Raw genomic sequence first — 60,234 nt, forward strand, 5'->3', positions numbered from 1 at the left:
GTCCCTTTCCCTTCCCTTTCCATGTCAAACCTGGCCTGTCCCTTTCCCATCCCTTTCCATGCCAGCCTGCCATGGTCTAGGAAGCAGAATAAAGCCCAGCTTAAGCCTGTGATAAGGGCACCTTTTAGAAGGAGCACCAGCAGAGGTTTGTGCTGATACTTTGGACTAACCAAAAGGAATCTGATTCACAGAATCCCGGAATGGTTTGGATTGCAATGGGCTTTAAAGGGCACAGATGTGGCTGCGCTGTGCTGACATTTGTGGCTCAGGTGAGGGAGTGCTGGGCAGGCTCAGCCCAGCCCAGGTGAGGCTCTCCCCGCCCCGGGGGCAGAGCCAGGCTCAGCCCAGGTGTGTTTAGGGCTGGCTCTGCCTGGGCTGGGCTGCACTGGAGCAGAGCAGCCGTGGCAGGAGGGCACACGGAGCATGCTGGGCTGAGCCCTGGAGCTGGCGTGGAGCAGCGAGGGATGGACCTGGTAACTGCTGGGGCTCTGTCTCTTCTGCAGCAGGCCTGGGGGAAGGATTTCTGCCTGGTTTTCTGCTGCTGAGCCATAGCTTGGGGCTGTTCTCTCCGTGGAGCTGTTTATCCTGGGAGGGAGGTGCGCTCTCATCGCCGCTCCTGCGCTGTGTGCACACCACACATATTCTGCTTTGCTACCCCAAACAGGGGCTCCCAGCGCCTGCTTTCTCCCCCTCTCACTCTGACACGAGCTGCAGTTGTGCCTCTTACAGTAACAGAAAGCTGAGTTGGGTTTTATTGATTTATTTTGGGAGAAGCCGGCGGGTTAATGAGTTGATGATATCTGCAGTGTGCTCTCCTCAGCCTGCCCGGGGTGCCTGGCTTGGCTCCAGCAGTCCCACGCCAGGGCAGAGGGCAGCACAGATTAAACATTTACCCACCACAGCTCCCTTGGGAATCAAGATAAAGGATGGAGTAAACCAGAAAAATTCCAGGAGGGGAACAGGCAGTGCTTCCTCTCGGCTGTCCAGCCTGCCACGTCTTGAATGGGGTTTATTTTCTTGTGTTGATTCATTTTAGAAAAGCAACTTCAGGAAACTGACAAGAATTAGTTCAATTTAGTTAATTAATTGAGAAGAGAAGGCTTTGGGGGGACCTTATTGCAGCATTTCAGTACCTGAGGGGGCTGCAGGGGAGCTGCAAAGAGATTTCTGACAAAGCCCTGGAATGACAGGATAAGGGGAATGGATTCAAACTGACAGAAGGCAGGGTTAGATCAGATATTGGGAAGAAATGCTTCACTTAGAAGGTGCTGAGGCCCTGGCCCAGGTTGCCCAGAGAAGCTGGGGCTGCCCCATCCCTGTAGGTGTCCCAGGCCAGACTGGATGGGGCTATGAGCAGCCTGGTCAGTGTTGAGTGTGCTCATGACAAGGGGTTGGAACAAGCTGATCTTTAAAGCCCATTGCAATCCAAACCATTCTGGGATTCTGCAATTCAGATTCCTTTTGTTTAGCCCAGGGTATCAGCACAAACCTCCTGCTGGTGCTCCTTCTAAAAGCCCCCCATATCACAGGCTTAAGCTGAGCTTTATTCTGCTTCCTAAACTGATCTTGATGTGAGAAGAGCACTTTATTTTAAGGGAGAAAATATGGAACGTTTCTCTGCCCCCTGACTCTGTAATGCTTCTGTCCCCTGACTCCTTAATGCTCACAGCTTTCCGGCCAGTGGAAGTTTGTTTCCTTTTTTTCCCTCTCTTCCCCTCTCATCTTTGCATAGGCTTTTGCCAAACATAGCATTATTCACAGTCAATTATTTGGCCAGATGTAGTTGTAATAGACATTGTGAGCTTTTGGCAGGCCTTTGGATTTATGAGTTTATTCTCCCTGCTTCTCAGCTGTCTGATTTTCAGGGGACCTGAGCCCTCCCTGGGGCACTGGGACTCCCCCTGTGACCTGCCCAGCCCTGTGTTTAGGCTGAGCACCTCCCAGGGCCAGCTGAAGGTGTGTGGATCAAACAGGAGAGCTGCTTGGATGGGTTTGTGGTTCGAAACAGTCCCAGCTCTGATGGAGAATTATCCCTGCAGAGGCTGGGAGAACTCGCTGCACCTTGGAGGGTCTGGCTAAGCTGGGCCCTGTGCAAGGAAACAGCATTTGGAGGAGATTTTTTTGGGAGGGGTGGATTGCCCAGCTGGGTGTGGGTGTGCAGGAGGTGGCAATTTAACCCCATCCACCCCAGCAGTTCTCTGTGTTTGGGGCCATACTTGTCCCTCCTTCCCTGAGCATCCATCAGGCTGCACTCTGGGGGAACCACATCCTAGTGAGGGGCACTGAGAGAGAACTGAGCACAGATAATCTCCCTCTTAATTAGGCAAATCAGCAGAAGCTGCCCTTTCAAGGCAAGAACAATAACAATTTGGGAAAGGAAAGCTCATATCCATCTCACTTTAATTAAACTTAGTGCCAAGCTCCTGACTGTCACAGCCCATTTCTGTCACAGCCAGTGCCAGGGAGAAGCCTGACCAAAAATCCCATGTCTTCCTCACCTGGAGCACACTGAAACAAGCAGATACTTTTCCTTTCTCTTTTCTCTGTCTCAGAGGGCACTGATGAGGAATTGTTTGCTCCAGTAAAGAAAATCAGCACGGGGAGGTAAACAGCTCTGAACTCTTCAACCACTGCTGCAGCACGAGCCACAGCTCCCTGCAATTGCATTAGGGCACCTCACTGCTTTATTTCCTGTCTGGCATTGCATGTGGGATTTTTTAAAAATCCACCCCCCCCCCCCAAACCTGATTCATCCTCGGTGTGCCTCTGGAAGCTCCCATTCCCAAGGCTCTCTGCTAGATTAGCCTGTCTGGGCAGCTCATGCAGCATCAGGCTGCTGACCACTAATATGAAATATAATTGGAGCAATTCAAACCTCTCCCCCAAGGGCTGGTTCTTTACATCATGTACTACCCTGTGAAAGTAATAAAGTCAGTGAAAGAGGTTATTCAAGAGAAATTGTCAGTGTTTAATAAATCGTGCAATTAAATGCAATAAAACCTCAGTATGCTATTCATCTGTTCTGTCTTAACACTTAAGGCTGGAGCTTTTTTCAGAATAACGAAGTTCTGTCCTAGATAATTTTTTCCAATTTCCTCATTAGACAGGTTCTCGTGAAGCCCTGCGCTGAACTAAGCTGCCAGAGCAGAGCACCTAATGTAATCATGGCATATAAAAAGTTATAGAGCAGTTCAAGGACTTAAGTAGCTCATAAATTTCTCTTCATATTTTCTCCCTAGCTCAGTTCAGGGCTGAGTTTAAGCCACGGCACTGCAGGCAAAAACTGTGGTCCCTTTTCTCCAGCGTGGGATACAGGGGAGGGAGGGACTGAAACAAAATGTTCTCCAAGTGCCCTTTTAAACTGCACTGTCACTGATTTGCTCCTTTTCTTCAAGAACCTGAGGTCTGGTAACTGTGTGGGAGAGGAGCTGAGTGTCATGGCCAGTATCCATCACTGGGAGATGCTCTCCGTGTGCCACGGGTTTGGGTTGTGTGTCCTCTGCTTCCTGCAGTGGCATTAAAGGCAAGGGGAGAGGCAACCAAAGAGCCCTGGATGACCTAAGGGACCCTGAGCTGAGCCAGCAGCCTGGAGGAAGAGCATTTTGTCCCAGGGACCATTGGGAGTGCAGCACCAAGGAGGATATTTGGTGCTCCTCTTCTCCTGGTGGAGTTTTCTCAAGGAGGGTGGGGATGTATTGGGCATCTCTGGAGCAGCACTGGCCTCTCCCCTGCTTGGTGCTTGTGTACTGAAAATAAAGTGCAGCTTTCATACCCAGCAGGTGTATAAACAGCATTGCAGCAGCCCTGCCAGGAAAGCTTTAACATTCAATTCAGTGTTTGCCAGATCCTCCCGAGGGAAATTCTCCATCACTGGGTGACACTGGGAGAAGGAGGCATTTCCCCTGGCCACACTGCTCCTGCTTGGTTTCCATGCTGTGCTCCTGCATTTCCCCCCGTTTTCAGCTCTTTTGTCTTCACCAGAAGTGATTTGTGAGCCTTTGGAGGATCCTTTGAAAGAGCAAATTTTCCTCTGCCGCTTTTAAATTTTCACCAGGACTGGCATGTCCTTGGTGACCAAGGTTGAGTGTGCAGCCTGTTTCTCTCTGAAAACAGGATGATGGTTTAAATTGCCTGTTGCCACCTCTGTAAGCAGCTGTTCTGTGCTCTCCTCTCTCCCCTCACCCAGGAAGGTGTGACTGATTTCAAAGCCCTCCGAGCAAAATTTCAGAATGGCTCCAACCCCACCAACAAGCCGGGGCAGAAACCTCCCATGGCGATCAACCCCAAACCTGGCTCTGCAGGGAACACCACCTCCAGCCCTCTGCCCCTGCCTAGGAGAGAGGTGAAAGTGTCCAAGCCAGCCCATCCCACCTCCCAAGCCCCTGTGCTCACCCAGCACAGCCCCTTGGCACAGCCTCGGGGTGACAGGGAGCACACGGGCAGCGCCTCGGAGAAAGGGCTCAGTTCTCCCAAGAGTGGCTCAGAAAAGCCTCTGCTCTCCTGTGCCTCTGACCAGCAAGGATCAAGCCAAACAACTCCAGAGGACCCTCAGCTCCCAGAATCTTTCCAGCATGTCCTACAGATCTGGGAAGAGACTTTATCCCGCAAGGAGAAAACGAGTCCAAGGGTCCCAACCCAGCGGGCGGCCAGCTCAGCTCCTGCTGCTTCAGGCAGTGCCAGGATGTCACCCTCTGGAGGCTCCCCTGTGCTGGACTGGCATGCCCAGAGGAAGGATGCTCTGCATGGCAGAGGGATAGCCCTTCCTCAGGCTCCCAGAGGACACAGGAGCTCGGATGGAGCAGGTGCTGAGGGTGTGGTGGCATCTGCCTTCTGCCAGTCGGGTTATCGCGCACCCAGAGAGCCACCTCAGCTCCAGAAAGGTATGGAAAGGTGTATTCCTAACACTGAATACATAAATAGAGGAATGCCCAGGTGACCTGGAAGTGCAGGGTACAGCAGCAGGAGAGAAAAGCTCCTGAGGGTTGGGACCTTCAAACAAGAGGCCAGGCTGTCCCATTGGAATGCTCTGTTCTTGCTCTGGAGGCCCTGGAGGTAAGAAATGGGTCTCAAACTGCTGCTCCACCTGGGTAAGGGGAGGATTCCCCATGTCCAAGAAATTATTTTAAAAATTCACTCCAGGAAATTGCCCACATTTTGAGAGTAGGATGAAAACTGAGGACAGGAGACCATCTTAGTTTTGGCCCTTTGCAATCCCAAGGTAAATGTGACTCCACACAGATGAGAAAGGCTGGTCTGCAGACACTATAATTCTAATTATAAGAGCTTAAACCTGAATCCCCACCACCACCACCACCTCTGCACCCTCCCAGCTTTGCAAAAGGTCATATTTAAGATCTGAGAAGATATTTCTTAGAGGAGCTGCTGCTGGGACACCCAGAGGCTGTGAAGCTCCCCTTGCTGACGTGACTGGGTGATGGGACACTGAAAACCTTAAGTCTTTGTTTACCCCGGAAAGCCACCTCACCAGGACTGAGCACTGCAAACAGCCACAGCCCTAAATCCTGGTGGATTAAACTGTTAATTGGGCTGGTATTTTATAGCCCAGAGGAAGGGAGCTGTCGAGAGCTGAGACCATGGTTCACGTGGTACAAATCTGTAAAAATGGGCATTTCCATTTGTCCTGCCATTATGGTACCGTGGTGATGGAGGAGGCAGAGCTGGTTAGAAATGTCAGAATAACAGCTAATGATCCTGTGTGGATTTCTGCTTAAATCAGGGCTAATTGCTGCCTGTCCTTGTGCTTCTCTGGAGCAGAATTGGAGCCTCCCTTCTGCCATCCTGGAGGAGGAAAATGGTCTTCCAGCCCTGGGAGCAAGTGGCCAAGGATTAAACCTCTGCCTTCAGCTGAATCCCTGGGTCCTGCCCCTGGGAAGCCTCCAAGACCCCCAAAGGTTGATCTCAGTGCTTTCCAGAGCACCATGCCTTTGGTCCACAGAGGAAATGAAACAAGTAAGAGATATTTAGTCTTTTTTTCCCCCCCAGATCTGTTCTGTAGAGAATGAATTAAAATGAGCAGTTTATTGACAGCTGTAAGGCCGCGATTTCCAGCGCACAGAAATCAGACATTGTTACTTGTTTATAACTTCTTCCTCAAACATTAACAAGAGCCCAGCAGTTTCAGTGGGGCCGATTTTTGCTCTTAATCTGGAGAAGGGATCTGGTTTTCCAGGCTGGACGCCATCCCATGCTCAGAAACCCTCTTCCCTCCAAGTGCAGCGTGCTGAGAGCAGTTTACAGCTGGCTGTAAAGCAGCAGCAGCAGCAGCAGCTGCCTGTGAGCCCAGCTGATCTTTATCACTGCTCTTCAATGGGAAATGCCTCGGCTCTGGAGCACACGACTGTGGGAAGGCACAATAAAACTGTTAGAAAATAGTCTGCTGATCCCCCCCAGTTCTGTTTTAAATACAACAGAGGGCAATGTCGTTAAGTGTTCCGACATCAAGAAATGCAAAAGTTCAGTTTCCCATAATAAAACCCTATTGATGTTGCAGAATAGAATATTCTGGACCACTTAGTAAGCTGCTAAGTGGTGTTTCTTTATAGATACAGCCTTAATTACAGCCAGATCTTTGGGCACAACTTTTGATGAATTCAAAGGGAGCTGCTTTTGTAAGAAGGGCTCTGCTGAATTCTCTTTGGCTTTACAGTGCCAGCTCTCATTGGTGTGCCCTGGCTTTGATAAGAGCGAGAGGGAAAGAGAGTTTTTCACTGAAACTCTTTTCTAGCCTACTTGCCTTTTCTAAATATACCAATCTGATGGGGGGAACTAGTTACATTTTTATGCCATCATTTCCATGCCTTCCCAATATTTTCTATCTCTAGAAAGCCTGAGGATGTAGGCAGGAAATGTGAAATAATAATGGTAAATTAACAGAGCCAGGTGCCCAGGTGGTGCTGGCAGTGCTGTGTCACACCTGCCTTTGTGTGCAGCAGGAAGGGCTGTCCCTGGAAGAGCTGTCCCTGTCACAGCTCCCATGGTCTCTGGGCTTGCCTTCCAGCACTAATCCTCTGTGTCTTTGTGTGCAGCTGCTGGAGAAGAGGATTACCTGACCCCTGAAAGGTGAGCCTGGGGAGGGGCAAGGTGTGGCCACAGGTGATGGTGATGTCCTCTGAAGGCTGCCCTAGAGCAGAGGCTGGGCACAGCTAAAGAATAAAGCAGGGATTTATCAAAGGATCTCCTCCATGGACCCACCTTGGGCAGCACCAGAGCCCAGCCAGGGCTGCACCCAAGATGACCCAAAATTGCCCCAAAATGCATGGCCGGGCACGGGGTCTCTCCCTGGGATCAGCTCTGCTCCATTCCCACCTTGCAGTTCATTGTCCCAGCCCAGCTTTAGCCCAGCCAGTCCCAGCCTTGTTTTTCTCTCTCCAGCCCACGGGGTTTGTGTTCTTGGGCTGAGATTGGGCTCATTTGTCCTTGGTGCCCAGCTGGAGCAGGAATTGTTTTGTCTCCCTGCTCTGTGCAGAGAACTCACTGTCCCCTAATATGAAGCCACATGCTCCAGTGGAAAATGTCCCTGCTTGTGGGAGAGGGAGGGTTTGGAACTGGATCATCTCTAAGGTTCCTTCCCAACCCATTCTAGGATTCTGTGATTGTGTGATGGACCTACATGGCAAGCTGAAAGCTGGCTGGGAGGTCCATCTCCTAATGGAGAAAACTTCATCCCTCTTTTCTCTTGTGGGCTCTTAAAGCCTCATGGAGAGCCATATCCACGTGTCTTTAGGTCTGGTTTAGCTGGTGGTGAGTAGAACTCTGCCACTGCTTTAGTAGCACAGCCATCACCCCCACCCCCTGTGTGGTTTTTGCTTCCTGTTTGCTGTGTACTCAATTTTGTGTTTTTTTGAAAAGAAATGCTTTTGGAAACTGTTGCTGAAACAAAGCCCTGGCATAGCCAGAAGGTGTTGGGGGTTTCTTTGCCAGCTGCAAAGGAATTTGTATTCCTGCATGATTCTGTGATCCTGTGTTTGTGCAGCCAGCACAAGCAGGGCACAGGAGCACTGCCCTCCCTCACCATCCCAGCCCTTCAGCTGCCTCCACATCTGAAGTGAGGTTCTTATTGGGTGGTGGTCCAAAACCACTCGAGTTTGTCTGAAACAGCTCAAAAATCTTGCAGACACAATTCTTTTTTTGTATGCAGGGAGACCCTGACTTTTTCTGTCTCTGACTTGTCACAAGGGGCTGTGCAGCAGCCTGGGATTTGTACAACAAGAGCAGCAAAAGTGGAGGAAAATATCCATGTACACATGTTTAGTTGTGGAAAGGGGAAATGGATCAGCTGAACCAGAGCAAAGAGAGGGGAATTCTTAAAATACTTTCTGTGCCCAAACAACTCCTCCATCTATCACAGCAAGTTGTTCTTGACATCATGAGGTGCCCCTGCCAGTGTGGGCTAGTGTTAACTTTTAACCTGTACTTGTCAGAAGAGAACTGGTCGAAAAATAACCTCCTCCAAAGCTGTTCCAGCAATGCAATGCAGCAGGGTGAGCTGTCCTGCTCCAACTCTTGTGATATGGCCTTTACAGTAGGTCACTCGTTAAATATTAACTGAGTGATAACAGGGGAAATTAATTAAATAGCATAACAGCAAAATAACAGCAGTTTGGGGACAGGAATTCCCCTCCTTGAAGCCTCACCTGGAATGAATCCTGGTCTCCTAGAGACCCTGACACAGTTTCTGGTGCTGCCCGTTCCTGAGCTGTGTGGGGATGAAGAACGCCCCGTGGGACAGCAAGGCAGTGTCCCCAGAGCTGGGGGGCTGCAGGGGACACCCCTGCCATCAGCACAGCCTTCTCCTTGACTTCAGGGTGGTTGTTTCCCTCTCTGATTTCACTGCTGTCAAAGTGCACCCTGAGTTTCTCTTCCTCATGCTCTGCTTTGCCCTCAGTCCTTTCTCTGTTGAAGCCGAGTGGTGACAGCGGGGTGATTCCAGGAAAAACAGCCCCTCCCCGAGGGTTTTTACAGCTAGGAGGAGGAAGTTCCTGCTAGAATTCTTCCTGCTGCTCCTTCCCCACCTCACCTTGTCCTCCACGTGTGTTACAAGCCGTGTCTTGTGCTTTTGCTGCTTCCTGGTACATTCCTAAAATGCCAAAAACTCCACCACTGTGGGCGGAGGGGAAGGACTGGCGGATTCGCCTGGGTAATTCAGGAATGCTGGGGTTTTCACCCTTGCATCTGCTCCTAAATGGCACTGATGTGAATTTCTGGAGGGGGGGAGGAAAAAAGAGAATGGGGAGATGGGAACTGGGCTGTGATGCTTCCCCTCCTCCTCCTCCTCCTCCTCCTCCTGGGGCTGGCACGTGCCACTCACGGCGTTGGCATGGAGTGGGTGCCTTGATAAGCTCAGGAGCAGGACCTCTCAATGTTCCCTTCCATGAGAACCCACGTGCCAAAGAGTGCAAACTGGGAGTTGTCATCAATTTCAAAGCACCTGAGTAGGCTTGAAAAATGCTGCGCTTCAGTTTCCTCGTTTTGTTTTATTTTCTGGTTGGGTTTTTTGGTTGTTTTTTTTTTTTTTTCCTGTTTCTACTTGAAGGATGGCTGTAGGCAGGAGATTCTAACCCTGGCAGGAAGTCTCCTGATGTGCTTTGAGCCCTCTAAATGCAGCCTGGCCTCCCAAAGGACAAGCAGTGGGAGCGTGGAGTCAAGGGGGAGGTTCAGCTGAGCCCTGCACCTGCCACAGGTCTCCTCTCCCTCCAAGGAATTCCTGATTTCACCTTGCTTTTTTGTAGGCTCACTATCAAAGCTCTTCATTTCCTTATCCTTAAGATAAATATTTTTTTTTCATATTACTAAAAGGGACAGGGGGAAAAAAAAAAATCTTTTCTTTCTTTTTCATCTTCTCAGTGCTCAACTTGAAGAGCAGAATAATTATGAAGAAGCCCCAATGTACCTGAACCAGTCTGGGGACACCACAACCTTGTGTGTCATTGAAGGTACTTTGAAAGGCAGCACTGTGAGGTGAATTACGTGCTAGCTGGGATAAAACCCCTTTAAAATGGGAAATAATGCAGTTTTTTATTGAAAAAAGCAGCTGCACAGTGGTCTGGGAGAACAAGTATGAGTGTCCTGTCCCCCTGTGCAGTGTGAGGACTCTGGGGCAATGACAAGAAATGTTAAAATTTTGGGGGTAAAATGATGCTTCTAGTAAAACTCAGTGGGGAATATCCTAAGACATGACCCATGTAGAGGAGAATAAAAAGAAGGTAGTGAGGCAAACCTCAGCATCTTCTTGGGAACAGAAGGGCACGGACTGGGAGACTTTTCCAGGTCCATCAATATTTTTTTCCCAGTATAATTTTCTCTACCAAAGGTGCCACTGCTCTGCTTTCACATTTCCCAGTGTTTGGAAGGTTTGGGAGTTTTGGGGAGGGTTTTTCTGCCACGTGCACAGGTTTTGTCTCCCAGTGGGAAAGGAGCCAGGCAAGTCCCTTGGGGGGGAGCTGCCACATTCCCCTGGGATTTCATAGATCCCTGAAAAGTGTGGCCAGTCAGGCTTGGTGCTGCAGCCCCCTGCATGCAAGCCAATGCTCAAAGAGCAGAGGGAGGGAGCTGTAGGACATGGGGAATGAGTGCCTGGATGCTGAGCATCCCAACTGAAGCTGAGTTTTGCACCTCAAAGTGAGGTGTCTTTCACATGGGCTAAAAATTAATATCTGTTCATAAATATCTTTCCTAGCCCCTAAGGCAGAGCCTCAAAAACACAAGGTAAGCACCTTGAAAACTTCTAATATCTGTATTTCTTACCTGCCAAGAATTTCTCTGTGTGCTCTCTGTGAAGACTCTGAAAAAATAAATAAGAAATTGCAGAGGGGACACAAAGACCAATGGGATTCCCAAACATAGCAATGGGAAGAGTCATTCCCTTGATTTCCACTGCAGAAATGTAAGGAAGTGATAACACCAACTGCATGGGTGTTGGTGGTAGACCAAGTGTTAAGCAGCAATATCAAGAATGTGAATTTTTGGAGGAAATAAATCCACTGCAATGTTCTGGAATTTCCTGCCAGGGGTGAGCTGGTGCTGGTAATCCCTCTGTGAAGATGTAAAAGCAAAGTTGAGCCAGGCTGCTTGGCTTGGCTCATCACCTCGTGCCAGGAGGTGTCCATGTCCTGGCCATCAGCTCTGGCCCTGCTGAAACTCTTTGTGAAATGTCAAACTCCACTTTCAAGTCCTGGCTTGCACAGCCATCACACTGCCTGGGAAATAGCCCAGTTTTCCAAACGTATTTATCTCTGTGTGATTGTCAGAGAGGTTCTCTGGCTTGGCTGGAGTCTCATTTTATGGCAGGCTGGGAAATCTTCATTTAAATTTAAAAAACTTCCTCCTCCTCTGCAAGCTCTCCTTTCTCCAACAGCTTCCATGCTGACCAGTAGCTTCACTGGTCCAGCCCCAGCACTGCTTTATTGTCCCTGAATAGTTTGTCAATATGTGTACTCCCTGTCCTGCAAAGGAGATGAAATATCCTTGTCTGATGACTATTCCAAACATGAAATACTTCTGGGCTTTCTAAAGAAATATTTCTTTAAATGCTAGTTGACAGTGGAGGCCTTGTGTGAAAGCTTGACTGCTGAGAAAAGCAGAGTGGCTGAAGGCTTTCCTCTTCTTTATTCTAGAAACAGAAGATTTTTCCCTTTGCCAAATCCAGGTAATTTCCTTTCCTCTCTCTCAAACTTCTTCTAGCCCCACAACTGATTAGGGTTGGGAACTGAATATTGTAACACTCAGTAAATATAAAGAAATTTCATATATTTCATGACCAAGACAGAAGAGATGATGCTTTTTTTTTTGCCAGCACTCGTGGTTCCTAAGATTGTTTTCATTCTAAAACATATCTGGAGGGGAGATTGTAAAAAATTACACTCTTTATTCCTACTGAAACCTGAAGAGTGTGAACAGGGAGAGTCATGAGCCTCTCAAACCAGGACATCTGGTCCTAGGTCCAAGGCAAGGCAAGCTCCATTCTGAATTTCACCCCACAAATGTCACACTTTGTTTGAGGGGTGTGTATTTATGGTCACTGTCTGAAAGCTGGGTTTTTTTGGTGGTGATTGAAGAGTTTTGTGATAAAAAGGGGTCACTTTTGGGGGTATTGTTGTGATGCTGGGGAAAAAAGGTGTCAAGTCCTGCATCCTTGGTGTTGGTGCTTCTTCTTGCCTAAATCTCAGTACCGTGTGTGAGAGGCACATCTTGGCAACCACAAATGGATCTGTCCTTCCCAGCTGTGAGGAAGCAATCCTATTAATTTGTCTCTCTTCCAAGAATGATTTGTATTATCCCTGAGTGACCACTGGCCTTGAGGCTGGGATTTGCCCTCACTTTGCTGGTGGTCATTTGGGCACCTCTCTCATTCAGAGGGAAAACGAGCTGCTTGTTTGGGCACTGTCACAAGTGTTTGTGGCTTTGTGCTCTGAGATCTCTCTCATTTCTGAACATTTCAGCCCAGAAAGAGCTCTAAGAGAGGATGGAAAAGAGGGAAAACCAAGTCATGAAAGAACAAAACTGGAGGAGAACAAAATGTTCGAGGTATTGTTATCCTTGAAGCTAATTTAATATTTATTAGAGGATGTCTCTTCTCCTTCTGTCCTCCCTCTGTTTGGGAAATATTTTGAGCCCTTAATCCCAGGGGGTTTCCTGGGGATTTTGTTTCCTGGGGATTCCTTCTCTTTTGCTTGTTCATCACTCCACTGCTTCAGCCTGAAAGGTTGATGGGGAAGGGTGTGAAACTGTTTTAAGTCCACAGATAATTGATATTCTTATGGATGCATGGATGTGTAATAGCAATATGTACTAGAAAGCTGTTTCTAGGGCTGGCATTGACCAAACCCAACTCTGGACCCCAGACAGGTGAAAGTGAGTACATGTCTCCCACCAGCCAGGCCAAGGCAGATGGCAGAGGTGGGCTGAAGGTTCTGCAAGGGAAGCAGGATGTGACCAGTCCCCAAAATGCAACATATCCAACCCCACCAGGGCTGGCAAAAGACAGAGCAGAGCACTGTGAGTATCTCATTGCACCACTGAGTGTTTCCCCAGTCCCCAGCCCCATCTGCTGCCCAAATGTCTCTTCCATATGGGAAAGAAAGTTAAATTTGGATGCAACTCTTGAACCAATTTAGTTAAACCAGGGCAAAAGGTTGCCTGAGCGTTTGTGCTCTGGTGTGGATCATTTATTTTGGCTGTGCAAACAGCTTCCTAAGTTGGTTAACCATCTGCAGAGCTCGGGCTGAGGTGTTTGTTTTTGTAGCAGATTGCCCTTATCCATGGGAGCTGAAACCCAGCTCCTCTGCTCCTCACAATTTATGGACTCTCAGGAAAAGGGCTGGCCAAGCCTCGGGGTAGGAATGAGCAGGATGAGAGCCTGAAGCCTCTTCCTGTGCCTCCCTGTCCCTGCTCCATCTCCTCGTGGTGCCAGGCTGACTCCTGCTCTCAGGATGCTCTGAGGCAGTGGCCAGAGCTGCTGCAAGGCCCCTCAGCTGCCCAGATAAACCAAATCACATCCCCTCTGCAAGCACAACTTCAGCTGTCAATGGCCTTTGCTGGTCTGCAAAGGCTCTGCCAGCCCCTGGTGTGATGTGGCAGCATCACTCCAAAGATGGGAGAGGGAAAAGTGGCTCAGCTGGGCTCTGTGGACAGAGCAGGAGTGTGAAGGAGAAAGTGTAAATTGACTGTGACTGTGGTTATTTTTATTGGTGTGGTTCTCAGGTATTTCTTTTTTTATTATTATTTTAAATCACCTCATAATAATTTTCTGGTTTGGTTGGTGTTTGTTTCTGTAAAAGATCTTGCTGGTTTGCTTGACCTTTGAACAGCTGGAGGTAATTTCTGCTGGGATTTTTTTTTTTTTTCCCCAAAGTACTCCTGGTGAGCCTCCTGCTTCAACAGAGAGGCTGATTTGGAGAACTGTTTGGTCCACCACTGCCTGCTTTTCTAATTTGCTGAATTTGGATGTTTTGCAGAAGTTTTGGTCTTTAGCTGGACCATGTTGAGGTGGTGCCTGTGTCCAGCAAGATCTGCTGCATGAATCAGAAAGGTTTGGGTTGGAGGGAGCTGAAAGAGCCTCTCATTGTCCCAGGTGTGCCATGGGCAGGGACACCTTCCAGTGTCCCAGGTGCTCCAAGCCCTTCCCAGCCTGGCCTGGAACACTCCCCTTGTTCATTTACAAACCCTGTCTGTGTTTTATTGCAATGCATTTCTGCAGTGCTCCAGCTCTCTCAAGTCAATTTTAAGGTTCTAACTTTGCCACTTAAGAGCTCTCCAGGAATTAATCTGCTTTTAACCTCATGAGGTGCAACTCCCAGGCTGGATTGCAGCCCTCAGTGAAATCCATCTCAGGGGTGCTCATCCTCCTTGGGTCCTTTCCAAGGTGTTGATTTAAAAGTTCATTATTTGGATCTTAACATTTCCACCAACCATGCCAAGCTTTCCCTCCAATCACTTCTCTGGAGATCCAAGAATAATCTCTTGGATGCTTTTAGGTGAGGAAGATTTGGGTCAGAGCTGCCATAACTGAAAAAAATCGACAGACATTTCAAGTTCTTTAAACATAAAATATTTTTATGACTTTTAAAGCTAAGAACTTTGAAAATTGTTCACTTTTGTTTCTCAAAGTGTCTCAGAACAGAGAATTTCCTGGACTTCTGGAATGGAAAAAATATTTGTAGGCTCTTATTTGTTGTGTTACCCTCAACAGTTTTCCTTTCTCTGAGAGGAGTTCCTCAGAAAAGCTCCTAAAGCAAAGGTTTATTTCATTTATTTATAATTTATTTCATTTCTTTATTTATAATCTCATAAATCTCATTTCCAGGGCACAGCATGGGTCTTGGTGCTCCAAAGCCAGAAGGAACAGCCTTGGGCCAAACCCCTGGGCAGCCCCTGCAGGCACCAGAGGACATCTATGATGATGTTGAGGAGCTGCAGGACAGACTGTGAGTGTGGCCCTGGGCTCTTGCAGTGCCTGTGCCTAGGAAATGCCATTTAAAATCCCTCCAGCAGTAACCCCCCCTGTCACACTTGTGTCTTCCAGCAGTTCTGATGCCTCCAGCTCCTTCACTTCAGACAGCAGTAAGTGGGGAAGCTCAAACAGAAGCTGCTTTTAATTTGGGCTGGTCCCTGGGAGGTGCTGGGAATGGTTTTGTTTCACTTTCAGCATCTACAGTGTCTCCTCCTGGCTGGGTTGCTCTGAATTCCCATTAAAACCAGTGGGGAGTAGTGTACATGTCTAGCATGGAATTCATTTGGGCAGCCCTGAAGCCTCTGTAAGAGTAAAATGTAAAAGGTCTGGGTGCAATTTGTCCAGCAAACCTCTCCTTATTGCTACTGAACTTGTCCTAATGGCATGCCTTGGTTTTGAGTTTCAGGAAACAGCTACGAGGAAACATATGAAGATGTTGAGATTGGGGGTGACAGCCCAGCAAAACCAGAGTAAGTTGCAATTTCTTAGTCTGTATTTTGAAATTCTGGCCCTTCAGCCTTGGCCTCACATGCCAGGTACTGCAGAAAAGTTGTGTGGGTGGGTTTCTTCCCTTCTTCCTCCCTCCTTCCCCTTTGGCCAACACTTTGGGAGCAAAAAGTCATTACCAAAATTAAATCCCAGAGCAGTGAGGGGGATTTTCCTTCCTGTGACACCCTCCATCCTTTGGAAGTACTGCCCTCCCAGACCTATTCCTGCATCAAGCACACAGCACAGCCTCACTTGCCCTCTCTTGATTAAAAGTGTTGCTCAGCTGTAGCTGAGAATTGGCTACACCTTTTTTGGGTGTGCCAAAAGAGGGGATGCTCAAGGGACAAACAGGACAAAATGCTCAAATCTGAGCTCAAAGTAGGCTGGAGAAGAACCTGATGTGCTGTAACTAACCTGAAACCTGCTCATTTTTTATGTAGCCTCTCAAGATATTTGCTTCCACGGGGTGTGTTATAAAACCAATGAGTTTTGCAGCCTCGGGTTTATGCACTGCCTGAGCTTCCCAAATGGATTAGGAGGTGTAAGGTGAATTTTAGTTGTGTTTTGTGTGGTTCCCTACCCTCGTGCAGTAAAAAGTTGCCTTTGTAAGGAACAGAGACTGCTTTTGGGAAAGGCACAGGATTGCATCTGGTGGCTCTCTCCTGAGGAGCAGTGTGGGAGGAATAACAAGGTGTTGCTGTACATCTGCTTTTCCCTTTTTCCCTGCATCTGCATCCCAGCCCAGCTTCCACGTGGATGTACAGCCTGTGTGTGACAGAGAGGGAGGGAAAAGGGGAAAGCTGAACCCCCTGGAGGTGACAGGATGGTTGTTAAAAGAAGGAAGTGTCATTTCTCTGCAGACTGTCCGTGGGAGTCATGTGCTGGGGGAGCAGCAGCTCCTCCATCCAGAGGGAAGCGTGTTCCCAGATGGATCAGGCACATCCCCACCCCTGGGAAGCACAACCCTGCCTTTTCTTCACCCCTCTGCACGTGGGTGCAGAAATTAAACTCTCCTGCTGGCTCACAAAGGGAGCAGTGCATCTTGCTGGGGCTGCAGAGGAATTTCAAGGCCATTTGGGACCAAATTCCCAGGTTTCAGAGGTCAGGTCCTAATCCCCACACCAGCCCTTCTGTGATCTCTCTATTGATCCCACGGGAAGGATTAAGTGTGCTGAGACACATAAAGGGTTTTTAATGGTCCTTGTGCAGGGGTAATGACCCCCAGGGGAGGACCTGGGTTGCCTGCAGATGCTTCACAAGAAAATTGCAGTGTAGATTTGCAACCCTTTGTAAACCTCAGAGAGAAGTGTGTGCCTTGGACCATCCCCCTCAAGGACACACACAGTAGAAATGTGTGAGGGAGGGTGGCTCAGAAGGTGCCCCTGGTGTCCCTTTTAATGGTCACTGCAATGCTGCCCTTTCCTCAGGAATTTTCACTCCAAAGAAACCTGGATCACCCTCAAGTTGTTGGGTCAGAGGAGAACAACTTCAATTAATACAGAAAAATTAAAAGCTAAGCAAAGATATCAGCTTGGACTTAATAATTAAGCAGCTTTTGCTGTGCTGGTGCTTATCCCACTGAGTCTATCATCCATATGATGCTGTTAATACTTAAATTCTTCTTCTGAGCTGAGGTCCAGGATCTACTGCCCTTCCTTTCCCTGCCTCAGGATCTCTGGGGCTGCTTCTGCACCTTGTGTCTCTTTTAAATTAAAACCTGTTTCTCTTTTGGACAGAGCAGAAAAACAAAAGAGATTTGGAAACCTGTTTAAGATAGAAAAGTTGAAGCTGAACAATTTCAGGCTCAAGGACAACCTAAGGTAAGAAAATGCTGGTGGTCCCACCCCTTCCCCCTTCAAACCTGAGCATTCCTCCTGGCAATTAATGGAGAGCAGGAGGTCTAGGAGTAAGGAATACAGCTCTTTTTTTGGGAAACATGGGCCAAAAGTGCTTCTAGTGTCAACTCACAAGGAGCTACCGTGGCAGATATGGCCAATGGTCCATCTGTGCAGCTTTTCCAGAATCTCTGGCGTCAGGAATCTCCTGGAGCTGGTCCTACAGCAGCTTCCAGGTTTTCATAGATTTTCTGCTGCCTTTGGTACCTTTCTGGTACCTCAGCATGGTGCACAAGGGAATGCAGGAAGGTGATACCTCCTGCCTTGACCTGTGAGCCAGGATTAGGGACAGCCTTGTTGTGGGATTTTATTCCAAGTTCCATTCAGAGCCAAGAGCAAGAACATCTGCTGAAGAGGTTTAACAGAGAGTTTTCATTCTAACAGGGTGGGGAATATTGGATAACTTCCTGCAGTGCCTTTTTGGGTATTCTAATATTCAACACTGTCCGTAAGTTTCCAAGGAAATTGACTTTTCCTCAGGGATGCAGAACCTGCAGAACCTGTCCTCCACTGCTGCCAGTGAGAGCCTCACCCTGTGCACAGTGCCTGAACTCCAGGAAAATACTTCCTTTCCTTATTTCTCTGGGAATTCCAGGTTAAACATTTCCTCTGTCATGTCAGGAAGGTTTGTTTTCCTTACAAACCTTTTCACACAAGATGCCCTGCAGCGGCTCCTTCAAATACAAATATCATTATAGGGAGAGACCCACCAGGTTTTGTGCCATTCTCCTGTCTCAAAGAACCCTCAAAGCTCCTGAAATCATCTTGGATATCTGCAGACATTGTCACCTTTGAATTCCTGGACAACCCCTGATGTTGGCAGACTTACAGGAAGGAATTACTGCTGACTAAAAATTCCAACTGTCCAGCATCCCCTTGCTGTTGAGAAGGGCAGCAGGAGTTTGGACTGTTCTTTGGATGCAGTGTAGATCTTTCCTGCTTGATGAACACATGGTTCTTATTGCTGTCAGGGTGGAAATGCTTATTTAGCAAGGGATATAATTTTGGGAAATGCTGTTGGTACCATGGAGCCCCTGCACCTCGACCTGTCTCTGTCACGTCAGCAGCATCACTGGCAGCTTTTTGGGGCTCCTCGAGGCTTTTTGGGCATTGCTGATGTGCAGATTTGTTTCTAAAAGCCTTTTTTTCTATCCACAGACTGGTTTCCATTTCAGTACCAAATTTAGGTAAGCACATACCTGTAGCTGACCCCTGGGGATTTGTGTGTGTTTGAAGAGCCAAATGTTTTGTACAACCAGCTCGGTGCACTGTGCCTTTCTGAAAATCATGTGTTGTGGCAGCAGCAGCTTTGAAGACTTGATAGAGATTTGGGTTTCATTTGAGAGTGGAGGTTTTGCTCACTTTTGGGTGGTTTTGCTTTAAAGAAGAGCATTCTTCCTGCAGATCTGGGTATATCCAGGAAGGTAAGGTGTGAAACAGCCCATGCAGGGCCACTGCTGGCACTGGTATGTGAGCCCATGGCACTCCAGCTTTACAAAACTCTGTGCAAAGGGTTTTTCTCTTTGTAAAACTCTTTATTCCTGCCTGCTGAAGAGTCAAGTTCCTTTACATAAAAAGGGTGGATACAACCTCAGCTTTGAGGAGTTGAACATTGAGTGAACATACCCGAGTCCTTGTGTTGGGAATGCTGCCGGGGTTGGCTGCAGTGCAAAGAGGGGGCTTTGCTGCTGCTCCTGCTCCAGCCATGGAGCTGGATGGCCAAACCCATGCAGAAAACTGCCCATAAACACAACTAACCAACCCAAGCATCATTCATTCCTTGTGCTGGACCTTCACTGGGTGTTTGGGAGCTCCGAGGCTCCTTTTGCATTTCCTTGGCCCCTTTGGGTTGAGCGACGAGCAGCACCTCAAATTTTCCTCTGCAATAGATTATTTGGAGGACCAGGATCAGAGGGACCTGTCCTAATCATTTCCTGTCCTGCATTTTGGTTGACAGCAGCTGTGTCCCAGGAGGACAGCGTGTATGATGATGTCGAGGCGGGGCAGAGAGAAACCAGGTGAGGAGGGTGCCCTGTCCTGGCGTTGTCCTCAACCTAAGGAGATTTTCCTCCTGGCACAAGCCTGTGCCTGGTACTGTAACCTACTGAGGGTCATGATCTGGTTGGGATTCAGTCCTCTGGAGACAATCCAGGTGCCCTCCCTGTGTGTGTTTAATTTGGCAGGATCTGTTACCCAGTTAGCGCCAGAGACGTGAAAAGGAGAGAGCAGCTCCCTGAAACACGTGAAAAATCAGATCTTTTTCCTAAGGAAGGAAAACTCCGTCTCCCAGACCCGATTATCAGCCCCATCCTGGCAGGCTCCCTGTCAGAAAAATTACTTTTAATAGGAACAGCATGTCCTGGTGTCTTGCTGCCAGATGATTGCGGTGGCTGCGCGTGCTGGTGTAAATCACAGCAAGTGCTTGCATTTCAGTGCAGGGTGGGAGGGAGATGGAGAAAAATTCCAGCTCTGTAGGCACAGGGGTCTGGGGAGGGGACACAATCTGCTGGGAAAAACCTGAATTCCTGCCTGTCTGCTCCTCTCAGAGGGAAGGATGACAAGCACAGAGTCCGGATGCCAAAACTTCGGGTGGCGAAAGAGTACAAGGACAAGAGGAAAAGCATGGACGACGTGGAAAGGTCTTGATTTCCATTCTGTGCTCCCTTTTGGTCTGACTTTGTACACCTCCCTGAGTGCTTTCAGGAGCAGGACGTCCCTGATTGCACAGGCATTCGGTGTTGGTTGATAGCCCAGGGTCCTTTCCCTTTGAAGCCAGATTTCAGGAGTCTTTGCAGAAAATATCTCAAGGGTGAAACAAACCCTTGGATCTGAACTGAGCACAATGGGAGGATACCCAAAGGTCTTATCCTGAAGTCTTGTCATGACTTTCCACTGAGCTGAGCCAAAAGTTGTTACTTCCTATAGATTTGGCTCCTTTTTGCAATTTTAGTAGATTTAGATTAGATTTTTGGAAGGAATTCATCCCTGTGAGGGTGGTGAGACCCTGGCTCAGATTGTCCAGAGAAGCTGTGGCTGCCCCTGGATCCCTGGAAGAGTCCAAGACTGGGCTGGACAGGGCTTGGAGCAGCCTGGGATAATGAAAGTTGTCCCTACCCATGGCAGGGGGTGAAACCATTCTATGATTGTAAGAATCTATGATTTTGGCAAGAGCCTTGTATTTTAAAGGATTGATATTTGGGCTGATTGCTTTGACTCTTTCTGTGCCATTTGTGCATAAAAGCAATTTTTTCTTTTCTTTTTTTTTTTTTTTTTTTTTTTTTTTTTGTTATTGGTGCTGCAAAAATTCACGTGGGAGTGGGAGATTTCCTTTCCCTTTTAGATCACAAAAATGTGCATCACAATGACCTTTTTCATTACCTAACACCTGGGAGCTTGAATGTAAATCAGGGACCCATTTTTTGGGTTCTCACCACACAGTTCCTGCATGGGGCTGCTCAAACACCACTGGCTGTGCTGTGCAGAGTCTCAGGCATAACTTTAAAGACCATCAGGGAGTCCATGCAATTTCAACTTTCCCTTAGAGACCACAGGTGCTGCCCAAGGAGGAATCTCTTCACAGCTTAGAAGTCCCTAATTTCAGCTCTTGTTTCCCTTCCTCTTGAATTTTAAGTGCATCAAAATGAGTCAGGGATGAATAATTTATTACAAATGGGTGGGGGGTTTTTTGGCTTTTTTTTTTTTTTTGTTTGGTGTTTGTTTCCTGTCTTAGTTTTAAAATGAATCCTACAGCTGTAATTTTGTGGATCAGAAAGAGTGCCATCCCCATGTGCATAGAATATCCCACTCCCTTTAAGTGGGTTTTAAGAACTTGTTTTCCACTTTACAATGCCATATAAATGTCTGCTTGGGGGACTTTCTCCTCTGTGTGCTGAAAATCCCAAAGAAAGTCTGGAGAGCTGTGTCAAACCCCACTTCCATAAGTGACTCAGGATGAGAGTTATCTGGGGACCCTTTATTTCTGAGCATAAATAAAACCAGAAGGAGACAAACTGCTGGGGGAAAAGTGAATTGTTGACTTCCATAAAAATGGGGCTGATTTGAAACACTCAATAGAGAGTTTATTTGTTCCCACGCTGCTTACAGACCAAAGAAAAAAAAATATCCCAAATGGAGATAGAAAATGGCTCAAGTTGTGCCTCACTGAATTTGAGTTGTCTGTTCACCCTTTTCTGGGAAATAGGGATGTGAACTCTGTGTGCTTTGCTATTCCAAGAGTTCCTTGCAGACAAGGCTGGAATTAGGCTCTGGGTTGCAATTTCAGATGTGCCAGGGTATGTAATTGCAGCTCAGATATGCATGTGTGTGTGTGTGTGTGTGTGTGTGTGTCTCTCTCTTGTTGCAGAAATATCTTCAAATTCAAGAAAAGCAGTGAAGAAAAGAGCAAGAAGATGGACAAAGAAGAGAAGCTCTTTAGAGAGACATTTATGGTGTGTGTCTTTCTAGCTGTGTCAGGGGAGGAAAGCAGCTCTGTGGCTTGTTTGAACAACTCATGTTGGTCCTCAGCTGAGCTGGGAAAGTCTTCCCCTGACCTGCTGCCTTCTTGCCTAATCTGGGGTTTCTAGAGAAGAGCAGCTCTGTGGTTTGCTTAAAAGACACCTGGTGGAACCTTCTTGGTCCTCAGCTGATGGCTTAGGATTTAGCTTTCATATTTTCAAATTCTGTACTGCATTAGTGTATAACTCTAAACTCCATATAAAGCTTCAGCTAACTGTCTTCACATTTTGGTCAGACAAAACAATCCCTCTAGGCCTGGTATTCAAGGATACCTGACTGCCTCAGGGCTGGAGAAGCACAGACAAAAGTGAGTTGAGGGGAGCAAACTGGTGCTGAGTTATCTCCTCACATGGGGCACCAATTTGTCGGATCAAGCCCTTTTCTGAGCCAGAGATGGGGCCACTGGGAGGCATTTTAAAAACTTTTATTCCATTTTCAATCTCATGAGAAGGGTAAGACAATACAGATGTTATAATTCACTCCATCACAATCAGGAGCCAACTATTTCCTAATTACAATATATTATAAAGTGTTTCTTGGTCCATCAGCTTTTGCCACACCATGCTGTAGATGCCTTAAAGCCAGTCACCTAAAACTACCCCTCGTGGGTCTTACTACAGTGCATCTTTTATAGTTCTATTTCCCCAAAGTATCCAGTCTTATTTGCAAGGCCATCCTTTTGAAACTTGTTTCTAGCTCCATTTCTCTCTCAACAACGTCAGTCCTATTCCATGGCATTTCTAAGTGTGCATTTCTTATCTCAAGGGTTGCACACTGTGTGAGCCTTCTGTCAGGCTTGGAAAATTTTCTACAAATCCATTTCCCACAATTACCTGAGGGTGTAATTGGAGGATTAATTGATATTTAAATGGACCAAACTTATAATTGTCTGAAAAACACGTGACCACCATCTGTCTTGGGTGTAGCCTCGAGGAGGCTCCTGACTGCCCAACATGTACCTATTGAAGGCCTGCAATAAATACCTGTTGTGGGTCCCAGGACGAGGTGAGAGATGAGAATTGACTTTAAGTTCTTAGAAGATATTATATTATATTATATTATATTATATTATATTAATTATATTATATTATATTATATTATATTATATTATATTATATTATATTATATTATATTATATTATATTATATTATATTATATTATATTATACTATAATTATATTATAATTATATTATAGTATAATTATATTATAATTATATTATAGTATAATTATATTATAATCATAACAATATGAAAATTATATACTAAAACTATACTAAAGAAAGAGAAAGCACACATCAGAAGGTTAGACAAGAATAAATAATAAAAACCTGTGACTGACCAAAGAGTCTGACACAGCTGGACTGGGATTAATCGTTAAGTAAAAACAATTCACATGGAACCAATCAAAGATGCACCTGTTAGCAAATAACCTCCAAACCACATTGCAAGCAATCAGATATTTATTGTTAACATTTCTTTTCTGAGGCTTCTCAGCTTCTCAAGAGAAAAAAATCCTAGCAAAGGGATTTTTCGTAAAATATCGTAGTAACAAATTGTAGTAAAATATCATAGTAACTTTTATTCTCAAATTTTATTTCTTCAGATTTTATTTCTTCAGATTTTATTTCTTCAAATTTTATTCTTCAAATTTTATTAAGTTTGTGTAGCCTCTGTTTTAGGCAACCACTTCAAGGCATCAGTCCCACTCCCCTCATCTGGATCTTCATTGGAGGCGTTGTTGGGGTTTTCCTCCCCCTTTTCCCCAAAGCCTCACAACCCATCCTGAAATCCTTTTTCCCCTCCCTCCCTGCCCAGTGCCCTTAGGAGGTTGCACACACAGACCCAGAATAACCCCAGCCTGCTCCCTGTCCTGTCCTGCAGTACCAGGAGGAGGAGATCCGTGTGCTCGCCAGGGCCCGCGCCGCGCGCTCGGTGCGCAGCCATCGCCGCGCCGACCTGCCGCTCACAGCTGGGGAACAGCTGGATGTCATCGACACGCAGGGCATGGCCCACGTCACGCAGGGCCACGCCGTCATCTGCCGCAACGCCCAGGGCAGATGTGAGTCTGCAGCCCGGCCACGGGTGACAAACCACCTCCCACACCCCGGCACGTCCTTCGCGCGTTGGGAGTTTTCCTAATTCCCTTCCTCTTCCCTCCTCCCTCAGATGGGTACGTGCTGGTGGAGCACCTGAACTTCAGGTAATCGCTGATTTTTTGTTTATTATGATGCACATTTGTCAGAACCCAGGGAGTTCCTCTGGCTGCCCTGGAGGACTCGAACCCCTGCCCAAGGGGCTCAGAGACCTTGGCACAGAGCCCAAGATCCCTCTGCCTTTGATTTAGCCCTTGGAAAAATCAATTACCAACCTTTACATGAAGAATTACAAGTCAAGAGAGTTTAAGCAGAATAATAGTTAGTTTGTCATGGGGTGAAAAATAGATTTTTGAGGTTTTTAGAATGGAGGCTTGGGGTCCCAAGACGGAGGAATTTGGACGCGCCCTGTCCTTCTTCTTTCTTCTTCCTAGCCTCCATCTTCTGGGTGATGCTGGCATTTTTAGATTGGTTTAGAGTAGAAACTCACTGTCTAACATAGGTATTGGGAAGATATGGTAAATAATGCACACGTAGTTTTTAGTATAAAAAGAGAACACCAGTGTGCCTCAACCCAACCTGCCAGACAGACCTCGGTGGGTCAGAGAAAGAATTTTATAGATAAGAAACAATAAACAACCTTGAGAAGGAGAACAGAAAAATCCTGACTCCTCCTTCAACTGCTGGGCTGGAAAAAAGAAGCCTGTATGTGTCTGAGATTCCCTCTGACCAGCAGAGATTCTGAGACATATTCTGCTCTCTCTCCTGTGTGGGGATAGCTGGAGAAACGTACTTAAAACTTCTGAAGGCAGGGGGAGTTAATGTAAACAGCCAGTATTAAATATTAAATAAGTATTTCCAGTTTTGCCCTGCTGCTGGACAAGTTTCCAGTCCAACTGCAGCTAAAAAAATCCCTGTCCAGTCATGACTTGTGTAAATTGGAGATTCCTGACTTGCCTTCAGATACGCCATATTAATCCACATCTGCTGCAAACATGGGCCACTCGTGCCTTGCCTTGCCAAAACACACCCTTAAATTCTCTGCTGCAGCATTTCCTTGCATGCTCATGCATAATTCATGGAAATTAGCCTCCTCTTACCCAGGTGGCCCTTGCTGGGAAAATTCCTTTTTTTTTTTTCTTTGAGACAGACAGTACCAACTGCCCTGAGAGCTGCTCTCCCCTGGAGCATCCCTGAAGTTCTCCTGTTCTTCCTGCATCCCATGTTGGTCAGCTGTGGGGTGATGATGGGAATGTAAATAAAGCTGGAGTTTTTTACACTGTTTAATGTGCAAGAGATTTTTCTTTTTCTTTTTTTTTCCCCCCCTGCCATTTAGAGCACGTCTTCACTGATTATTAGTTATTTTCAGTATTTCTCATTTTGTGGATCACCTTCTTGGTCAGCTCTGAAATAGCCAATTTATTCCTACATTTTAAGAAAAAGAATAGTGTAGTTTAGTGGCTCAGTCTCGTTTCTGTCAGAATTGCAAGTTTCCCCAAAAGATTTGCTCTTTTAAAAGCAAACCATATAAATTGTAACTGGTTTTGGTCTTAAAAGTATTGGGAGCAGTAATATGTATCACCACTCTTGCTGTGTTAAATATATAAAATGTTGGAAAAGTTGACTCATTTCTTTGCAGAAATAACATGAAAAAAGAGTAAATAAAGCATTCAGTCAAAAATTACTTTATTTTTTTAAGCTAACTTAGGCATCCCAGATATGTAAAAGCTGACTCCTGGCTCCCAAGGACTCACAGCAACAGGGAATTACCCAACAGTTGCCCCTGTGTTCAGCTGCTCTTTCTCCACTGTGGGCCTGGAGGACGATTACTTATTTTCAGAAAAATGCTCCTAAATGTAGGAAGAGAAATATAAATTGCTAATGGCTTCTCCTCCATGTATTCAGTAGATACCTTTTCAAAAGCGAAAAAAAAATGTGGATAAAGTTTTTACATGGCTTTGAAAGAAAATAAACCCTTAAATCTGACTGTAGTGTACAGCTTTTACCCCTTCCTGGCACATTTTAGAAGCCCATATCAGTTTGCTCATAAATATCCTAAAAATGTAAGATGTTTTAATTAGAAATTATTAAATGTTCCAGGCTTAAGAAAAATAAAAGTGCTGTTTGCCACAGGCCCATTTCAAAGCTGGCATAGGAGACATCAGTAAAAAAAACAGAGCAAATATTTAACATTTACTTTTAAGTCTATACAGGCATTCTTATTTATTTTACCATGTGGTTACTATTAAGTGCATTGGCCTGCATCCATCCTTGCAGCAAAAAAAAAAAAAATAAATAAATAAAGCTCTCCCCTGTAAGCATGCGCAGCTTTGCAGCCCTGCCAGCCCAAATATTTGGATTTTTCTGGTGGAGAGGGAGAGTTTGGGGAGCTGGAGTGCGTGTTTGGCTTTGGCACAGGCTGGGACGTGCTCTGTGCCCTTCACCTCCATCCCCTTGCAGGGAATTGGCCCCAGGGAAGTGCAGGAGACAGCTTCTCCTCAGGTGTTTTTTTTTTTTTTTTCCCCCCCATGCTGATGTTTAGGAGTAGAACCTTGAAGAAAGCACCCCCTTCCTCCACTCCTTCCTCATCCTCCCCTCGTTCACAACTCATGAAGTCTATTCATCACCCCCTCTGTAAGCACTAGGGGCAAATCCTCTATTAGCCACATGTGCAAGCTCTCTTTTGCCTCCCAAGGAAGTAATTTAACAAGTTTTTCTTATTTGAAATGAAGGGTTTTTTAGGAATCTCCCTCTGTGTCCTGTGACAGACGTGATGCAGCCCCGATCCAGGTGCTTGTGGGGTTGTGCCTGAATCCCTGTGAAACACAAATTTTTGCACTGCCAGAGGCAGCTGATTTAATGCAAGGGTGCCTTGCAATACCCTTAGAAATGTTTTTTTTTTTTTCCCCTCTGGACACATTCCAGTGCATGCAAAGAAGAAAAGAGCTTGCTAAGGGCTGACTCCAGATAATACAAAAAATGCTTTAGATACAGCAACTTAGATTTCCTCAATTAAACCACAGGTTGGCTATATTTAGGTCAAGAGCTTGGTCAGGAAATTAAACTCATCCTTTTCTTTTTTTTTTTTTTTCCTCCTTTATAGTCTTATTGGTACATCCTAACCACATCAAAACTTGCAGTAATTCTCATGTGAGTGCTAAGCCCTGTTCCTCCACGTTTCTCCTCAAAGGGGAAATAATCACGATAACAGCTGTGAGTTGATGAGCCTGAGGGAGAACTGAAATTGTGTAAAAAGGGGACAGGATACGGACAAATCTGGGGCACACCCTGCAGCTGTGTGCTTGAACTGGTGTTACATCCTCCTGCATCACAGGCACAGAGGAAACAGGTGCCCAGTTTTGTCCCCAACACTTTTTTGGCAGTGAAAGGTTATTTTTGCATGATGTCTTTAAAATGCTTCTCTCTCTTTACTCCCGGCTGTAAGGAGTGAAGATCTGAGTCAGCACATGTGAATACATGGGCCTGGCTCCTGGCACGGATTTTGGGTTGGGGAAGTTGTTTAAATTACTCATGTGGACATTTTAACTTCACCCCCTGCCCCTTTGCCCCCCACCAAGCCCTGGGGGCATCTGTGGTGCCACAGCTGGGATGTGCAAGGATCTCCAGAGGGAAACTCCACCAGCCAACCCCAGCCTGCAGAAAGGGACTGTGCAGTAAGGAAATCCAAAGGATTTGCTGCTTTTATCTCTTTTCATCTCTGAGTTTATTAAAGTGCAAATGTCAACCATGGAGACAGCTATCACATGCAGTGCAGAACACCGAGAAACACTTTCCACACCATAAATGGAAGGAAAAAGGCTTCGTTGTGATTATCTGATGCACAAAGGACAAAACTGAACCAAGGCTCTGTGCCCTTCCATAACAAAAATTCTACAGCCATGAATTGGGAAACAAAACCCTCTCCAAGCCCTCAGCTGACAAAATAGAAAATATCAAGAAGGATGGAGTGTTTCTAGAGCTCAGGGTTTTTTTTCCTGAGATTCATGCTAATGATATGTTTGAAGGGATGCTTCTACTCAGAACTTTTTAAAGTTCAGCATCTTTTCCTTAAAATGATAAATACATAATATTATGAATCATAAATACTCCTTAGAGTATGAATTTAAGAATTACAGTGGGCAAGTCCAGTTTACCTCTCTCATAGAGCTGAGGTTTTTCTGCCCAAAGATGCTGGGCCAAGGACACCACAGAAATCCTGGGATTCAGTTTTGCTTTGTGCTCTGAAAGAAAAAAACAAAACAAATGCATTGAGGTACAAACCACGTGAATATAACATGATACAGAACACATGAACATGCTTTCAGCAACAAGAATAAATATTACCATGGCTACAGGATCTACTTCACAGCTTTGTGAGATGAGGATAAATAAACTACTTCCAAACTTGAAAAAAACAAAAATTATCAGAGATGAGTCTTACAAATAAACTTTGATTTTTAAATTAAGGCAGCTTCAGCAGGAACTTCAAGGCTTTTGTTGAAAACAGACTTTTTCTAACACCAAAAGTGTACTCGTGCTTGCAGGTAGAGCTCTGATTCACAGTCTAGTTCTCCTAATTTTGACAATTAAAATGAGCCAAGATCCGCACATGGAATACCAGGTGAGCTCTCTGCAAAAGTCAGTGTTCCATCAGTAGGTGTCACGTGGGAACTCTGAAACCCAGCTCACCTCTCAGGCATGGGACTGAGGTACCTCTGGCTGAATCATTAACTCCATGGCCGGGAGGCAGGCTGGGAATTCAGAATTACAAGAAGCTGTTGCATTTTTTTTTTAATAAGCAAATGATGAAAAAGGGAAATATAAGGGGAGGGCTAAGGAAGCCAAAGGAAAGCACTAAATGAAAAGCCCATACCAAAGTAAGACCTTAAGAAAGGTGACTCTAGTAAGGTCCATCATATACCTGGAACAAAACCAGACCCTAAAACTTTCCAGGAAAGAAACAGCAGGAGCTCGAGCGGGGGTTGGCTTGGCTCATCCAGATGTGCGATTCTTCTTCCCTCTCTCCTCTCAGCTAATAAAAGGGTGAAGCCAAATAATTGCACAACAAATGGTACTTCAAGTATTTAGAAACACGGCCTGCATGTCTCAGAGGGGGGATCCTGCACGAGCTGGGGAAATTGTGCACCTCGTGAAACAAAGCTGCCACTTCCAGCAGCCCCGACGCGCAGCGAAGGCACGAGTTCATGTCCTGCACTCAGCTCCCTCTTCCTCCTGCAGGGCTGCACGCTGACAGTAAAGAGCAGTGAAATGAAAAGGAGTAGACACAGAAGGGTTATTTTGTTCAAACCTCATCAATTCCAACACGAACGCCACTATAATCACACACAGAAACGTACACACAGCACACACTAACCAGCTGGTTCACGTTTTTACAACACTGCCCATGAATTCCCCTGTGCTAGTACACACCTCGTGAAATGCTAAACTGGACACACAGCTGAAGATGCATTTCTGACCCGTTGAAGGGAAAAAAATAATTATATCCTGCTGCCTTTACCTGCTCAGCTCCAGCTCCTGAAAATAAACCTGCCCCAAACCCCATCAGCAGCTGGGCTTTGGCCAAGGGGGGGTGGAAGGGCAGGATTCTCACAGCTCCTGATGCCACTTCCCCTCTCATCCTGGCCAAGGCCACGCCGAGCCTGATGGGGTGAGCTAAGCTACTCATGGGCTTTACCTAAAAGAGGGTGTAAAAATAGCATTCCCGTTGTCCAGGTCCTCTCAGAGGCTGGGATTAGTGGAGGGTGGCAGTGTCCAGGGCACACACCTGCCCTGCTGGAAGAATAAAGCTGAGAGGTCAATGACAGGGATGCCACCTACATTTTTTATATATGCATGTATAATATTTATATATATAGCTTCCAACAAGAACAGCACAAGGTATTTCTGAATTAACTTATCCAGGAGCTGGAGGTTTCTCTTGGAGCCCATCTGAACTCTTTATCCTTTGCATTTTGTCTCTCTCCCCTTCGGGCTGAAGCAAAATTTGGGCGAGCTAGTGGCTTGCAAAGCACAGCTGTTCAGTGGCTTCTGAAGAATTGCACTTGGAGTAATTCAAGTTTCTGTAGTTCAAATATTGTCTACCCTGCTTTTCCCGATGCTTGTGCATGTACCAGCAAAACTCAAAAAGAGCTGACCACAGTGTAACAGTGTGGAAGTTAAACTCTTCCTCTGGAAAATGTAACTGGAGGTCAGCAGCTCCTCTGCAGCAGAAACAGAACACAGCCTATTTGAAGGTAAAATAAATAACAAAAAGAAGTGAAAGTCCTCAGAGTGTTCCAAAGTGCAGCACGGATTTGGGCAAGGCTGTGAAGGACCAGCCACTCGTGGTCACTGGGGAGGTGCTTCCAGCAGTCCTGCTCCCTCCACTGCCTCTGCTGACCCTGAGCAGGGAAGTGCTTCATCTCTTTGTGTCTCTGCATATGGAAAGCTGAGTAACTCTGACTGCCCTGCAGGCAGGACTGGTTCTGCAGATCCACACAGCAGTTAATGTTTGCACGGGTCGGAGAAGACGCCAAGTGCCACAAGGGGCTTATTCTGCAACCTAGAAATCCCACCCGCCTCCAGGAAGCAAATATTTCCTCCCAAGGGCATTTGCTGCTGCTTAATACTATTAGTTCTGCTGGGTAGGAAATCCCAGAGGACAAGAGTCAATTTGAAAAAAGACATCAGTACATCTACCTGCTCCTGAGCCCCAGACTGGAACACACCAGCCCCTTATCAAGGGGGCTACAGGTGCTGCCAGGACTTGGCAAAATGCTCAGCTGGGAGTGAAGATTTGAAAAGCCTTTGAAATACATTTGAAATACATTTCACTTCATTTCATTCCTGTTTCCTGGATGGAAATTAATGTCTGCCCCTACAGCTGCTCCTGCTCCTCTGCAAAGGGGTTTATCTCCATCACCCCAAATCTCAGCCTTGATCCAAAAGCTGCTCAAGGGCTGGGTGTTCCTCAGCTTTGACTCTGGGGTGGGGTTTGGATTTTTTTTTTTTGCATGCAGGAGTTTGGATTCTCCATCCAAACTCACACCACAGCACTGGGGACACAAATCACCTGGCAGCCACCAGGCACAGCACCAAAGCCATCCTCACCCCAGAGTATTTATTTAATAATCATAACATAATAAAAGGCTCATTACAAACCCTAGGAGCACTACAAATTTTTCCAGTATTTCTTACAGTCCACTGCTGTTGGATTTAGTGTTCAAGAGCTTAACAGCAAAACTGATTTTTTTCTTTTTTTTTTTCTTTTTTTCTTTTTTTTTTTTTGGAAGCTTTCTACTTTGTGCGGCTTCTGGAAAAATTGCAGCTGTAAAGTCAAGTTAGTGAGGATCCAAGCACAATCTGTAACAAAAGTAAGGCAATTTTGTGGTTCTTTTTTAAAAAAAAGGGACTTCAAACTGAAAAAGTCCGTTTAACTGCCAGTAGATGGCAAAATATCCCATGTTTGTCTTGATTACCTTAAATGATTAGTAAAAAAGGCTTAATTTGTTGTTCTCTTCCTTGCTTCTCATACAAACTTGCAGAAAGTATAAATTAAAGTGCAACTGTACAAAAAAGAAAACCCTAGGAAAAAACCTCAAGGGGTCATAAGAAACTATCAAAAAGACAGATTGCATTATTTTTCAAGTCAAATGACTGCATACCTGGGACCAGCAAAAGTTCTTTGCTTTGTTTCTTAAAACAGAACACAAAAGAAAAAAAAAAAGCAGAACAAAACCAAACCCCTCACCCAACATGTTTTTGGCAAAGCTTTCATAAAGCATTTGTTCCTTGATCAGACTATTACTTCATAATCAAGTAAATGGAATTAAATACCATGTCAAAGCCAAGCAGATGCCAACGCTGCCCGTTAGACTAATCCCATGAAATAAAAAATAATAACTCTTTTAAACAAAGAAGTCACACATGCATTAGGGTTTACCCTTGGGTAACAAGAATTTAACCTTAAAAATCCCTGCAGTTCAATTTAAAAAATAAAATCCCATCCTTCAGATAGCCAGTTGCAAAGGAACAGTAAAATTCCGGGTTGGGATATCCCTGCCTGGTCAGCGGAGCAGCGAAGGTCACGGTCCTGTGGGCAGCAGCAGCAGGACAGGAGAGCCCTTGGGCAGGGGCAGTGAGTGTCCAGCAGCAGGGAAGGCAGATTTGGCAGTGATTTTGGGGAGTGACAACAGGCAGAGCATCCTAGGGGAAAGGTGAGAGGTGAGTGCTCCGGAGCTGTGCGCTGCTGATGGCTCCTGGGATGATCCCAACCCTCGGGGGAAGTGCTGGGTCCTCAGGTGGGTGATCCAGATCCTGTCTCTGCTCACCTGAACCCTGCTTGGGATTCAGCCCCTGGAGCCCTGGTGAGGCAGGGGAGGGGGAGCAGGCTGGAGGGAGGGGAGAAAAAGGCAGTCTGCCTTCAGCTCCGAGTGTGGGGAGCAGCTCAGTGCTGTCCAGAGCCCTTGGGCAAAATAAAGCACCTTAGGGACACTCCTCTGCAAAGAGTGGGCAGGGACACAGCCTGCACCTTAGGGACACTCCTCTGCAAAGAGTGGGCAGGGACACAGCCTGCACCTTAGGGACACTCCTCTGCAAAGAGTGGACAGGGACACAGCCTGCACCTTAGGGACACTCCTCTGCAAAGAGTGGACAGGGACACAGACTGCACCTTAGGGACACTCCTCTGCAAAGAGTGGACAGGGACACAGACTGCACCTTAGGGACACTCCTCTGCAAAGAGTGGGCAGGCACACAGCCTGCACCTTAGGGACACTCCTCTGCAAAGAGTGGACAGGCACACAGCCTGCACCTTAGGGACACTCCTCTGCAAAGAGTGGACAGGCACACAGACTGCACCTTAGGGACACTCCTCTGCAAAGAGTGGACAGGGACACAGACTGCACCTTAGGGACATTCCTCTGCAAAGAGTGGCCTCCCCACGGCAGGTTTGCACCAGGACCTTTGCACGTCCCACCTTTCCTGCCCATCTTCAGCAGAGGGAAAAAGAGAGGGGAGGGAGGTCATATTGCACTAGTGCAGAAGCACCTAAGCAGCTGCTGCTTTGGGGAGAGAAGTGTGAGAGAGGCTGGCACCTGGGTGTGAAGGCTGCAGAGCTGCTTCATCACCCTCCACTCCATCTCACAGAGCTCCTGGTCAACGCCTCTGCCCTGGCTCAGCCCAGCCTGCCCCTGCTCTGCACAGCATCAGGGAAACATTAAACTCCCTGCAGGAAGCGTGGCTGTGCCTCCATTACCTCAGGATGAACCAGGGGGGAGGTGTTTTCCAAAAACTCAGTGATAACATTTGTTACTTTACAGCCTTAACATTTCCCATGGGGTTCAGAAGGAAAGAAGAAAAAAGAGTATCGGATACATTTCGCCAGGCACAAGGAGAAGAATTAAGTTAATTTCCTTGGTGCCTTGCTAGAGGGGAGCATGTTTTGGGTCTGGACTTGGCTCTGTGGGGCAGTGAGGGGAGGAGGAGGGGGAAGAGCAAGGAAGCAAAAGAAAGGAGGGGGCGGCCGAGTCAGCGCAGATCCTCACAGTGTGCAGAGGGGCCATCAGCGGGCCAGGGCCATGATGAGGCTGGCACACATCTCGAAGAAGTCCATGGTGTGGCTGCCCAGGCGAGGGGGCACCGAGGGGATGCTGCCCACGAAGGAGCCGCTCAGGGAGCCCATCAGCGACTGGCACTCGGTGGCCGCCGCCGCGTCGATGCTCAGGCGCGGCCGGTGCAAGCCCGCGGCCGAGCAGGAGCGCTGGGGCGTGGAGGAGCCAGACCTCTGCTCCATCACCTCGTCTTGAAAAGCCAAACACAAAAAAAAGGGAGAAGAGAGAAAAAGCAGGATTAGTTCTGCAGCTGCAGCGCGGGTGTGGTAATGAAATGGGAACGGCAGCAGAGTTCGAAAGGCGCGAAAGGGCTGCTGCTGAAATAACGCGCCTGTAAGCGCTTCAAGATGCAGAGGATGGTTCTTAAACTTCCAGCCTCGCCCTTCTGCGTGTTCTCCATCTCCTACTCACCATCGATGCTTTTGAAGTCCAGCAGATAGCTGCGGTTGTCCACCTGGTAGAGCTGCAGGCTCATCTTCACGTAGTTGCCGGTGACGGGGTTCTTGCGGCGCACCCGCAGGTGGTAGGCGTTCACCACCTGCAAGGGGAAACTGCCCTCAGCAGGGAGGCTCCAGGCAGCAACAGGAACACTTCTTCCCTTATTTTTTCTAAATATGAGCGAGACATCTTCTGAGAAACACGATTTCTCAAAAGGACAACCACTATAAAATGAAGCAAACGGCTTCGTTTCCTCCTATCTTTAAATATTCTTCTTAAGGCTGTGATTCACCAGCTGCTGGCTGAGGTAGCTGCAGTGACCCATCTGCCAGGCACAAAACTGGTAGGATGTTTGCTCCTTCCTCAGCAGCAGCCATGGCCACATGGACCAAAAAGTCCACTGGTGGGCCCACATCCATGGACAGTGCTCCTGAAATCAGGGCAAGCTGGGCAGGGCAGAGCAGCCTCTGCCATCAGCACAGCCAAGCCCAGTGCCTGTGGATCAGCCTCAGGCTGAGTATTTCTCCTCTCTGCTTCCCACCTCACAATCTGCTGCATCTCATTTACAATGAGATCTTTTCTCTGTGCTATATTTATGAAGCTACTGTGTGGATGGGAGAGCTAATTCTGATGAAGAGTCACATCTGAAGTTATTCTTAGGGTGGGAAAGGCTATTGTGAAACCTCCTCGTATGAAATAAGCTCCACTGCCTACACAGAGATGTTGGGCTGAGTTGGTTTTTGAGGCTGTAGCAGAAATACAGCAGGTTTGTTCACTCCCTATAAAACCTTGCAGCTAAAAAATATCTGGCTGGTGTGGGTAAATGCACCTGGCCATGGTCCATCTCCTGCCTGGTGCAGGAAAATGGGGTTTCTGGAAGCTACTTGGTTGTAAAGATGTAATATTAGCAAAAATAAGGAGGAGGGAGGAGGTTTTAAAGAAGTAGAACAGTGAAATTCACGCAGTACAACTCTTGGGACCTGGAGGGAGGAGAGGAGTTCCTCTGGTGAGGAAGATCTGTGCTGAAATTCTCCTTACCTTGCTCCTGATGCTCACATGATGCCAAAGGCCATGAGCCAGGAAAGCTCACCTCAGGGGTTGCACCAGGATTTGGAGAGCCAGGCACGGCAGCAGAGCTCCAGGGCTAACTTAGGGATTTATTATTCCAACTTTGCTGCTTTGGAATGTGTTTGGACATTGTTTACCCACAGGTGTTTGTTTGATTGGTTTCATGTGAATTGTACGGACTTAGTGACCAATCATGGTCCAGCTGTGTCAGGACTGGAAGGAGTCACGAGTTTTCATTATTATCTTTTAGTCTACTATAAGTATCCTTTCTCTATTCTTTAGTATAGTTTAGTATAGTATTCTATAATGTAATATTATATATATTTAACATATAACATATTATATATTAAATATATAATGTATATAATATAAAATATAATATATTTAATATGATAATATAGTATAATAAATTATATAATTATATATATAACATATATTATATATAATATTTAATATCATAAAATAATAACTTAGCCTTCTAAGAACATAGAATCAGATGCATCATTCTTTCCTTCCCTTGTTGGGAGTCCTTGAAAATACAACAATCTGGAAACAGATGGGGGCATTTATCTATCTGGAAAAGAGGTGAGGCATTTATCTATCTGGAAAAGAGGTGAGGCATTTATCTATCTGGAAAAGAGGTGAGGCATTTATCTATCTGGAAAAGAGGTGAGGCATTTATCTATCTGGAAACAGGGGAGGCATTTATCTATCTGGAAAAGACGTGAGGCATTTGCCCAGTGAGGCTCCCTGAGTTTATGGGATGAAGGATGCTGGAAACCCACCCCAGCACTCCCTACCTTCCACTCAAAGTCCAGCTGCTTCATAGCCCGGTACACCTCGGCCATAATGTCGTAGGGCTTGCTCTGGCTGCGGATCCCCAGGTGCCACTTGGCCTTTTTGACAGTCAGGGGCTTTGGCTTGGTGGTGTTGAGGGCGTCCAGGGGGCAGCGGGCCTTGGGGCTGTCGGCGATGAGCGGCGGCATCCGCTCGGGGTGCGGCTTCACGCCCGGCGGGATGTGCAGGGCGCTGTCGTCCATGAAGGAGCCGGTGGGGGGGCTGGAGGCCAGGTAGAACTCGCTGGCCTGGTTCATGATGCGGCGGTTGTCGATGACCAGGTGGTAGGCCACGGCCAGCTGGTCCTGGGGGTCGCCGCTGTACAGGCTGTTCATCACCTCCGACTCGGTGCACTCGAACTTCTCGCACACCTCGCGCACCGCCTCGTCGTCGATGACCGTGGCGTCGTAGGAAGGGTCCTCTGGGAACAGGTAACTGGGCAGCTCCTCCTTGAACCACTCGTGTTCCCTGGGGAAGGCAGAGGGGAGCCTTGATGTGAGAGGAGATGTGGGGAAACCACCACCAGCCAAGGGTGAACCCCTGCGATGAAGGGGGAGCAAAACCCAGCCCGGTACAGGGACACCGATGGCACTCTGCACACTGAGTTTGAAGTGAGACTCAACACTTCCAAGATTCCCTTTCTTTTTAATACAAACCTACCCAATTCCCATGCCCAATACCCAATTCTCACTAATTTACAATGAGGTGAATGATAATTAAGTGTCTGAAACTCACACGCTGCCTTGTCTACAGGCTCTATCTACTGACAGTAATCTCACCTCATGTGCTGCCTCTCTAACATGTAATTAAATCCCCTCATCCTAAGGAATTAAGGAATAAAAGAAGGAAGTTTGCATGGTTTGCTTGAAGGGTAAAATTAAGGCCATCCATTGAAAATGCATTAAAAACCTGAGAATTTCTGGATGCCCTAATATGGTTTATGTTCATGCTTAGCACATAGCTAGATGTAATACATCCAATATTTACATATTAAGTTAGTAACTCTTGGATTTCTCCTCCTTCTGGATATACAGTAACTACAATGATTACCCCCTTTATCTGGTACCCATAAGGATGTGGTCTTGAAATACAGTAATGAAAAATGGCTGTTGGATATTAAATTTTTGGGGATTATTGCACGCTATAGCTGCTTTTGCTAAGTGCTGTTAAGATATTTTTAAGGCTAGTTTATAATGCAATAAAATAGAATTTTCAATATTTGTATATAATACATATATATCAAAAAATCCTCATCCTGTTCATCATCACCCACTTCCAGCCAGCACAGAAGGGGTGCAGGGCTGCTCCTTGAATAACTCGGGACAAGAACCATCTGGATTAACTGACTACTCCTGAAAACCACCCAGCCCACCTGCCAACAGGACAGTCACCAGAGACCCCCACAGGCAGCCAGCTCACCCCAGCCCACCTGATGTCCTTGATGGTGGCTCTCTTGAGGGGGTCCACCTGCAGCATGTGCATGAGGAGCGTGGCCACGGAGCGGTTGAGGTATTCAGGGATATAAAACACTCCCCCACGGATCTTCTTGAACAGGGTGGGGACGTGCTCGTCATCAAAAGGCAGAGTGCCACACAGGAGGGCGTAGAGGATGACACCACAGCTCCAGATGTCCACCTCTGGGCCAGCATAGAGCCTGCACGAGGACAAGGACAGGAGAAAGCTGTCACCACCACCCTCTCCTCAGTGTCACCTCCACCCTCTCCTCAATCAGGATGTAGGTGGGGGAAGGAACCCCTGCCAGCTCCAGCAGGGACAGATCTCCAGCCCCACACCAGGGCTGCTCACATGGCTCCCCCCAAACCAAATGTGCCTCAGCCAAAACTGCTCAGGGAAATGAATGGCAGGGCTGGCACTGGCTGCCCACACTCCTGGGTACAACCCTGCCTCCACCAAACTCTCCAAAAAGCCAAACCTCACATTTCCAAGAGCCCTGCCAGGCTGTTGGCTCCTTTGCCCCAGAAATTTCTGTTCATTGAACAAGGCAGATCAAGCAGCAACAGGTAATTCTGTCTCTGAGTGTTTACTTTTGGTGTGCTGGTATCTAACTGCCAAATGTGCTCTCTGCCATCACCAACTCAGGACACCCCAAATAACACAGTTCTGCTGCTCCTGCTCATCTCTTTTGGCTAATCCCTAGAGATTTTGGGAGGCAACACTTGCCCTTGGGCTGCAAGGCCCAACCAGAAATACAGAAGTTGAAATGGAAACAACAGAAGTGTCTTCATGAAACCTGCACTTGCTCCTCCTGAAAAGCACCACTGCAGCCATATCAGTGTAGAAATCGTGCTGGTCATGCATGTGACCATTCTCTGAACACCCCCAAAACACCTGGTCTGCTTCTCCAAGGGTGAGACTTTCCCTGCTGAGGCCAGGGACAGCAGCAAAGCCATTTTAGAAAGGCAGAGGCTCAGCTGGATGCCCCTCAGCCCTGCCTCCATGCCCAACTCTCACAGATCAGAAGCCTGATTCTTTAGCTGGTAAGAGCACTGCCTGAACAGTTTTTTGGATCTTTAAGCCCACATGAGAGGAACTTTTATGGCTCTGAAAACTGAGCTGTCACACTCTACTGCTTCTGTGCTCTAGCAGGAGCCAGGAGTCAGCTCCCCCCTGCCCCACACAGCCACCAGGGAGGGTGGGTTGTACCTGTCCCCCTCAAATGCAGCTCTGAGAAGATGCCAGCTTGCCACATTGAGCAGGGCCATGAAACTCAGGCAGCCCTGAGCCTGCAGGTGGGAGTGATGAGGGAAGGATGCAGCAGCAGCCAGCCAAAAAGTGCAACATGTGGGCTTTGTTTTGGTTTTCCTTCTTACTTTTGTTGTCCCTAAGCTGCATTGCCTGTACCCTTGGAGCACTCAAGGACTAAATCCTCCTTGTTGATCTGCCTTGTCTCCTATACAAATTGAAAAACAGGTGTCTGGCCTTCACTGAGATGGAAATACTATTTTTTTGGCATCCCAGTAGTTTCTGGCTTTGTCCCCTTCTTGACAATGAGGATTTACTTGGTTTCATTTCACACACAGAGCTGTAGTCACAACAGGGTTTTTGGATGCTAGTCTAATTCCTAGGATGCTCTGCCAACACTTGCTCTGGTGTAAACAGGGATAAAATAATCAAAATCCCAGCAAACACATTCTGAACAAAATGTTCTATTTAAAAGCTACAGATATAGGCAAAAATTCACTGGGAAATCAAAATAAAAAAGGAGCAGATAATGAGATGGGCAGTTAGAAGGACCATTCAGAGGAGGGAAAATCTGAAAATCTGTATTTCCAATCTTTGCTAAGGTATAACAGAGAGAATTAGGGCAAAATGTACATTCTGTGTGTCTTCTGTTTCCTGACAGCAAAATACAGGAGACAACACTTCTGTATCAACACGTGGAAGTCCAATTCAGCCTTGTGGGGTGTGCCCAACTCTCCATGTGCTGTGCAGATGTTTCATGCTGAGAGATGCAACCACAGAGGAGGTTTGTCAATTCAATGAATCAGTTCAAAACAAAGCTCTGAAGGCTGAACCTTCTGCCACAGCCAAAACCCCAAGCTCAAGGAACCAGAAGACAGGTATTTTCTTTACCAGTGTTGGGAAGGGATTAAAGATCTTCCTGTTCCTTTTGTTAGTGAATGGTTTTCCTCGTTAACACCTTGTTTTATATTACAGGTGGGCAGGAGAGGAGGGGGTGGCCTGGAAATGCTTTTCCACCTGGAACCTCAGTATTTGCATCCAAAGAGTCATTTTCACCCTCTTTAATTAGCAATATAAACAGTCAACATCTGGTATTAATAATTCCTCCAAAGTAAACACCTGTAGCAAAACAGGGTTTGCTATTACAGCTACTGAGAAGTAAAATAAGCAAGAAAACCTTCAGACCTTTGCCAACAGATTCACCCAAACACAGAATCCAGGCTGGAAGGATACAGCTACTTTTACTAGATGTGCAAAGCTGTTTCCAATACCAAGCACAAATTTAAACTCCATGTGGTCACATAGACTCTGATGAGAGAAATGGAATGTCTTACCTTCCAGAGATGACTTCAGGGGCTGCATAATTTGGGGAACCACAGCTGGTGCGTAGAAATTCACCATCTGACATCATGTTGGACAGCCCTAAAAAAAAAAAGGAAATGCTTATTATACACTGATGTCTGATCTGAAGGTCCTGACATGCTGGACCCTGTGTCACACAGAGGAAAGGCAGGGAAGTGGAGTGGGATATTTGGAAGGGAACTGTTGATATAATTTAGATAGACTTCTCTGAACTGATTTGAAAATTATTACTTTTGTTATTATTGTTGTTGTTTGGGGTTTTTTTGGGTTGTTTTTTTTTTTCACATCCAACCAAGAAATATTCACTGCAGGCTAATTTTGCTCCTCTAAGTTGCAAATCCCAGAGCACGTAGAAGAAACATAATTCATCCCAGAGCACTCCCTTCATATGGCAACTGGGGCTGTGAGATGAGTAAATCTTCAGAAGGATTTACATTGCTAGAAAGGACTCACCAGGACAGAGCTGGTAGCCGGGGTGTTTTAATGGATTTCAACCCCTAATGCCACTTAGAGACTCCTGTTACTGCTGGCTGCAAAATGAACTGAGGCCAAGAGCACATGGCCAAACAGAGGGAGAGCATGCACAAAAATAAACACACAGAGCTCACCCTGCATCAGCTGCACCCAGCCTGCCTCAAACACAAATTAGGTAAACTTGACGTGGGGTGGTTACACTAAAACACAGCAGAGATTTACAAATTACTTCTCTGCTCCTTTCTCAGGGCCACTGCAGGAGCAGCCTGCACCAAGTAAATCTCTGCTTCTGCAGGGAGGGCAGTGTTCCTGAGTGTGGGATTTCCAGGTGCTGGTGGCTGGGGCAGCAGGCTCTGCTGCTCCCCGGCCACGCTCCGGCGGCGCTGGCTGCGCCTCTGGAATGCTGCTGGGGTCACATACCAAAATCAGCTATCTTTGCATTCATGTGGGCATCCAGCAGCACATTCTCTGGCTTCAGGTCCCTGTGCACCACCATGTGCCTGTGGCAGTAATCCACTGCAGAGAGGATCTGCTGGAAAAGGCGCCGAGCTTCTGCCTCCTCGACCTGTGGGAACAGCAGAGGGAACAGAGCTGGGGCTTGGTGTGCACTCAGGCAGGGGGAGGTTGGACTCAGCAAGGAGCCAAAAAGCTTCCAGAGTGCAGAGGGGAAAATCCCAGCCTGCCTGCAAGCAGAAGCAGCAAATAAAGCAGATTTCTCACCCTTGCATTTTACAACGTGCCAGTGTTTGAAAATGATACAGCCCTGAGATGAAAGGTGAGACCTCAGTTAGCTGAGATGTCAACAAGAACTTAAAGGTGCCACCTATCAGAGAGTGGCCTGCTGTCCCAATGGGGCTGGTACAGATCCAGGCTGGACAAAACAGCACAGAGGATGTTGCTGGGAGCAATTCCTCATGGGCTTCCTCTGGAAGCAACAGGTGAAGCTGGAATATCGTGGTGATTTTAATTACCTGTATAGCTAATAAAGTTGTATGAGCTATATCAGAGAAACTGTATTTTCAATCATTATTTTTACTGATGGATTCCAAAAGACTCCCTTCATGAAACGCTGAGTTCATCAGAAAAGATCCAAATCAGCCACTGAAAAGATCTAGATGGGCAAAATGTGTGAGAAATCAGAACTGTACATAGAAAAGAAAACTGAGTCCGCCCCATTGATCCCTACACTAATCTAACCCAATCTGCAGTAAATGTACTGAGAGGGAACATGTGAAGGGCTGATCCTTCACCTGAACCCTTTTTCTGGATGTCCACTTTGGCCCATTTTTACCTCCTTGTGCTCCACAGGGCAGACAGCAGCAATTTTCCTTCTAACCAAAATCTCACATTTCACATGTGATTTATAGCCAGTGGGACAGCTGGCATTTGAAAATGTTGCTCAGATAAGCCACCTCCTTGAAAAGTCTTCAAAGAACCTGACATGGAACCAAGAGGGAGATCTGGGAGAGGTGAGTGACTGGACTGGAGAACACACCAAGTGGTCTTCCCCTCCCACGCCATAAATTTGCTGCTGATCATGGGGGTTTTGACAGGCAACCTACAGCTAAAAATCACAAAACTGAGCCAGTTTTCCATATCCTTGCCCTGAGCAACACGTTACCTTGTACATTTTGGTTTGAGCGTCAAAAATACACCAGAGAGCGCTGCGAAAAATCACACACGAGTTTTGTGCGAGCCAGGACGAGACACCCCAGATGGGGTTGCTGTGAAGCAACTTCTATTTTGGGCCTTAACCTTAACTGTGCTCCCTTGAGCAGTCATTTTGCTCCTGAACTCCCTCCTCTTCCCACCCAAGTGCTGGGGCTGGCTCAGGACTGGCACTTACACGTCCGTGCTTACAGATGTAATCAAACAATTCCCCCCCGGACACGTATTCCATGACCATGAAGAAGTCTGATGGTGTGCTGATGACCTGGTACCTTCAAAAACACAAGCAGATTTTAAAAAAATACATCATTAGGAACAGGGAAAGGCTTTTAAACAGGTTATTAATTCCACATCAACACTTCAATAAGGATTTGTTTGGATCTCGCATTTGCAACAGCTTTCCACTTCTGGAAAGCTGTCTCTTGTTTCCAGTATAATCTTTCACTGGTCTGTGGAAGGACCTCTTTTCCAGACCTATGATCTTCCTTTAGCCCTTTAAATAATCCTCTGAAATATCTGCCAGGCAATTTTACCACCTTAAGGACTGCCCTGACTTTCAAATTTCCATTTTGGGTAAGATCTGCAACAAGAGCTTTAGAAATGAACTCCTGGTTAGCTGGGGGCAAGGAGAGGATGCATTTGGTTTCCCTCATATCAAGATAAAAAAGAGATAAAGAGCTCTCTAGACACTAGACAGAACTTCCTCTGGGCAGGTACAGAAACAAAAAGTTATTTTTCAAATATTAAATCTCTCTAGAATGGGGAGAAAAAACCCAGAGTATCATCTTCAACTTGCAGATTTATTCTCCATTTTCCTTCAAAATGATCCCTGAGTGCTGCAAAGACATTTCAGTGTCCCAGCTGGAACAAACTGCCAGTGATCAGCTGAGGTCAATACAGCCCCAGGAATTCACAGCAGCACCAGCCAGGAACTACCTCTGATTTATTTCAGATTCATTGTTTTGTTGTTGCTTGCTTTATTTTTTTTTTTTTTCAGATAAATTTCATTACTTTTTACAGGTCTGTAATTTGAAACAAAGAGATTTCAGCAATTTTTAGAGGCTGGCAAGGGAATGTGGGATACTCCCATAAAGATCAATACCATCAACCTCATTTTTCTGAAGAGCTTTGGACCCAGACATCTAAGCTACTGTTAATTGTCCCAATATTTCTTTTATATACATTTAAAAACTTATTGAAAGAGGTTTGTGTGTCCCAGTCTCCTCACATCTTTATCACTGTATTTCATGAATGCAACATGTATCACAGGACACAGATATTGTCAAACTGAATTTAATTTTTTACTGCTTTGACAAATGTGTGAACAGGATTTGACTTGCAGTATGCTGGGCACAGAGCTGAGGAGTTTTGCTGGTGCTTTTTTCATGAAATAATACCAATCTGTTCTCCAATAAATCCACGGAACTGTGAAGTTACTCTAAAGTCAACAGTTGCTGCATGGTTTGTTATTTAACTGCAGAGAGAATTTGTTTTCCCTAAGTCCCAGGTATTTGCTATATCTCATGCCAGTTTTAAGGCTGACCTAAATGTCAACTTACCCTTGCAGTTACCATTCAACAGCTTTCTTTTATAGGAATGCCAAAGATATTATCGAGTGCCTCATTAATGTGGGCTGGCTGCACAAGCTGGGGATTGAGCAGGAATCCCAGAGGCTGCAGTGCAGGTGCTGATTTACGACCCCAACTCAGGTTCATCAAAGTGGAGACTTTCAAAACTTATGTCTGAATAATAAATTTTGGAAGAAAAAAAAAAAAAAATGTTCTTTTAAGCTCTGGCTAATCAGTGCATTAAAACATAAATCCTATTGACTGGAGGCCAAGGTTTCACTCTCAGAGCCTGACCATGCTGCAATTCATGGAATCATGGAATGGTTTGGGTTGGAAGGGACATTAAAGACCATCCAATTCCAACCCCTGCCATGGGCAGGGACACCTTCCACTATCCCAGGTTGTTTAAAGTCCCATCCAAACCTTGCCTTGAACGCTTCCAAGGATGGGGAAGCACTGCACAAGGAAAACCTGTGCCAGTGGATCACCTAGCACACAGAAACTTGACCAAAGAGAGTTTTTAGTGCTCAAATCCATCTCCTGAAGCCCAGCTGGCTGTGTGTGAGAGGTCTTTGTGCAGAGAGGGGCAGCTGCACACGTGGCAGGGAGGGTACTCACAGTTTGATGATGTGAGGGTGCCGGAAGAGTTTCAGGTTTTGGATTTCTCGTTTGATCTTCCCCACCACGTCCAGGCTGCGGATTTTCTGCCTGTTCAGTATTTTCACTGCCACTTTGTGCCCTGTCAGCTGGTGCTCACCAACTATTAGAGAGAGAGAGAGAGCATTGCAAAGTCACTAAACAGCGCAGCAGGGCTCACACAAGAAGTTTAGGGCACTATAAGCAAAAAGCCACTTCTGAAGGGGGAAAAAAGCAGATGAGGGTGTGAAATATTTTAAAGGTTTTGTCTCCTCACTGTTTTCCCAGTGGAGTCATAGAAGGCAGAAGAGAGGGAACTTATCTGCCAAAAACACTGCACTAAAAAAAAGAGTGAGCTGCTGGAGGAGGTCATACCCCAAGCTAATTTGCAAGGATTTATAGCATGTAAAAGCTAGATGAATCAGAAACAGATATATTTAAATGGCAGAGGAGAATCTCCACCATAGCACACTGGTAGACAAAATCCCTCATAAACCCAGTCTTAAAACTAGACCATCACACTACTTTTTTTTTTTAAAATGGTATGGGGATTTTCCTTGCCCAAAATAGGACTGCAGGATTTGCATTACTAAAATGAATTTCTATTTATACTTCCCCCAGCGTGCTTCTTGCTTTGATGACAAGCTGCAGGAACACTGCTGGACTGCAGGAGCAAACTCTGCTTTAGGCAAGATGCAAACTTCAATATGGGTATTTTTAAAAAATGTACTTGGTGCATTGAGATGCTGATGTTTATCTCCTGTTCTCAGGGAAAAATCATACCCAAAAACTGGGAGGAGCAGCCCCACTGTCACTGGAGGAATTGTTATTAATGATGTGAAACTAATTCAGCGTGGGATGCATTTGTTATCAATAAACAAACCACACAAAAAAATAAAAGGCTCTCATGAAGTAAGATTTATATTGAAATTGAGAGCAGAAAGAGTTTAAAAACGTGGTGTTTATACCCAAAACTGTTCTCAGAGCAAGCAGCCCCTTCTCAGTGTTTTCCAACATGATATTCAAGAGAATGACACACGGATGGTTTCCTAAAGCCTGCACAGAAAAACCTGCTCACAGTAAATATTTGTGCTCTCTAATTACCAACATCACCCTTCCAGTGCAAGGAGTTAATTATTGCCAGCAAACCTTGTTATTACATTATTAGGGCCTGTAATTTTGGCAGCCCTAATGAGCTGATCAGAAGCACCCGGGGTAAGCAGGAGGTGTGAGAAGGGCAGGGCAGCAGCACTCAGGGCACACCAGGTCACTATTCTTAGCCACCAGATAAGACCTGCCAGAGATTCTTTCCTCAAAAAGAGCATCCTAAAAATAAAACACTTCACTGCCCTTGAAAATTAAAGCACCACTTTGCATGTCCATTTTATTCCTCGTAATACTTAAAACTACTAGATGAAGGAATGAAAATAAACTCAGCTTTGCAGCAGAGATGCAATTTAGGGATTAGCTAAGGGCTGGAGGAGGCAGATAATTCCTCTGGTGCAGTGCAAGGAGAGAGCTGTAAATAGTCCAGGGAGGCATTTTCCCTGGTGAATCCTCAGGGAGAGGAGAGCAGGGCAGTGCTGCAGGGAGGTAAAGCAAAGTTTTTTCACTAAACTAGGAGGAAAACCCTGATTTCTACCACCCTTTGTTTCAGGACAACACTTTCTGGCCTTGCCTCAGCATATGCTTTGAAATTTTTTTTATTATACACTAGGGGAAAAAAAAAAAATGGCCATGCCCAGAATGAATAATTATTGTTTTTAATACTATTGCCAAATAGTTCATCCCCTTTCCCATCCGTGACAAACAATGTGTAACTCTGCAAAGGTTTGCTAGCACAAACACATTAATAATTAAAAATAAACAGCCTATTTTGTAATCCATCTTTTGCTTACAGTAAGCATTAGATACAGAGATATTATTGTTTCTGTCCCCAGTGACTTGTTAAGCCTCCTTGAACTCAGTGAGAGAAGAGAGACAAAGAGGGAACACAATTTCCTATGTGGTGGGAGAATTTTAAGCCTTTGAGGGCTCTCTGCACTGCAGGAGTTTAGACATGGGCAGTATGAACAACTCTTCCCCCTGCTCACAGAGTCTCTGAAGTGAGGATCATCCCAGAAATGAAGGGCAGGTCCCAGATCTGCCATGGGCATGGCAGAGGATCCTCACCCCAAGGGTGGGCAGTGGTGAGGACACCTCCTTCCCCTCACTGCCTCCCCAGATTCAAAAAGGGAAAAGGGGACTCTTGGCATTTACTTATTTTTATAAAAGGAAAAAAAAAAAAAAAAAAAAGAGGAGGAATAGTGATTATAGCACCAAGAGCACAGATAAGAAATAAAACCCCCTGACAGCATGGATTTCTGCATCACTTTCTTTATCCCACCAGCTCAGGCAGCACAAGCAGTTAACATTTTTGCAAATGCTTCAGGGCAATGTAGAAGCTCTGTGGAGGGGTGAGGAAACTCCTCTCCCTATCAGCTCTGCTGGCCCTTATCTCAGCCCAAAGTTAAAAATGAAATCCATCCAAAGCATATATTTAGCAATGCTGTATTAATTCTGCCCCAGTGCCACTTGCTTGTGTGCTGTCTCAGCCTCTCCCTGTCCTTCCTCTGCTCAGTCTCCTTTAGTTTATCTTCCCTCTGACACCAAGTTTGTCTTTTAGCAGCAATGCCTGGGAAAAATGGGACCTGATCCCAACTGGAGCCCACAGAGGTGACACAAACACAACCCAAGTCTTCGAGGGACCTCAAATCTGTCATTTTTGTGGCAAACAAGCCAGGCAAAGGACCCTCCCAAAGCCCCCAGGGATGCTGTGGGTGGCATCAAACAGACAAAATATCTGGGTTACTACTGTGAACCTCACTGTGGTCACAGCAGAGATTTTGGGGACCCACAGGGTGGGACATACCCAAAGCAAACACAATCTGTCTCATCTGTTCTTGCCAACCCCCTGGGAAGGATTTGCCTCTTCCTTCCTCCAAGATTTAGCTAAACTCCCAAATCCAAGACCTTCTCTACAGTTCTATTTCTGCAAATTATTCTGATTTTCTATAAATCAGAATTTTTTTTTTTTTTCCTGCAAATTATCTTTGGCCTCGAGGACAGGGAAAATAACAACATTTGGTAAAAATGCTGCGTGGTAACTTCAAGTCTTGACGTGACACCTCCTGTCCATCCACCACATCATCTCCTGCCACCTTCCTCTCTTCTAACAGATGCTGGGTGCTCATCCCCACTTCCAGATGGAATTTCAGCATTAGCACCAAAATCCTGCCCTCAGCTGCCAGCCTCTTTGCTCCCCTCTGTGCCTTGCCTGGACTTTTTGTAAATGAGATCAAGAAACTGAATGGGCTTAAACAAAAGAGTTTCTTGCAGTGTTCAGTCAGTTTTTAGGAGGATCAGCTCCCCGATGACCCAGGCAGTCAGGGACTTTTTCTGTCGTGTCTCTGGCTCCTGATGGCTCCAAATGACTCCTCAGCTCCAGCCATGAGTTGAAGCCCTGGTTTGTACCCCATGTCACTAAATCCTCCCCTTCATTGTCCCTAATAACAATAATCTTGCACAGCTGTAAATTATGATTTCTTAACTTTGACGAGTAAGGCAGCAAAAAGCACCAAAACCAAAACCTCGTGCAAGGCAGAATTTGAAGAAAACACAACAGCAACAAGAAGTATCACTGATGGCACCTGACTTCTCCCTGAAACAGCAATTATTACACCCAACACACAATGCTTGAATCAATCAACAAAAAACCTCCACTTTTCTCAAGTGAATACAAGTTTTTTCTAAAGCTCATTTGATTAAAATGCTGTAATTCCATATAAATGGGAGATTCCATTTCTTCATTTCAGTTCCCAGTCTCAAGCACAAACTTCACCTGTCAGTTGTAGGCAAAACATTAAGGGAAAAAAAACATAGAAAGGGTATACTCACCTATAAAAGGATTTTGAGCTAGGAAATCTCTTTTATGTTATTTGAAATATTTCTTTGGAAAATGTCAGGTTTTACCACACTCGGGTCATATGTGGGGTAGGGGGTATTTGTGCTAGTTCAAGATAAAAAAGGCTATTGTTGGCAGGTTTAAATTGGTCTGCAAGGAAAAAAACCTACCTCTGGAGCAGTTTTGAGGTCTGCTAGTACACAGGAGTGATTTAAATGGTCCTCACTGTTAGAAGTATTTATTCTGATAATTCTTTAGACAGTAAATTTGTGGTTTGGGATTAAACACAGCAATATATTTTTAGGGGCGTGATTAATGGCCACAGGTGGACTTAGCTGCAGTGGTTGTGGTGGTTTCTTTCATCTGCTGTCAATTTGGGTTTATTTTAAAACTCCAGGAACTGAGGGCAGGCACAGCACCCCTTGGCCCAGCCACATCCCAGTGGGGTGGGGGGACACTGAGTGGGACAGCTGCTCCCCCAGCTCAAGCTAAACCCATTTCCAACTGGGAAACACAGCTTAGACTGAATTTTGGTTTTCTGTCTTTTTAGTATCTTGTTTAAAAACTGAAATTTGCACGTAATGGCAGAATCCACAGGGAAAAAAAAGAAATACAAATATTTGCAAACCTCACAGCCAGGTAAAGCAAAGCCCTCAGGATGTGAGCTGGCTGCTCTGGCATGGCTGGACAAGGAATCCCTGTGTGGAGCCCCAGCCTGACACAGTCCCCCATCCTGCAATCCTGGAATGGTTTGGAATGGAAGAAACCTTAAAGTTCATCTCATCCCTCCCCTGCCATGGGCAGGAACACCTCTGACTATGCCAGGTTGCTCCAAGCCCTGTCCAACCTGGCTTTGAACACTTCCAGAGATGGAGCAGCCACATTTTCCCTGGGCAACCGGCGCCAGAGCCTCTCCACCTGCACAGGGAACAATTTCTCCCCAATATTTCACCTAACCCTGCCCGCTGTCAGCACGAAGCAATTCCCCCACGCCCCACCACTCCACGCCCTGCCAGAACTCCCTCTCCAGCTCTCTTGCAGCCCCTCCAGGCACTGGAAGGTGCTCTCTGGTGGCTTTGGAGCCTTCCCTTCCCCAGGTGCAGGCGCAGCCGGCTCATCGCTGCCCGCCTGGCCCCTCCATCCCGCGGGAGCCGCTCGGTCCGCGGGGGGATGCTCGGAGCACGAACCGCCTCGGCTCCCGGAGCTCCACGGAGCACCTGCGGGCCCTGGGAAAGACGGCAGCGAGCAGAGCATTCCCGGCACGGAGGGGCAGGATGCCGGTGCGCCTCCAGCCTCCCCATCACCTCCCTTGGAGCGCGGGAGCAAAGTTTGGGTGGGTGCTGCTCGCAGCGCGGGCTGCGGCAGCCCGGACCAGCGAGGGGCGAGCGCTGCATCTCCCACCAGCCGCCCGCCCGCCCGCCACCGCCGCATCCCCGCCCGTGTGCCCCGGGCACGGCTCCGCCAGCCGCTCCCCCCGGGGATGCCGCCCAGGGAGCGGAGCCGAGGGAAGGCAGCGGAGCCGAGGGAAGGCAGCGGAGCCGAGGGAAGGGAGGGAGCGATGCCGGCGCGGAGGCCGCGGGAGCGGGAGGAGGGAGGCGGCGGCGAGGGGCGCTCCCGGCCCGGCCCGGCCCCGCCCGCGGCCGCGGTACTCAGCTCTTGACTTTGCCGAAGGTGCCGACCCCCAGCGTGTCCCCCAGCACGTAGTGGCCGATCTTCACCCGCCCATCGTGCTTCTGCTTCTCGGCCATGTTCGCCCCCCGCCGCCGGACCACAATGCACAGGGCCGGGCCGGCGGGGCGGGGAGCGGAGCCGAGCGGAGCGGCGGGCCCGGCCCGGGGGCGGGGAGCGCCCGGCGCCGCCAGGTGCGAGCGGCGGGGAGGGCACGGCCCGAGCGGGGGCACCTGCCGGGACACACCCACCGGGGGCGGCACCTGCCGGGGTGACGCCCTCCGCGGGTGGCATTGCTCGGGAGCGCGTTCTCTGTTGCCACGCACCTGCCGGGGGTGGCATGGCATCCTTTTAGAGAGGCACCTGCCGGGGGGTGACACCAGCCCCGAGTGACACTGTTCAGAGGGTACATTCTCTATTGCCATGCACCTGCTGCGGGTGACGCCCTCCCCGGGTGACACTGTACTCGCGGTGCATTCTCTATTGCAATCCACCTGCCGGAGGTGACATCCTCTTAGAGAGGCACCTGCCATGGCGTGACACTCCTCCGGTGACACCGTTCAGAGGGTACATTCTCTATTGCCATGCACCTGCCAGGGGTGGCACCCTCCCCAAGTGACACTGTACTCAGGGTACATTCTCTATGATACTCACCTGCCTGGGGGTGACACCCTTCCCAAATGACACTGTTTGGGCTTACATTCTCTATTGTCACACACCTGCCTGGGGTGACAGCCCTTTGGAGCAACATCTGCCACAAGGGACATCACCCTCCGGTGGCACTGTCCTCTGTGTGCACCTTGCCATGCACCTGCCTGGGGGTGACAGCCTCCTTTGGTGGCGCTGTGCTTGGGATACACCCTCCCTGCATGCAGTGACACCCTCACTGGGGTGGTGCCACCCTTGGGCTCCTGCCTCCTTGGGGGTACACCTGCCTGGTGTGGTGACATGGCCCTCAGAGCACACCCTCCTTGTGGTGTGCCTGGCTCGGTGGCACACGTCAGAGAGGTGCTGGTGGCACTTTCCTTGGGGTGACAGCCACCCAAGGGTCACAGTGTCCTGGAGGTGCACCCTTCTCTGCTGTGAGGGATGCCACACCTGCCCAGGGATGCACCCATCAGAGGGTGGCACTGCCCTTGGGGTATGTCCTGGTTTTTGATGCTGCTTCCTTGGGTGGATCCCTCCTTTTGGTGACACTGTGGCCCCAAGAGCACATCCCCACAGGAGGGATGCTGGCTGTGAGGGGCAGGGCTCCAAATGCACCCTCTGAGGCTCAGCTGTGCCTTGGGCTGGGAGACAAAGTGCACTCAAGGTTCACTTTCAGCCAGAATTCCAAAAAAATTAATGGTGAAAGGAGGATGTTCTCCCTCATCTCCTGCACAGAACATAAACTCTGTCTGGACCACATGAATTGTTTAAATTAAAAAAAAAAAAAAAAAAAAAAAAAAAGAATGGATGCTCATCCCAAAAAAGCAGCATGATTAAACACCAAAATCGGCACCCAGCCTATCTGGAAAGTGGTCCTGCCACATTTTAATAGTGTTAATTTGTAGCTCTTTGTTTCTCATTCAGCTGCACGAAGTAGCAGAAGGCAGTCACAAATGCAATCTGTGCTCCAAGGTAATAAAGAGCTGTTTGGGAAGCTGGAACAGTGTGTGTAAACACAGGGTCCTTGATAAAATAATGGCCAGCCTATGCAACTGTGCTATCATAAATAATAAAACAGCAGCTTAATTCAAGAAATCCAATAACATAAATAACTAAACTAAGCTGGGGGTAGAACAGGAAGGTTGCTGTAACATAAAACCGTTTGTAGGATAATGAAACCATCCCTATTCAACTGATGTACATGAAGACATAAGAGACACAGCATTTACAAACAGCAAACTCTGGATAAGATACAATGCTACAATCTCCTGGAATGCCTGAGAAAGCTCTGCCTTCTTCAGGCAGCTGCAAAGTTGTCAGCCCATGCAAACCTCTGCAAGCTCTGAGGAGCTCTGCTCTGTCTTTGGGGTTTGTTTGATCTCCCCTTCCAGTCCTGGCAAGCCCTGGCTCTGCCTGAATGAAACACCACACAAAGAGGTGTGAGCTCGAGTGGTGTTGGTTTAATGGTTAAACTAATATGTTTAACAAGAGCTGCTGCATGGAGATGCACTGTTCTGCTGTCCTGCTTGTTTCCTGAAAGCTGGAGAAGAGATTATTCACTAAATCTCAGAGCAAGCTGATGCCATGAGTGTTTCCACCACCTCTTGACACACAGGAGCTGTCTATTAGAAACGTCAAATTAATATTAATCAGGTTTTTTTAACTTACAGGATATATTTTGGGGGCTTAAGGTTTGTAAGAGACTCACAGAAAGGCCCTTGCTTGGCAGCAAGGATGTCCCCAGGTGGGTCAGTGCCTTCCACCCTCTCCACTGTTGGGGAGAGCTGAGAGCACAGCCTGGGATGCTCCTGGAAAGCAGTGCCAGGGCTCAGGCTTGGGAAGGTCTGCCTAATTTCCCTCTGGCTTTTGAGAACACACATTTATGTGTGTGCATCTGTACCATGGGCTCCTCACTTGCAGACAAGGGGGAAGGGAGCTGTGCTGGCAGGCAGGAGCTGAAGGGTCTCAGGAAAAGGCTGGGTGGGGCGTGTTGCTAGGAGATGGAGACTCCAGTGTCTGGCAAAGTGGCGCTTTTATTTTTGGTGCAGATCACACAAAATGGTGTTTGACTGTGAAGCAGGGTAGAAATCTCTTCTCCCTGCTTACATTCATCTCTGAAGGATCTGTTTTGTGTAGTAGCGTTGCAGCTCATTTAAAACACAAATCAAATGTAGACTGCATGGTGTTCAGTCCAGCTGGAGGCTGGGTGTTTGCAATCTCTGAGAATCTCTTCTTTTTCTATTTTCTTTTTCCCTGCTCATTGAGAAATCCCTTGTCAGAGCAGCAGGATACATGTCTCTCTTTAGGGGAGAGCATCCTCACATGCCTCTTGTTCCTTTGTGGCTGGCTGGCTCTTGTTTTTTCAGACACTGTGAGTTAGCAGTCAGGTTTTCTTGGTTTGGGATTATTAATACACCCTGCCAGGGCTTGTTCTCTCTTTCTTTGCTGCCTCTTGTTACACCAGGAGCCCCCCATCCCAGCTGGCTGCACGTCCAGCCTCCTCACAGACAGGGACTGTGCCTTGGCACAGGGAAAGCTGCCATGGAATACCTGGCCCTTCCCTCTCCCTGGTCTGCTGCCAGGGCTGGATTTACAGAAGAAATTAGGTCTGAGTGCTAAAATGTGGGGGGTTTTGCACCCTTTTGTGGGATGCAGGAGTCCTGGGCAGAACACAGGTGGGTCCCTTGCAGCTCCCACAGAGTCTTTGGCTCATGCTCAGGTTGTGCAGGTGCTCCTCTCAGGCACCAAACTGCTTTCACTGGATATTCAAAGGGAAGTTTAGGGCTAAGCAGCAGGATGCTGAAGGGCTGGGAGGGCACCAAAGAGAATCTGGGTGCTGCCTGTTGCAACAGTTGGCTTCAGCCACCATTGTGAACCTACAGAAGGATTTGTAGCTGGACATCTCCAGCTGTGTCCAGCCTCCCCCATCAGATGCCTGCCCCTGTCACCACTTTTGGGTGCTGTATTTTTCCAGTTCAATGTAACCAAAAAAATGCCAGGGATGCTTCGCATCTGTTAACACAAAAGCTCAACTTCTGGGGCATGCTATCCAACCCTTGTAAGTGCCCTAAATCTGTGGATTTTCGGTGGGATTTGCATTCCCAGTCTGTTTTGGGAGGAGATAGTTAATGAGATAATGCAGCAGTGGGTAAACTGTGACACGTGAAATGGGATTTTTTTTAAATGTTGGAGACACTGCATGCATCAGAGGCAGCTTATGCACATCAGATTTGTAAGCAAGCAATTCCCATTTATATTATGTAAGTGATGCCATTTATCAAACCCCATGTAGCAGGCAAGAGCAGATGTTGAACCATTTGCACTATAATGTTGGAAATTAACTTTTCTGGGGGTTATTAAAATTATTGGTTATTCAAATACCATCTTGTGAGTGTAATATAATGGAACAACAAACAGCATTATTCAAAAAATGTAATTGCTGTGGATCCAGAACCTATTATGGCCTCTTGTTGGTGTTGGGTGAAAATCTGTGTGGCAATATGTGATGCTCTGGTGGGGATGTGAGCTGAAAACTCTGTATGAGAGAGGGGAAGGAGGGTGGCATTTCTTGCATTGAAAATAGAACACTTTAAGCATGCACATGATAAACAGCCAGTTCATGAGGAGGCTGCTGAGGAGACACTGCCTGCCTGTGCAGGCACTGGGTGCACAACACTCTAACCAGCAGCAAGAGAAAGACATCATTTCTGAGAGGATTACTCCTACATGAGAATGAGACTTCTGGATAAGATTTTATCAAGGGACAAATGAGTAATTGGATTCCTCAACCCATTAGAATGTAACAGTAATGAATTCCTGCTATCTTTTTATATGCCCTGTGATTAGTGTGATGGTTTGGTTGGGGGGTTATTTTTAAAGCAGATATTTGTGGTTGGGCTCTATGGTCCTAGAGGTCTTTTCCAACTTCAAAAATTCTATGATTCTCTATTCACTAATTTCTTTTCTGCAATCATGCAATCAATCTTCTAGGATTTGTCCACAAATATGAAGCCCAATATGGGGTGTGAGGTAAGCTATATGGAAAGGTCAGGGTGTATTTTTTTTATTTTCATTTTTATTTTCATGCAGTTTCACCCTCCTTTTCTTTACAAATTATGAGCAGTACAGTTCCTACAGAAACTTTGTAGCCTCAGCAGCAAATTCTGAAAGACAACTTTCAGCTGAGTGAAGGCAAAATCAGTGACTCTGAGCTGCTTGTAGTAGCATTTTTTTACCAGTGGCTTGCCAAGTTTGTTTTCTTTCAGGGCATAATTTGTGAGATAATCCCAGCTCCACTGGGAAATCACTTGCTGCTGAGGAGGAGTTTGAAGTTTATCCTCACCCTTCCCTTTGCACCCATGAGCATCTATTCCAGGGACAGACTGAGGAAGAGTTTAGGCCTGTGCAGTAGATCCAGCCTTTTTTGACCTCGATATGAAATGCTGTTTAAAGATCTGTGACCTTGCAGCCACAGTCCACTCTTTCCTTGCCCCATCTGAAGCATTTTCTGTATCCAACAAGGAGGAACAGCATGTTCTCCACGTCCACGATGGCCAGGACAAGAATAGGGCTAAAATTAAACCCCACACAGATGGCATGAAACGAAGAAATGCTTGAAGTGAGGCTTACTGAAGTGTTAGAATCTGTTATTTGGATGGGGCTGTGGTGTGCAGATGTTCCTGCCTGGGCTGGAGGGATGCTGTGAGCTCAGTCCCTGCACGTCCAGTGCCTGCTTCGTGTCTCAGCCAGGACCTCAGGATTTGGGTTCAGCCCCTCTGGGATGCTGGGAAAGCTGTCAAGGGTTACGTGCAGTGAAGGGTTGGAGTGCCCAAAGTAGGAGAAATGGAGCTGAGCTAAAGCCCAACAATCCCCATCCAAACCTTCCACTTGGCTGCTGCCAAGCCCTAATCTTTAAGTGGCTTTTATTTTATTTTTGCTTTCAAGCTCCCCACCTGGAAATCTGCCAAAAGTTAGACCTCTGATTAACCCAAACTGCTCTGCTTTTAACAGGGCTGAGCTGTGAGATCACTAAGCCCAGAACAACCCATGGGCTGATATTCCTCTGCATCTTAGGAGCATCTTTAGTGCCTTGTGGTACCTGCAGCCCAGGGCAAAGCTTTACCTGGGGGAAATCAGGAGTCCTAGTTCCCATTTCCAGTTGTGTCAACATATCACCTTCAATCACCATTTTTTAAGCAAGCCTAGGTATTATATTATTTTTATTTAGCCCTCAATCTGTCTGTGTTTCAGTTCCCCATCCTCATAACTCATTCCTCCTCCCCGCCTGTGTCTGAGAGGGCATTTTAGGCTGGAAACTCTCAGACCTGTTCTGAAAAATGTCAGTATTTATGGCAGGGCATTACACTGGGTGGCAGGCTGTGAGTATGATGGGTTGGCTGTACCTTTGACAGATTTGTCCCTGCTGTTGTCCCTGGGCCGGGCTGTAGCACATAGTCCTGTTTGTGTGTGTGTGTTTTTAATAACCGTGCTGCTTTAACTGAAATGCCTCTCTCTCCCTGGCCCTGGCACTCTCAGGGAATCACTCTCGCCCTCTCTCATCACAGTGGCAAACTGAGAAAGGTTTCCTTTAGTCAGCTGGGGGAGAGGAGGAGGATTTATGAATCGGAGAAACACATTCCTGATGTGGAATAGGCACATTCCCCCTGCCCCCCACCCCACTGCCCCCCGCTCAATAAAAGCACCATTTGTGTGGCAAATAGCCAAGGGTTTTATGAATACAGCTCTTACTTTTCTCCAGCTGCTAGGAACCTTTCTCAAATATGAATTAAAATAAAAAGCCTTGCTAGACACTTTCAGTGCTCATAATTCTGCTATTTTGGGTCTGCGGTGGGGAGTTCTTGCATCAGAAATCTTGGTTGGAGAGGCTTGAGTGGCTTCTTTCAAATATTATTAAATTGAAAAAAAAATCTGGAAGATGTATGACTTTAAATAATCTCCCACATTATAAGGATCATCAGGAACTCGATGTGATTATATCCCTAGATTTGATGCTTCCCTCGCTGTTATGGCTGTGAAATTCTGCCTCTGATATTTTATGGAAGCTTCCCCTTCCTTCAGAAGCCATTGGGGTGAATTCTTGAGGAACTGGTCCAGTTGAGATTAAGTATTTTTAATAAATCAACTGCTGGGGAAAAAAAGGTTGAGAGATTCCATGCATAAGAATATCTTACAGGTTTTAAGAAAAGCATTTTAGGTTCCATCATGGGATTGAGTTTTGGTAGGAGATGTGGGAAACCACAGTAGCATTAGCAAGATGGTTGATTAAAAATCAAATTAAAAATCCACTTCTGACAGCAGAACTTTTTCCCCCTCCCCCTCTCCCCCTGAATATACTTTTGAGAGAGTAGTCTGAATAACTTTGGATATCCACAATCAGTGACAGGATCATCTTCCAGGAGGGAAGGGGCTCACTGTGGCCACGGGCTCATCAGGACCTTCTCAAACATTTTGTGCATCTGTATTCCCACCATGTGGCAGCCAGGAAGGCAGGGGAAAAACTCTGGACAAATATAAAATCTCACTCACTTGGATTTAGAACATGAATCAAGAAAATGTAGCCGCCAGTGGAATCTAGCTTTGTGTAGGTTGCAGTGGCATGAAGATGGAGTGGGTGTAAGTTGCAGACATTCATTGAATGGTCTCTCATGTATTCCTAGACCTGTGCACAGCAAAGAGAGGTGGAACTGAGAGCAAATCTTGCCTTATGAATTAGGATGGCATGGCAACAGGATGGCTCGATTTATTTGCAAGTCTATTTACAAGAGAAGTTGAGATTTTCCCTGTCTATTGCATCAGTCTGAAACCCAACCAGATCAGAGATAAATTTCAGAGCCTCCTAGAGATGGAAAATCAGCCAAAAGGGCCTTTGCATTGGGATGGACTCTCAGAAATTCAGATTTTTGTTGGCTGGTAGCAAACCCTGCGTTCCCCTCATTGCACATCACTCCTGGTAGGATCATCTTTGAGGATGAGAAGTGCCATGTCTGTAATGGCCTTTAAAGGCGACCACAAAACAGACTTTGGTTCTATGAGTGGCATTGCAGTGTGGCTGTGAGCTGGAGGCTCCTCCAGGGCTGCAGCAGCACTGTCTATGTGGGTCACTGAGCTCAGCAGGGCAGCAGTGGGGAACTGCAGTGTGAGAGCTGCCACACTCATTTGGAGAGGAGCCTCAATTATCCAGCAGCTCTGATGAGAAATAATTGCTCAAGGCTTTAGAACAAGTTGCCATTGTCCAAGAAGTTGTTGTCCCTCGGCTGCTCCGCAGGAATTTTGTGCACCCAGGCTTTCCCTGGCGTGGATGGAGCCTGGAATTCCTGGGCTTCCATAGGGAGGTGAGACCTCTTCCATGAGAAGTGGTGATCCATCAGCTAAAGGGGGGAACACTTCACAGCACAGCACCCTGACTGTGTACAAAACCCTCTGAAATGTGTGTGCAAACACCAACTTGCAGCATTCCAAAGGAGATTCCCCTCCAGCCCGTGTGTCCTACTGCCATGGAAAAATCACAGTGAGTTAGGGCCAAAGGGCCAAGGTATCCTCACCAAAAGGACATTACTCTTATTTTACCAATCAGGAGATTAACCACAAAGCACACATATTAAAGGGTGTCTTCTCTGTTTCCCAGGCTTCTGAGTTAACCTCTATCCAATGCTTTCTTTACTAACCCAGCAGCATATTGAGAAAATAAACATAAATTTAACCATCCATGTTAAAAACAAACAACCCAAAACTTCCTCCATGAGAAATAACAATCTTTGGTCTCTATTTTGTGTTCCTAAGCAGCAGCCTCCTGACACCCTAACTAGATGTGCAGCAGTAGTGCTAGATAGTCAGGGATATCATATTTTGCTTAGGCTGTATTGTGTGTTTGTGCATCAATTTAATTTTACAGTCTTGCTATGGCTGCTTTTATAAGCAAGGATATCATTTTACTTGTGTCCTATTACAAGCCTGTGCATTAGGATAATTTTCCACTTTTTTTCCCAATGCTTGCTGAATGCAGTTGGCTTTTCCCATGGACTTCACTCTGTGTTGTGTCAGGAATTTCCTGATTGATTGGAGAAATACTATATTGTAATAGTCCTGCAAATATTTTCTAACAAACCCATGTGATACAGGACATCATCCTACAGTAGCATTTTTGGCCCATCTCATGCCTTGTGTAAATGAAAGCGATTTTCACAGCTGGCCTTCCCATCAGCTGCTCCTGCTGCCTCGAGATTAGATCTCCTAATCTGGTTTTATCATTTCTGTCAGTCAGCCATCCTGGTTTAATCCCTCCTGCTCTGCTGAGGCCATGGAATGCTTCCAGCCTGAGGATGCCCTGTGGGATGGGAGCCTTGGGGCTGGCGTGGCCGTGGGAGCCATGCTCACATCCTCTGCAGAGGTCTTTGGAGACCTGCTCTCAGATGAGAATCTTCATTTTTCACAGCCCATTTGAGCAGAAATCAAAATGTTTTTGCCAAGTTTGCTGGTCCGGGAGGGAAAATCTGGAAGGTGCAGATGTAGGTGGAATCTTGTGGGCTTCCCCTGAGAGCCCTCCATCAGCACGCCTTGCTGTGCAGGAATTACAGTGACAAAGCTTAATTAGTACAAAATGAGGTCTTGTTGAGTCAGTCAGTGACATATCTGGACCAGGCTGGGGTGTGTGACAAGCAGGAATACAACAGAGGACTTTGGGCCTTGTAAGCCTGCACATGGGAAGGGAGCCCTGCTGTGCTCCCCCACCATCTGAGTCACACATGTTCAGAGAAGGTGCTTGGGATTTGGCTCTTATCTCTGCATGGGAGGAGTGGGAGATAAATCTGAAGGGTTTTCCAGACAAAAGGAACTTATCGAGTAGTACTGAAAGCAGAGGGCTCAGAGCCAGGCTTGGATTTGGCCCCTGCTTGGAGCAGAGTGGAAAGAAACTGTGGCCAGGGATCAGCTGGAAAACCATTTAACCCTCCTTGAGACTGAACAGCAGCTTTGCTGAGAAAGTCTCATCTGCAATGCAAGCATGAGTAAAATAAAGAGGGCAATGACTGAGACAGTGATTGACAGCATGTCTTGTAGGACAGCCTGCAAACTCGGCTGCTGAAGGTTATCCCATGGGTGATCGTGGGCTGTGATGAGGCAGAGCTGGAAAATACAAGAGGTTACAGTGGGAAAAAGTGCTGCTTCTGATGCTTTTCACCTCTTCTGGTTTGCCTTTTCCTTGCCCTGCCTGCATCTCAAATTCTGGTTTAGTTATTAAATTAGTTAGGGCAAATAGAAGCAGAGGGATTAGCTGAACAAATTAATGCATCCTAACACTGAGGGCTGTTTTATTTGTTGAATTCCTCATTGTGGGTTACATCTCAACTGCCTTGTGCTCTACCTTCACTTGACCATATTTGCTGTGAGTCTTTATTCTCAGTTTGTAAAGTGTCCAGTCTGACCCATTTCTCTCATTATTTTTTTTAGCTGTCCTGCTCCTTCTGAAGGTCCTTGAATGCATCCAGAGGAGGGCAATAAAGCTGGAAGGCACATCCTAGGAGGAATGGATTTGGATGTTGGGCTTGTCTCATTTGGAATCAACTTCCTGGGACATGGAAAAGGAGGTGCTGAGCTCTTCCCCCTGGTGTCCAGTGATAGGACATGTGGGAATG

The 60,234-nt window shown here is 46.8% G+C and overlaps 2 protein-coding genes across 57 annotated transcripts; one reads left to right on the forward strand and one right to left on the reverse strand.

The window, feature by feature from the left end:
* The first annotated feature begins 362 nt into the window (after positions 1-362).
* Positions 363-25,242, forward strand: FYB2 (FYN binding protein 2). Of its 7 annotated transcripts, XM_050977269.1 has the most exons (20): positions 363-473; positions 4,187-4,880; positions 5,776-5,970; positions 7,047-7,080; positions 9,865-9,953; positions 10,697-10,725; positions 11,634-11,665; positions 12,459-12,543; positions 12,861-13,014; positions 14,822-14,942; positions 15,041-15,078; positions 15,369-15,438; positions 17,194-17,277; positions 18,511-18,539; positions 19,310-19,370; positions 19,899-19,991; positions 21,716-21,800; positions 23,749-23,926; positions 24,034-24,067; positions 25,111-25,242. In XM_050977269.1, the coding sequence occupies exons 1-20, from the start codon at positions 465-467 to the stop codon at positions 25,127-25,129; spliced, it is 2,133 nt and encodes a 710-aa protein (XP_050833226.1). In that variant the 5' UTR covers positions 363-464; the 3' UTR covers positions 25,130-25,242. The 7 variants fall into 7 exon arrangements, 6 of the variants coding, with proteins under 6 accessions (XP_050833226.1, XP_050833220.1, XP_050833223.1 ...); XR_007778047.1 differs by having other exon boundaries at positions 23,749-24,067; XM_050977263.1 differs by having other exon boundaries at positions 23,749-25,242.
* Positions 25,243-30,110: 4,868 nt separating this feature from the next.
* PRKAA2 (protein kinase AMP-activated catalytic subunit alpha 2) lies at positions 30,111-50,050 on the reverse strand. 50 transcript variants are annotated; one of them, XR_007778139.1, is made up of 12 exons: positions 49,923-50,050; positions 44,308-44,449; positions 42,300-42,393; positions 40,874-41,018; positions 39,952-40,039; positions 37,344-37,568; positions 35,878-36,382; positions 33,983-34,109; positions 32,820-33,761; positions 32,679-32,725; positions 32,538-32,584; positions 30,111-32,443 (listed from the first exon to the last, which is right to left on the reverse strand). XR_007778139.1 is itself a non-coding variant. In XM_050977473.1 (10 exons), the coding sequence occupies exons 1-9, from the start codon at positions 50,014-50,016 to the stop codon at positions 33,523-33,525; spliced, it is 1,659 nt and encodes a 552-aa protein (XP_050833430.1). In that variant the 5' UTR covers positions 50,017-50,050; the 3' UTR covers positions 30,111-32,165; positions 33,506-33,522. The 50 variants fall into 50 exon arrangements, 1 of the variants encoding a protein (XP_050833430.1); XR_007778142.1 differs by lacking the exon at positions 32,679-32,725 and having other exon boundaries at positions 32,867-33,761; XR_007778140.1 differs by lacking the exon at positions 32,538-32,584 and having other exon boundaries at positions 30,111-32,490; positions 32,867-33,761.
* Between the last annotated feature and the right edge of the window lie 10,184 nt (positions 50,051-60,234).

This window comes from Serinus canaria, chromosome 8 (assembly GCF_022539315.1).
Source record: "Serinus canaria isolate serCan28SL12 chromosome 8, serCan2020, whole genome shotgun sequence".
In the NCBI taxonomy this organism is placed as follows: domain Eukaryota; kingdom Metazoa; phylum Chordata; class Aves; order Passeriformes; family Fringillidae; genus Serinus; species Serinus canaria.

What these genes read in the sequence shown, in the direction of transcription:
- FYB2 (XM_050977263.1), top strand. An exon ending in GATTACCTGACCCCTGAAAG is followed by an intron (nt 7,081 to 9,864) that starts GTGAGCCTGGGG and finishes TCATCTTCTCAG; the next exon opens with TGCTCAACTTGAAGAGCAGA. An exon ending in AGGAGAACAAAATGTTCGAG is followed by an intron (nt 12,544 to 12,860) that starts GTATTGTTATCC and finishes TCTGGACCCCAG; the next exon opens with ACAGGTGAAAGTGAGTACAT.
- PRKAA2 (XM_050977473.1), bottom strand. Translation starts at nt 50,016, where the DNA reads ATGGCCGAGAAGCAGAAGCACGATGGGCGGGTGAAGATCGGCCACTAC. An exon ending in CACCCTCACATCATCAAACT is followed by an intron (nt 42,394 to 44,307) that starts GTGAGTACCCTC and finishes GTGTTTTTGAAG; the next exon opens with GTACCAGGTCATCAGCACAC. An exon ending in GGACTTCAAAAGCATCGATG is followed by an intron (nt 33,762 to 33,982) that starts GTGAGTAGGAGA and finishes TGGCTTTTCAAG; the next exon opens with ACGAGGTGATGGAGCAGAGG.